The sequence below is a fragment of the Hippoglossus hippoglossus genome, chromosome 4 (assembly GCF_009819705.1).
Source record: "Hippoglossus hippoglossus isolate fHipHip1 chromosome 4, fHipHip1.pri, whole genome shotgun sequence".
Taxonomy (NCBI): domain Eukaryota; kingdom Metazoa; phylum Chordata; class Actinopteri; order Pleuronectiformes; family Pleuronectidae; genus Hippoglossus; species Hippoglossus hippoglossus.
In genome coordinates, this window is record NC_047154.1 from 11,828,645 (window position 1) to 11,889,653 (window position 61,009).

General features: G+C 42.5%; 3 protein-coding genes across 4 annotated transcripts in view; 2 read left to right on the forward strand and 1 right to left on the reverse strand.

Annotated features, from left to right (window-relative positions):
• LOC117760708 (transmembrane protein 275-like) overlaps positions 1-14,440 on the forward strand; it is a 16,399-nt gene extending 1,959 nt beyond the window's left edge. Inside the window, exons 2-4 of the mRNA XM_034583946.1 lie at positions 1-297; positions 4,064-4,068; positions 14,430-14,440. The exon at positions 1-297 is cut by the window's left edge and continues 1,496 nt beyond it. The gene's annotated coding sequence lies outside the window, so the exon portion shown is untranslated. The remainder of the gene's footprint in view (positions 298-4,063; positions 4,069-14,429) is intronic.
• A 25,185-nt stretch (positions 14,441-39,625) lies between these two features.
• Positions 39,626-44,812, forward strand: LOC117760652 (diencephalon/mesencephalon homeobox protein 1-A-like). 2 transcript variants are annotated; one of them, XM_034583842.1, is made up of 7 exons: positions 39,626-39,821; positions 41,942-42,109; positions 42,236-42,414; positions 42,524-42,971; positions 43,105-43,602; positions 43,636-43,665; positions 43,725-44,812. In XM_034583842.1, the coding sequence occupies exons 2-5, from the start codon at positions 41,956-41,958 to the stop codon at positions 43,533-43,535; spliced, it is 1,212 nt and encodes a 403-aa protein (XP_034439733.1). In that variant the 5' UTR covers positions 39,626-39,821; positions 41,942-41,955; the 3' UTR covers positions 43,536-43,602; positions 43,636-43,665; positions 43,725-44,812. The 2 variants fall into 2 exon arrangements, with proteins under 2 accessions (XP_034439733.1, XP_034439732.1); XM_034583841.1 differs by having other exon boundaries at positions 41,942-42,108; positions 42,220-42,414.
• Positions 44,813-51,502: 6,690 nt separating this feature from the next.
• LOC117760002 (vitamin D3 hydroxylase-associated protein) lies at positions 51,503-60,609 on the reverse strand. The gene is made up of 15 exons (XM_034582650.1): positions 60,297-60,609; positions 59,346-59,459; positions 57,973-58,113; positions 57,720-57,853; positions 57,355-57,561; positions 57,222-57,262; positions 56,964-57,088; positions 56,017-56,142; positions 55,817-55,914; positions 55,190-55,289; positions 54,474-54,517; positions 54,306-54,345; positions 54,115-54,223; positions 53,076-53,221; positions 51,503-52,248 (listed from the first exon to the last, which is right to left on the reverse strand). Exons 1-15 carry the CDS (start codon positions 60,510-60,512, stop codon positions 52,126-52,128), a joined length of 1,764 nt encoding a protein of 587 aa, XP_034438541.1. The 5' UTR covers positions 60,513-60,609; the 3' UTR covers positions 51,503-52,125.
• Between the last annotated feature and the right edge of the window lie 400 nt (positions 60,610-61,009).

Genomic DNA, 61,009 nt, shown 5'->3' on the forward strand with positions numbered 1-61,009 from the left:
CAGTGAGATCCCATCAAACAGCTCCACCGCTGGAGGAGATAACAGCAGCTGCTGCCTGATGTTATTAAGGTCTGTGCATGAAGCTTTATGAATGGCAGCACGGAGACAGTGTGGCTGCCTGGACTCATCCAGGGAGTCAGAAATAGGAACGCTGGTGATTCTACAACGAGGATGACATGTCTTGGCAACCTGAGCTCACTTAGCTAAACTAACAAGGTCACGTTGCTCTGAAGGATGAATCAGTGGAATTAGTTCAGAGTTTCCTTTGAACGTGTGCAGGTCCCTGCAACTTTTTGAGTCTGCACTAGTTTAGTTTTTCTGATTACTTACTCCCACACTGATCAGAAATGTCACATTTTAATACCTGAATATGTCATAGAATTGAAAAATAAAACTGTTACTCATTAATAACATTAATAATAATTAATAACAGAGGGAAAACCATCCATCCATCCATCAATCCATCAATCAATCAATCAATCAATCAATCAATCAATTAATCAATCAAATTCTATTTGTATAGCCCATATTCACAAATCACAATTTGTCTCACATCCATCCATCATCCCTCCCTCCATCCACCCACCCACTCACCCATCCATCACCCATCCCTCCACCCACCCACCCACTCACCCATCCATCCATCCATCCATCCACCCACCAATCAATCAATCAATCAAATTCTATTTGTATAGCCCATATTCACAAATCACAATTTTTCTCACATCCATCCATCCATCCCTATATCCATCATTGACCCCTTCATCATCCATCCATCCATCCATCCATCCACCCTCTATATTGCCTCTCCTTTGTAGGTGGCGAAGGATCTAGATCTAATCCCAGCGGACATTAGACATGGTGTACCCTGGCAGGTCAACAGTCCATCACAGGGTGGAAGTGCGCTTGAGTGTCTGCAGGAACAGAGAGAACGTGCAAACTCCAAAAGCCTGATGTTCAAACCCAGAACCATATTTAGTTTCTTCAGGCCTTCTTAATTGTTCTACAGCTTTTCATCTGCATAGCCAAAAGAGGAGGAAGAAGAGTTGGTATAAAAGCATTTTGATGGACTTCTGAACTCTCATAATCCATCTGACTGGCTCTTGTCCTGAAGTTGCAGCTGCAGGAGGCCCTGACACATGAAGTGATGTCCTCCCTCACCCCTCTCTTGTTTTGGGGAGGGTAGCAGTGATCCCAGCTTGCTGTCTGCAGTTATGCAGCATGGTCTGCTAAGGAGGACTGGAACGTGGAGCAGCCTCCCTGCTGAGTGGAGACTTAAGTCCGTCGTCAGGATCAAACTTAGACCCATTGGGTCACTGGGCTCATCGTAGGGGAAGAATTTCCATTAAAGGTCTCCAGCAAAGGGACAAACTCCAGGGAACACAGGTCAGGAGGGGCTGCTCTCAGTTTGACACCCAAGTGGAAGATAAGTGATTCTCTCTTCCACCTTCAACAGCTTCAGCAGTAAAATGCTGTTTATGCATTAATGAATCAAGAACAACTTATTTATCTCATATGTAAAAACAAATAAGTCAAAGGAGGCATTTTTCTGCAGAACAGTACATTTACTTGTGATACTTAAAATATATTTTGATTATACTACTGTACTTTTACTTGAATATTAGTTTTACCTTGAAGCTACTTTGACTTGTAATAGAGTAGGCTACTTTAACATAGGAGAATTCACTGAAAGGATCTTAATATGTCTCCCACCATGCATCTGAAATATTAAATATTTTAAGATTTCCAGGCAAAGATAAAATTTAAATACTTAAAATTATATAAAGGCCCCTATGAGAAATGATTTGGTTGAAAAGCAGAACAAATCATTGCACAGCCCACTGAGATGCTGAGCCCTGTCCCTGCATGTCCCCGGTGCTGTGGACTCTCTGTGGGGATCCTTCCTCCACACCAGCACCAACAAACACACTGCTGTGATAATAACCCTGCAGAACCTTTCTGCTCACAACAACACAAGCAGAAGAAAAGACGACAGGAGACAGCTGGGGCATCATATTTCTCCATGAATGGGTGTACGTCAGTGTGTCTGTAAACACACTGAGTCAGGACTTGCTACGTCTCGGAAACATAAATTAATTTTATAGGAACAGTAATAAAATCATGTCATTTTGAGCGATGGCAGAGAGAAAAAAAGAGAGTCGATGTAAAACAAAGGGATTCATTAACTCTTTTCTTCATGTTGCTTGTGAAGATAAATAATATCTTCAATTGTTTTTATTTACCATGTTGGAGCCACGGCAGAATTTTGCACCCTGTTGCTCCTCAGATTAATCTTCTCATGATGCTTTCAGTATCATCATCAGTGATAATTGTCTTGAATAGTCACATACATTTGCTGTAATTTTATTTATTTAATTCCAGCCCCCTCATTACAGTGATGGCTGGTGAATGTAATAATACTGAATGTGAGGCTGAAGGCTCATGATGACACATGAAGTGTCAGTGAGGGCCGAATGATTCACAGGAGACAGAGTCTGCAGCTCCCATTAGAAAGACATGAACGTGTCCAGTGAGAGAACAATGAACTGGAATCACTTGCAACTGTTCAATAAGAATAATGAGTATTATTTATGGAGCTTCATCTTGTGAATTATCCCAAAAGAGTTCAGCTCCATTGACAGATGGACACCAACACTTTCAGTCTTACGACTCCCCCCTGTGGTGAGGAGACAGTCTCTCTGTGCTTAGGATGAGCAACAGGACTGAGGAAAAAACATCCTCTGAGGCAGTGAAGGTACAAAATAGAATGAATACAGGCAATACAATTTACTAAAACATAAAGAATATATATGAGATATGTACATAATATACACTTTCACTATACAGACAGAATATCATCATATGATTTGTTTAATATCCCTATTTAAATCATAACATTCTGTTTGGTTTGACTCTATATTCTTCCCCTGGTCATTCAGGTCACATGCAGCGACTCTGTGCCCCCATGTTCCTGACACATCTAGCTTTCTTCTCTTACTGAGTATTGATAATTGAAACAGTTATTGTTTATTTATGTGTTAAATCCTGTAATTGGGTAGTTATTTGTTTCATTTGAATAAAGTACACTTTCACAAGGTTAATTTAGCTGATTGTTTCCATATTTAAATAGAAGGATATGATGGTGTCTCCATTACTGTCTTGTGGCACCAGAGGGCAGTGTCGCCATTCACACTGTCTCTCTGGGGCAGCTGAGAAAATGTACCTGGTTTGTTTTGATCTAGTTTTTGGCTTTAACGGGACTTTGAGTGGGACACAGAAAACTGGTAACTGAGTGTGAATTTAAATCTTCTCTCTGTGATTATTCCTCCTTCACTTGGATGTTTGGTCTTCATTTTGCAGGATGATGTTTGAAACTAAAACAGTTTTCACTTGTATCTGCTGAGGGAAAGTGTCGCATCTGAATTTATGATTGAACGCCTCCAACTTCATGTCATTACTCCCAGTTTGATGTGAAGCCTGAAACAACCAGCGCCCACACTGTCACTCACATACACTGAAAATGATTGATTTTCAGTCCAGTATTAAAAAAAATTGATTTAAAAAAAAGAAGAAGCTTATTCACAGATTGTGAATTTTTTTCTTTGAAGACGAGGGAGGAAATGTAATTTTAAGATGTTTTAGATTTAAAGTGAAAATTATCTCTGGCGTCATGAATATTAAAAAAATAGCCTACAATTGAAAGTTGAACTCACAATTTCCTTGAAACAAATACAACAATTTTAGCAAATAAATATATTGTGTTCTATAGAATTAATTTCTCGTCATTTTCATTTGAAAAGTAAGAACTTTTACCTACTTGAAGTTTCTTAATGTTAATTAAAATTAGCAGAGAGAAAAAAACATGAATGTTCCCAAACCCTTTAAAGGAGAGCAAGTTTAATTTATTCATATTTATTTATTTATTTTCTGGATGGCTCCAAGGTGTTTGGGGCCCTGAATGCATCACGGCCTTTAACTGCTCTGCACCGTCCCTGGGCCTCCTCCTGCCTGAAGCTCGCTCTGTGTTTTCCGACAGATGCCGTAACTCTCCTGCGGCCTCGAGCCTCAGTGCAGGTCGTCTCTGAACCGCCGCCTGGAAAAATACATTTCCCACAGGTAATAATACATTTCACTCCCAGATAACAGCACGTTAGAACAATGGCAAGGTTACAGCGTCTTTGGCCTCGTCTGCGAATATAATCATCAGCAGGTGAGTGACCCAATGTGCTTCCTACACACAGGCCCTGCTCATATATAAAACTTGCTCCTGCATCTTGTATAAACCATTTGTCTTTGTGTCCCTCCTCAGCTGTCGGGTAGAACAGGCGTTTAATGTCACACCTCCTGAAGTGACGAGCCATTAATTTCATCCTCCTCTCCAGTTTGCAGTGTCCCTCCAAACTGCAGCCGCCTCCATCTAATTCCTAATGACTGTTGCGAGTGCTGACTCTGCTAGTGTAAAACAAATGATTTCTGTGTCCTGTTGGAATCATCCTAATGTATTTCAATGGACGGGGCTGTTTTAAAATGACAGAAAGGGGGTGGGTGGGTTCCATCTCATGATAAATGTGCAAATGTCCACCAGAGCTGAATCAGACAGCACATTTTAATGGCCTGATTGCTCGTTCATTTCTCGCCTCATTCTCTTGCAGCCCTGCTCCCTCCTTTTTCTTTTTTTTTTTACGCAGAGCTGGTCATATTTTGTCCCAGATTAGTAGAGACGCCGGCTGACAGTTGCCTCTGCTCAAGGTATTTAGGAGACATAATTCATTTATAGATCGAGAAGTGCTCCTATTTGTCATCCCCATTTTTTATGCTCGGCACCTCCTCAGTCGCTCGTTCCTCTGGGTGGTGTGTGTGTGTGTGTGTGAGAGTGTGTGTGTCAGGGGAGATGGGGCCCAGGCCAGTGTTCAGCTGATGTATTAGCTGGCATATGCAAGCAATGAATTATCCAGGAGGAAAAGGAGTCAATTATCCACTCCTAAAGAGGGGCAGGGCCTGTGTGGCCTAGGGGCCCCTTTCCATATTTACCAAATCATTTCACAAAAAGGTACGCTGGGAGACGTGGGGAGGAGACGGTGAGCAGACAGCACACACACACACACACACACACACACACACACACACACACACACACACACACACACACACACACACACACACACACTCACATTCAGCTTCGATCCTCTCCAGCTCAACCTTGTACCCTCTCGTCACTTCCCTTCCTGCACGTGCTCAGAGTCGCCCTCCTCGGTTAAGAAGGAGGAGCGGTGATGTTTCGTACTCGTACAGTTATAATTCATTTCATAGACACCGACTCCTCAAACTGACTTTGGTTGAGCGGGAATAGCCGCGACGTGACCGTCGGCCATTTTGCTATTTCCCCCCAATTCTGTCCCCCGACTCCCCTCGAATCAAAATGGGGCCCTGATTGAGTGTGCTGCTCTGACTAATAGAGTGGATATGGTAAATGAAATACCCGCGACTTTCATTCCAAAGTCTCTTACCCCCTGTGTCCCCAGTCACTTTGCCATGACATATTTCCAGAGATTGAGCGTTCTATCCTGTTTTTGATGAGGACATACCGAGACAAGACGAGTGGCGGCGGCGGTGGCAATGATACCTCAGAGCAACCGGGACCCTCGGACATGGGCGGCCGAGCTGACGGGGCCTCTGGTGACTGACAGGGCTGACACTTAGGGAAATGAGGTCGTTAGACAGCATTATGCTTGGGCTGATAGCTCGGTAATGGGTTTTAAGTTTGGAATTTAACACAGAAGCCCACCGGGGATGGGTTTGATGTGCGGGCGGACAGGTGGGCTGCAGAATAAAGGAGGCAGCTCTCACGGACACCAGGGGGAATGGTCTGAGACGGGGCGAAAAAGGGATGAGGAAAGGGAGAGAACAGTTTAAAAGAGGATGGGTTTCTAAAAATAAAACACACCAGTAAGTGATCCTCTTTAACACAAGGAAATCAAGAACAGCAGACGAGTGACTTTTTGTTTTTGGTCCTGCCCTTCACTTCAGGCTTATACTCAAAGAATTTTATTTTCTTTAGATTTGACTCTTTCACATAAAGAAAGTGGGGGGGAAATTACGATTGTTTTAATCTGTTATGGCTCAACTGCAGAAGGTAATGTTTCTTAAAACAATGAACATTTTCACATCCTTTGTTATGTTTCGGAAAGGTTTTACGATTTTGCACGCAGCTTCCGAGCCGCCTCGAGTCTTAAGAGAGGGCGTCTAAATTTAGCAAATAATGATAAACTCTTTTTAAGTTATAAGACATAGGCTAATGCGAAAGGATGTTAAAACCAGTGGGATAGTTTAGTGGAGATTAAGGGACGTATCAAAGACTTCTGTAAAGCTCCATCATGAGCCGTGCGCTTGTTTGGGCATCTGCACATGCTTTTTTTTTTAAAGAGTGGGGCAGGAGCAGCTCAGTGAGTGACTGATAATGTCTCAGCATCACTCCCATTACTCCTTCTGGCTGTGCTGTGAAAACAAATGGTCCACTTTACTGCTGCCGTGGACCTGGTGTGGAGTTCTGTTTCCGGAGGAAGATTTAGAGGTGCGATGCGGTCGTCCAGCAGAGGGCAAGACGACTCTCGCAGGAGAGGACAAAATGGATGAGGTGGGGCAGAGTGATGACGGCAGTTTCATTCATTCCCCTTGACTTGGTTTGGCGGGGAGATGAATTACGCCAGGCCGCTGTGAGAGGTTTATGGGAGGGAGAAAGAGGGTCAGGTTGCCATGGTCAGTGTTTTTCAGGGGGAGCAGATGAGGAGAGCTGGCAACACACATAAAGTCAAGTAGCCCCACGCCGTGTTTCGGCTCCGTGTCCTGCAGGCGTGTTTCTCACTGCTCTCTAGAGAGAACACATCGAATTCAACCTCATCAGAACAGTCCAACCGGTCGAGAAGTGATTTCTGGTTTACAAGAGATAGACCTGGTGTGTGTGTGTGTGTGTGTGTGTGTGTGTGTGTGTGTGTGTGTGTGTGTGTGTGTGTGTGTGTGTGTGTGTGTGTGTGTGTGTGTGTGTGTGTGTGTGTGTGTGTGTGTGTGTGTCGTGGCAATCCCATTTCTGTTTATGTCTAAAGTGTTAAGTAGCTTTACAAACCGCCACTGCTTCAATCAGCATCTGTCGGGGAATTCATTATGCCACTTTCATTGGCTCAAGTGAACATGAAGCCTTTCTTCACGAGTTGTGAAGGAAAAGAAAAAATGCTGGAAAAAGAACAGCCCCTTTCATCACCAGAGGTGTGGATGATCGCTGCAGTGGGCTTAAGTGACAGGTAAATTGCAGGTTAAGTGGAGAACACAGTCTTTTAACAAGAGACTCCAGGCTCCTCCAAATCCTCCTTAGTCTTTAATCTGAATACAAAAGGCAGGGGCGGGGGATTAAATCTGACCCCTCAATGTTCTGTTTGTTCCAGACTCCAGTCGAGGGCCTGCTGTAGCGGAAGAGCAGAAGAGTCCCAGGTTTGCATTTCCCTGTGTGCCATGTGGCGGCTTTTACAAACAACATCGTCCACATTATGCTCCCTCCTCACTGGCTAACTTCCCCCGGGACAAAGGAAGGCCTCCGAAGTCACCAGCTTCCCCTTTCGTACCCGCTCTCATCGAGCGTGAGATGTAGTTGGAATTCTCTTAAAAGGGACTGTTTATTTAATTGTGGATGAAACGCCATAATGCAGATTAATTACAGTTCTGTGCTGCGGAGAAAAAAACAAATCCTTCTTTATTTAGCTTCGGCGACTGTTAGAAAGAGGAGAAGGGGCCGGGGTGAGGCAGGCGGTTAGGGCTTGCCGAGAGAAAGGCGCTTTGGGTTGTCAACGTTTTAGAGGCTTAGAGTCAAACCTATCCGGGCTCAGGAGAGAGGAGTCTGGGTGTTAGGAAGGCAGAATGACTCCTGATAGAAGGAGTTTGCGGCTCAAGTCGAGAGGAATCGTCTTGGCTCCCGGATGAGGCAAGGACTAATTGATTCTCTGAAGTTTCCTGTCGCAGAGCCCGATTACAGGTATGACCGGATTAAAAAAGGAGAAGGGAAAAAAAACAAGGGATCTGGAGGAGGGAAATGGTAAAAATCAAAGAGAAAAGAAGATGAGGGCTGCCATAGACGGATCAGCATCGCTTATACGCATTGATGTGCTCGCTTTTGTTCATGTGTGTGTGTGTTTGTGCCGGTATTTTCATGTGTACACACGCCGGTGCTGCTGTGTTTGATCTCTATACTCAGTGGCAATCATCAGGTCACATTGCAAGGCCCCGTTCTCCGGTGTGTCACACAGGAGCACATTGTGTTGTAGCAGCATGCTTCCCCTAATCACTCACTTCTGGTTAACACGTCTCAAAGCCAGAGGCATATGTCTCGCCTGCCCATAACAGTCCATGACAAGATTGAGTTCTGAGGCATGTGGGAGCCATAGCGAGGCTGGCTCTAAGAGAGAAGCCTCCAGGAGAAGGAGAGTTAGGACGCATATCTAGACCTAAGCTGTCATGCATGCAGCTGTAATGGCTTGTTTAGTGGCAAAGTCCAATCTAGGGCCCCAGAGAGCCATTATTCCTGGACTATCGATCGGGCCCTACGGCCACCGCAGCTCGGGCCCCTGTCCCTGATCCTGTTCAGTAATAAGCGTACTCATGTCAAGGTGGTAATTATCATTGATCTGTAGCCGCTGTGACAGGGCAGCGGCCCGTTGCCGTGATTCATACCTGGCGTGGGGCTACTGGACTTGAGGCGCCAAATCACCAATCTCAAACTCACAAACAGCTTCTAGTGGCACTGCCATGGCCGCCCCTGGAAACAAAGCAGTGCTCCAGTGATGGATGTCAGTTTTTTCGGTTGTTGATACTTTTTGGGTGGCAGTTTTGAACTAAGGCTAATTACCAACATGAGAGTTTTGCTTGGCATGAAGTTCAAGAACCCTGAAATCCTTCTGACCAACTCTTCTCTCTTCCTACTCAGGTAATCGAGTAACCTGAGTAGACGTAACTTTCTTCCATCTCCTCACACGTTGTCGCTTATGTTTTCTGCCTCCTTTTACTGTCCTCCCCTCTCCCCAGGTTATAGACTGGGAGATTTATCACTGTTGATCTGCCTCTGGGTGGTAACGTGTGGCGGAGTGAGAAGAGCAGAGACACAATGTTATTGTGCTGACAAAGTACATGTCAACATACCAGAATATATGTGGATTGGGTTGTCGATGTATGTATAGACAGTTATTAGCCATGTTAGCTGCCTGGTTCTGAGGATGGGCGTTTTTGTTTAGACTGAAAAATATCAACAATGGATTGCCATGAAAATCCATACAGACATTCATAGTCCCCAGAGGATGAATCTTACTGACTGTGGTGATCCCTCGTCTTTTGTTTTACAGCCACAGCTGATGTAAAATGTAACTATGAAAAGATTTTCATGAAATTTGGTACAGATATATGTAGCCCCCAGAAAGTTTCCTAACAACAGAGGAAGTTTTCTCTAATACCTCTGAGGTTCCCCTTTTTTGTTTTTAAGGGCAATATTGCAACAGTTAGAATATACTGACATGACATTTTGGCACAGACGTGCTAGATGTGATCCCCTGAAATTGGATTCACCATCATCATATCATCTTATTTTCATAAGACAAAATTCCTGAAAAATCAAAGACATACCAATCCGACTCAGCTGTACAAAAGTGTTAGCAGACAAATATTAGCATGCTAATGCACTAAATCATAGACTGTATATGTAGGCGGAAGACATCACTGTTTATAAAAAGTGAAGCCAAAGCGTCTTAATCACCCCCTGGTGGCTGGCTGCAGTATAGGTCATAAGTTTAGTCCAAACTGAAATAACAGGTGTGAAAGGCGCCTCGGTCGATAGACCAAACCAACGGACCAAAATTTAGTCCGACCAAAAGAGGTGGTTTTGGTCCGAATCAAACTGAGCCATGGTTCGGTTCATTTGCAGCGTGAAAAGTTTTTTTTTTAATAACCTTTTGAACATTTGCAGGAAGTTGAGACAGCATCAAAAAACATAGGAAGAAAACGAAACTGCTTGCAGGATTACTTGCATTCTTCGCCTCCGAAGATATAATGTTTGAACGACAAGGAAGTTAATTTGTTTGGTCGTAAAACCATAGTGAATATTACAGTGGCAACAAAATTGGTTCATTAAAGACTTTTTTCTTTGCACCTTATTCAAAAAAAGATAGTTGATACAAAAGCCGAACTGACAACATGCCGACCAATCAATGTCATATGTAGAAACAGCCCCCCTAGGTGATGATGACAGGACGTACATCTGTCATACAAAAGTCTTTAGTCCGCTCCCTAAATTAAACCAAAACTAACTGGGTTATATGTAAACAATGTGACAAAACATGAGCCTTGGTTCTGACTTTCAGCTGTAAAAACATCCTTAGTCTCCGTCTACAGAAGTTTACAGTCCACTGTACATTGTAGTTCTATATAACTTTACTGGTGCAGCGTTCACAGACTATCTCTGATTGAATCTAATTGTACTCCACGCTCATAGTAACTCCTCCACTTGTACCGGGGTGACCGAGGTGGGAGAGGACGTGGAAGCAGGGGGAGTCGGACGGGGAGCGGAGAGTCAGACACTCGCACAGAGAAATAAAGAGATGTTGGGGGGTTTCAAGGCAGGCAATCAGTTTTCTTTTTGTGGGCGCTGGAGCGGGACTCGTGTCACCTGCAGACCAAACCCCATCTCCTCTGATTAAGTCCTGTGAAATATTCCATTTGTCAGTGTCACGGCCCTGGCGTTGTTGCCGCGGCGAGCAGCCAGCCGTGTCTTTTTGACTGTGTCATTCTCCAATTTACAACAGACACCGACAACATCATCAAGTCCCTAATGTCCCCTTGGCTTGCTCTTGTTCAACCCTTCGCTCACGCTCTGCAATGCTTTTTCCCCTCTCCGATGCACCATCAGCGTATCTGCGCGCTCTGTATCACAGGAACCATCCGAGTGTTGTCTGGATCCACGTGTGATTTTCTGTGCAGAGTGAAGCCCAGACTGGGACTGAATCTGGGGACTATCTGTCTACGCCCAAACCTTAAGAGAGTTTCCCTGTTAAAAGTGTTGTGTGTTTCTTTTCAATCTGTGTCCGGACTATCAACAGCTAACATCACTCAGGCCTCAAACTCTCAGGCGTGTGATCTAACCCCATTAGCAGCCAATGTCTTTTCAGGAGCAGAGCTGGCATGCTTCAGAGGGGATGGAAATTTCAATCTCCCTTCTATCATTTTCCCTATCATTACTCCATTCGCCGCCATCTCTCCCCATCCCGAGTCCCGTGAGGGAGCGGAGCGGCTGAAAAGGAGGGCATCGTGGACCCTGTGCCCAACTTTAATATGAGAGGAGCAAAAGAAAAGAGAGAGAGCGGGGGTGTTTATACATTATTAGGGGTCTATTATAAAGCAGCTATCACATTCTCCCTCTTCCGTTCATTCCCTCACCCTCCTGACAGGTAGCGGGCGGGCTGCCTTGATGACTGGACTCAATCACCTGTGACAGTTTTGATTTGATGTCACTCTCTGGGTCGCTCTATTTGTTTGAGCAGTTAAGAGGTAATTGTGTGACATTGGCGGGGGAAGACGTGCTTTGGCGGCGCACCCGCTGAACCGAGGGGACAAGACGAGGGAGTGTGGCAATAATAAATGAGGGCTATTTTCCTCAGCATTCCCAGGCTGTGTGCATGTGTGTATTGTAGGTGTGTGTGTGTGTGTATAGATGATGGGGGGAACAAGAAGGGGTGATGAGCCCCTCTACCCTGAGGGAATTCAGCTGTGAGATGCACATTGAGGTCGCCTGCACCCACTATTATCATCACTTTCTCTCGTCTGAACGCAATTGTTTCTGTGCCTGATCGCTCTCTTTTTTTTTTCCTTTTTTCCAAAAAATAGTTTAGGTGTCACTCAGAGAAACTTCAAAAGGGGTCACATGTTCCCCGTGTGATGGAGTTGAAAGTTGGAAGTTGATTCTTTAAGATGATTGAATCAAGATGACAGTCAAACACTTGGTTTAGTGGCAGCACCACCAACTTTATCTGACTTAGCATGACGGTGCACATGGATCACAAACATAAAAGTTATCTGGGTGAGGCAGAAACTGTGGTGACAGGAACATTAGAATTCAACGAGAGTCTTTCTCAGGCTGTTATGTATGATGGAGTGGAATATCTGTCATTTCAGCAAAACAACACCAGATACAGGAAATGTCTATATTTCTTGCAGAGAGGAAAGCTGGAGTCAGTGTTCGCTTAAGCTGTTTTCTGATAGAAAACATGAACTTCTGAAAATTTCCAGAAAATTGTGTGTGGACATTTTCCGGAGTTTGTCTGTCAGAGCAGCAGGAGACGGTCTGGGTCAGATGCTTTTACCACGACAGGTAAATGTCCGGAACATTAAAGCGAGGGGTAGAACATGCAGGAGGTCAGACCTGATGTTTGAATTCTGCTGTGGAAATCAAGTGTCAGCTTCAGCATCTGCCCTCTTTGCAAAAACCTCTCAAATCTTCTCGTCTTATCAAGCCAACATCTTTGTCTGTGGAAACTTCATCAACACGGCCACCAGGCTAGGTGTTTCCCCTTGTTTCCAGTCTTTATGCTAAGCTAATTCAACTATCTGATGACTTTAAATTAATGTTGAACAGACAGACCGAATAATGGTATCGATCTTCTCAGCTAACCCTCTACAAAAAAGCAAATAAGCATATTTCCACCAAAAATGTTGAACTGTGAAAGAATGGCTGACGACTGAGAAGTTAAAACCTGATTGACTTGTCCTTAAAGTGAGATATATATTCCGACAGAGACGAAATGCCACCACAAAAAGATTTATGAGGAGTTGAAAAAGAGACTTATAAGAGTCAACCATAAGTTTAGAGATGTTTAAAAAAAAGTGCAATGAACTGGAAATGAAGACCCTCAACCACAAGTGAAGCAGACTTTAGACTCATAGCAGAGAGACACACTCTTTGGACCTGATATGTGCAGGATTTTATTATTATAATTGTGACTGAAATGAGGCATTGCGTTTTACTGCCCTTAAGGTCCGTGTGGTCAACCCATATATGCAAACCATGCTGTCCTAAACCCAAAAGTAAATCTGATAATGATAGTTTCCATTGTACGGCTGCACGTTGGCAGTAAAGTCCTCTCTGCATTCAGCGAGACTTCAACTCTCCCTGGCTTTGAATGCCAGAGATAATCTAGAATCCCTCTTTTCTTATGTAGAAGAAGCGGAGAGAGAGAAATCGTGGCAGAAGATTGCAAATCTGTGAGCTCCGGCTTTACCTCCCTCCCCCCTCTCTCTCCACCCATCCACAGCAGACTGGGGGTGCAAGGGGAGGTTTCAGGGAGAGCCGGAGCTCGGTCCAGTCCAGAAATCAAAGAATCTGACCATCTTGTGTTTTCAGCTCGGGGAGATTCTCTGTTTTTTTAAGGTGCCAGAAAAAAAAGGCTTTTCTTACTCTGCTCGTTGAGCTCATCCATTTGTTTGTTATCTCAATCCAGGATTTGGAGAGATACAAAGCTGATTAAACAACAAAAGCATATGGGAAGATAAAGAACACTTAGGTAATGGGTTTAGCCTGCCTGTTTAGCACGCCAAATTCATCCCCTTTTCTCTCGGCTCAAAATGTGTTTGTTATTCTTCTCTCAGTCTTGATCCAGCTGGAAGAAAGGGAACAAGAGAAAGCAGGAAAGACGATAGGAAAAAAAGCGAGGAGAGAGGAAGAAGTGGAGGCTTCTGGTGACAATGTTGTGAGAGAGTGGGAAACCGGCAGTGTAAGTGCAGCAGGAGGCAGATGTTGTGGCTGCATACATTTATATTTTAATACTTTTAAATGTAAAATCAAATGTCTACGAATTGATTAAATCCACATAAAAATGTCTGTTTGATGAAGTTGCTGTTTATCATGGACTGTTTATAAATCGACCCTCCATGTTAGTTGAGGGGACATGGACCAAATTAAAAAGTTGTACACATCAAATATATTTTTCTCAAAGATGGTTTCTGTAATTTTAGATAGTTCTTATAACACCGATGTTTGTCGCAGTGTTCATATTTCTGGTAAGTTCGGTTTGAATTAGTTAAATTATGCAATAATATACGTCATGATTGACAGCTGATACTGACCCGCGATTGGTTGAGCTCATGTATCGACGGGACCTCGTTACCATGGCTCCATCCCCAGATCACTACTGCAGAGACATTAGCAGAGATATTTTAGCTTCATTTCTGCATAGTGAGAGGAATTGGAGACAGTAAAACTATTTAAATTTATCACTATTTATTCACTCTAATATCACTGAAGTTGATATTTGTTAAGATTGCATTCCAGTATTTACACTAAAAAGAGACATTCTTATAAAATGAATGTGCACAAATTTGACCAAAATATGACCGAACAGGATTTCCAGTAACAAAAAGTGGAATAATAATAATAATTAGCTATAATCAGTTCTGCAGTCAGTTTGCTGTCAAATCATTTTTATTTTAAATTTTTTAGGGTATGTTAATTAATTCAAATCAGGTGTACTTTGTTGTTCATTACAGTTGGAACATATATCTAACACCATAAGTGTCCTCTCTGTATGTGATCATAGGATGGCATGTAAACCAATACAGGGCCATTAAAGCCAGCCTCGCTCTTCCCTGGTTGAACCTGGTGAAAAGCAATCTGAGGGCTTTGCTGCTGCTCTGATAATAACACCTCACAGAGGTCAGCGAGCGCTGGGGAGGGATGAGGCAAAACATATTTACGCTCCTCCTGCTGCTTCCCCCTCATGGAAAGAAGCCATGAGAAAGGTGCTTACTTAGACGAGATAAAGAGCAAGATGAGAGGCAGCGGACTCGGATTAGGGAAGGGAGACGATCACGGCCAGAAAAGGCAGGGAGGAGGGGTGGGGGTGCCGGCAGTGGCGGAGGACAGCGAGGCCGGGAGCCGGTGTCTGGGCTGGTTGGATATGGGGGGAATATTAATCTGGGTTTAGTGTGAGCAGGACCCCACAAACGGCTCAAGCAAACAGAGCTTAGATGAGGCCAAGCCTCGGAGAAAGTCCTAAATCTTCACATTAGCTCCCCGCGTTTCTTCTGCTGAACCCGTAAGCTCTTTTTCTAAAGGACAGCACAAACAAACCACAACCCCCACCACCACCACTACCTCCACCACCAACAGTACCTCTTGCCAGTCCCTTACACTTCCTCTCTCACGCACACTCTCGCACACACTCTCAAAATCAAGACGAGGCTTTGAGAATCGAGATTGCAGGGAAATTTTTATAAATCCAGGGGCCTGAGTGGATAGGGAGAGATTAGATTGGTCCCCCTCTTAAAGCGACAGGATGCTCCAATTGTGTTTCTCATTCTACGCTGTGCCCTACTTCTGTGTCAGCGAAGAATGAGGGAGCAGGGAGAAACAATTTGAGGGTTCGGGGAGCTGGTGTCATGATAACCTTGGCAATGCCTGCAAAAAAAAAACAACCTTAACTGAATTTGGTGTTTAAAGAAAGCTTTTTATTGGGGGGATTTTTCGGTGGCAGAGAGTCTTGTGTGTTAAACCCACTGAGAGGATATGTCCACGAAAAAGAAAAAAGTTTTTAATGCAGTGGCAGTTTGTCAAAGGATGTCATTAAATCTCTCGTCCAGAAAGGGTCCAAAATTTATTGGACAGAATTTCCAATCTTTAAAAAAAAGCATCTCCTAAACTAGATTTACACTTTTTCTCTCTATTAGCAAACAAAACAAACTGATGATGTCATCAGTGGATTATAAATGAACTGAATAAACAGGAAGTGACGGAAAAGAAGAGGCAGAGAAACAGCGGTGGGATGTAACTAAGTACATTAACTCAGTTACTTTTCACTTTTACTCCGCTGTATGCAAACGTGTGTCCTTCCTACAGCACTACAATTTTACAAAGCAGTGCGTTACATGTGACATTTTGTTTTTAATTTTATAAAAGTAATCGAGAGGGGAATTGCTCCATTGATCCAGAGAGAGCAGGCAGGTAACATTTGCAGCAACAGCATCAGTGGTGAAGAAACAGGGACTAGGCTACGATATGATACATACTTTTATATTGAAAAGCAAGTACTTTTACTTAAGTAGAAACATTAATGAGGCACTTTTACTTTGATATTAATGTATTTTTTGTCTATTTTTTTTTCTCACTTTTTGTAGTTATGTAATAACATCTCAGCCTCGGAGTCTAAAGAGGGTGTCAGGCTGTCCCATTGGTGGAGGGGGGGGGGGGAGGGGGGGAGGGGGGTTGTCACTAAGGGGGGAGAGGGATCGAGCCGCTGAACCTCATCCCATCACCCGCAGCTTCTTGGTGGGGAGGGAACCAGGGAAAAAAGTGCCTCCTGACTGAGTTTCATTAACCTGACCACATGTGCCAAAAGCCCCGGTATTAGAGTTAATCAAACTGACACAGACACACTTACTGCAGTCGACTGGAGCACCTGGGAAGCTCATCCAGAGGCCCGCTGCTTCTCATGTCCAACACAAGTAAAAGTATGCATGTGTTTGCTCGTGTGCAGTCACACACACACAAACACACACACACACACACATATCTATATACATACACCAGCTGACACACTCATCACCACGCTCTTCAGTATAGCCTCAACCTCATGAAATATCATTTATGGAGTTTCGATTAAGTGTGGAGGAGCGTTTGATGTGAGGTCCAGTCGTGTATAAGCCTCGCGGCTAACTGTAACCATCACATGAATGTCATTTAAACATCAAATGGGACCTTGAAGGGCCTATAGGTCTTATTTAGAGTCACACTTCAGATCATTAGAGTCGAGCGGAAATTTGAATCTCGCACATATGACAAAAATTTAATTCTGTAAATGATTTTTTCACTCCACACCACTGAACTTTATTAAATCTGTTTTATTTATTTGGCTCCGGTTACCTTCAAATTATTTTCAGTGCAGAAAAAAATCCACCTCAATTAGAGCAACAGAGGGAACTCATACTTAAACTGTTATAATGTAAAGAAACTTTATATTACAACAATAAAACAAAATTTTAAATAAATCTCAAAACTATCTTTTTTTGGACATTATTTTTGTATATTAACTGCACTGAAGACATTTCTTATTGCTTTTTATTATTAGTTTTCTGTTGCTACTAAATTGTTTAATATTATCTTTGAATTAAGTCTATTATGTAATAAATGTGATTCATATTAATATGTGTATTTATGGTGTCATATTTACATTCCCCATGTTTTTGGTTCCCACCTGCCCAGTGTTTATGGAGGGAGAATTATAAGGTGATGCTGGGGTTGGGATTTGGTTGAGAGAATAAAAAGTTGAGTGTTAAACTCTTCTACCGTGTCGATGATAATAAATGAAAGTGTTTTTTTGCAATATATAATATATTAGAAATAAATTCAAGGTTGTCACTGTGCCCAAAGGAAAAATGGAAAATATTTGACCTGACTTGCACCTTAAAAGCTATTAATAGAAAGCTGTCACTCTTATCAAACATGGCTGCCGAGACATATATATTATATATGTTTGAGACAAGCAGCGAGAGACTTGAATTACTGCATGATTAGCCTAATACTCTACATACAGGAAAAAGCAGCAGTTTAAATGTGACAGTAAGTAAAAATCCATTTCTGTGGACAAGAATTACTAATGGAAAGGAGTAAAATGGGGTTTTAGATATGTACAGTAGGAGGACTGGTTGTATTTAAGCTCCCCGCAAAGTCTCCCACTGGCAGCATTATCCGGCCTGTGCACCTGTCAGACAACACAACATGACGAAAAATGTACCTTCATCAGAAGGCGGCGAGCAAATATTAGGCAATCTCAAAAAAAAATTGAGACGGGACGGCTCCACCTGCTGGCATTTATTCACAGGAATCAAGGAAAATTACCCTCATTTTGACTCCATTGCAGCTTTTTGAATAATTTTTAAGACTTTTAGGACGTGCGCTGACACACATGCACACGCAGAGTCTGACAGGTGGCTCCGCAGGCCTCAGATGAGGCCCCTGGGGCGTTGCGGAGGGTAACCAGGTGTCCACTGAGGCGCCCACTCGGTAGAACAACCTTCATCAAGGCAACGCCCTCAGCAGATCAATCTTCCTGTGACACTTCATTTAGACTGCATTAATGTGGAATTAGGGCCCATTACGGCTATTGGCAGGACCTGACAGTCCCGCCGCACAGTGATCCTCGCTTCCCAGAGGACACCGCTGCTGAATCCAGCAGATAAGGCTTTTTTTTTTCAGCTCTGCTACAAAGCTGAAGCCGTCATTAGATTTTTTCCCCCTTTTCATTCAACCCCGTCATCAGTATTGCTAATCAACTAAAGGAATGTGTAAGGGTTTTTTCCTCTCTGCTTTTGTACTCCAGCCCTTCCTGATTCAAAGGGAAGAGTCAGAGGCTTTTGAAGGGTAGATTTCAACTGCATTACCGTATAGGTCAGAATTTGCAATACTTATAAATCTGCCTTTCAAATGGCTACTTAATCATCTCTATCTGTAAGAGATGCACGTGTGGTTCTGACCTAATCCAAACCACCGTAAGATGTAATAGAGGACAGTTTCCATTTCTATGGCTCTTAACATTTAGCTTGGTTTGTGTTTGAGTGTTTGCATGAAACTTCTTCTGTAAGCTGCTTTCAAACATGCACTGAACTCCAGACATTTTCCTGAAATATTCCAGAGGGGCTATGAGTGAGAATGTCCGAGTCATTAGCAACAAACATTTTCTGGAGCATTTCCCGCCAGCCCCCAAATGTTTGGAAAATGTCAGAGTGAGGCCATACAACAGGAAAATGAATTCAAGGATGAAAAACTGGGAAACAAGAGATTCAAGGACTTTTGGTGATAAGGGCTGACTTCGGTGTCAATGAACAAAAAACACGTGATTCCTACATGCTCTACTCAGATGCCACCCCTCACCTGAATGCTCTGGAAATGTTCCTGTTGTTGTTAATGCGTCTAACCTCTACAATCTCCTGTTGTGGAAGGAAAACTCCGGAAAATGTCCAGACTAAATTTTTCTGAGTTAATGTCGACACAATCTATCTTCCTCACACACTCAAAAGCACATATGCATGGCCTTTCACACAGATTTCTCTCAGACATCCTCTCAAATGACATTGTGTGATTCTATAATTCAAACAAACAAAAGTAAAACCCTCTTGTTGAGGTTGATTCCATCCAGTTCCTCCATTTATCTGGGGATTCTTGCTGCTTGCACCTAAAGCTGGGAATCTGATTTAAGGTTTGGCATTTGAGCTGGTAACTATGGTCAGGGTGGAGCCAGTCATGAGGTGGGAGTCAGGTCAGCCTCCCCGGGTTCCTCAGCCCACCTCTTCTGTGTCACCCCACCCCCACCCCCACCCTCCTCTGTCTCAGTGGAGTTCACGGCGAGGCCCCCCTCACGTATCCCTCACTGACCAGGCGGCTGAGAGGCACACAGATACCCCCTTAAGGAGCTTTGCTCTCTGGAGGAAACTTAATCTCCTTTTTTAACGCCATCCCAAGGCTGTTCGCAGGCCCTGAATAGAGCGGGGGAGGAGCCGGCTGCAGAGTATCTCCGAGCCCACATGGCAGCCCAGCCCAAATCTGAATATCTGAGCCGCGGCGGAGCTGAGGAGCTCCAGCGCCTGCACAGGAATTAGCCCTCCGACGGGCCACGCTAAATCCACCCCCCTCCCTCCTCCTGCTCCCCTCCGCCCCACATGCTCCTTCCCCATGCAGTGCCTCCCCCAATTCACCCACCGCCGCACGTGTATGATGATGCTGTGATAGACAGACACACAAAAACATGACCCACTCTCATTATGCAGAATTGTTTATTAAAGAGCCAGACAAGCTTATTTTAGCATAAAGAGTGAAACCAGGGCAAAATAACCAGATCTGTCCAAAGGTAACGAAACCAGTGCATCTTAAACTGAACAAACACGTTATGTCTTGGTTTGAGTTGATTGCTATACAAGTGTATCATCCTGTGAATTTGCAGAGGACTGTTTGGAAGTATTTCTTGTCTGAGAGCAGTGACTTACTGCAGCCAAGAACTAGTCTGGCACAATTAATCCGACATAAAAATACAAATAATGAGTTTTATTCTTTGTTAATTGTTTTTTTATTATAAATAACAAGCTAATTAGTTAGCTTTAGCAGTGCTGGTATGTAGATTTTGTGGCCTTTGAACAGAGCCTAGCTAAATGTGACCGCGCGCCTTGAGTCGTAATGTTAAGCTAAGCTAACTCTCACCTTGCCTACACAAGTGTTGTGGCTCCGTATCCATTTGAATCGTCCTCCATACTTATCACATGAACGCTCACGTACACTTTGCATGCGTGTACCACTTTCCACAGGAAGAATTTGGTTGTTAGTTGCAGAAATAGCTCGGCTACAAATGAGAAGCAGCAATGGAGAAAAGTTGCACGACAGCTGTTAGCAAAGACAACAGTTACAATGCATGTAATTGATTCTCCGTGTTGCGTTCTACCCTGGTAGCCCAGGCTAATGCCGGTTGTTTTCTTCCAGAATGGTGTCATGTTATGGAGCCTGATGAATTAGCAAAGGCTACATTGTGACCGTAAAGAAGAAATCAGCAAGCAGTTGTATTTACCTCCTCGTTTCAAACATCTCAGTTTCTGCCGTCCAGACTAAAACACAGACCCAGTTTTGGGGTAAGCAGGGTTTTTAAACTTCTCCACTTCAGCAGCCCTAAGTAGTTTTGGCGTATCCATGGCAGACTTTTATAAACAAAAAATATCAAAGTATGGATGTAGCCTCCGTGTAGCTACTTTAACTGCATCGGGCTCAGGTCGGGTTTCGGAAACAAAACACAGAATTCCTGCCAGGTTCTGCTTGGGCTCGGCTAGTTTTCTATCAGGCTTGGACGGGTTCAGACAGAAAAATGCAACCCGAGTGTACAAACATGAGACTGGCCTCATTTTCATCATTGAGACGATGAAAATGAGAAACTGAGAAACTGAGAACAAGTAAGTGTATTTTCCAAAATGTCAAACTCTTCCATTAATGTCATTTAACTTTTGGATTTCTTTAAAATTCTGTCCGTCAACACAACCAGTTCTTGTTAGCTAATGACCTGTCTGACCTTTCTAAATGGCTGTAAGCCTCAACTGAGGAAAAACCCTTGCAGATAAAGCTGGTTGTCTGTCAGTATTTTATCGCCTTGTCAGGTGAAGCTGTAAGGACACACATGACGACTCCCTGCTCTATAAACCCCAAACTCTCTCTCGCTGTCTCCCTCCCTCTGTCAGCCTCGCTCTCCCTCTTGACCAGAGGGCAGGGGTAAATATTAACCCTGACAGACTTGTGTGAAAATCTCTGAGCCATTTTATTTAGAAGGAGGTGTGACAGATTACCGAAGAAGGGCGGATTCCTCAGTGGCAAGAGGTAGCGGCTCTCTTTGCCCAAACACTTTGGGACCCGTGCTCTGACATGCTCCTTTAGCACCCTGTCAGCAGACTATTCCCAAAGCAAACACCGCCAGGGCTTTCTCTCCACAAGGCGGGCCCTCATAAACTCCCTGAAAAGGACTTAGAGTGCTGAGGAGCAACAAGAAAACAAGATGTGGGGAAACCAAACAGACCTTACAAAGCCCCCGGACATGGTGTCTTTAGTCAACTTAACAGGGGTAAAGGGAAGGCACGTTTCAGCTCCATTTTATCTCCGCAGGTCCAAACACAGACCGCTGCTCTATTTCATGCTGCACAGTGTCACAGTGATACCAGCAGAGGAGAGAGGGGAACCGTGATGAGGACAGACTGTTAAACCAGTTTTCTGTCTGATCTGCAATATTTATTTAAATGTGTTTATTCTCCCGGACTCCTTCTCTGTTCTAAGTGGGGGAAAAAATATGCATTTAGTAATAATACGTTTAGTCGTGTCTGTACTTTTTCAAAACGATCCCTTATTTTATATAAGAGGAATCTAGAAATTAAGAAGGATTTGAGGTTTCTCCGGTCATTTTGCACATTTAATCTTGAATATAAATATAGATTCTGTTGCCGCTATCATTTATCCATCATTGGTGACATGATGGTAATATTCAGCCTGGCTGAGCACCAACTTGCGAAAAGCGCAGTGATCCAGATTCGGACCTGGCAGAGTCATTTCTGGTCATGGTGTGAGATTTTGTCACAGCCACGATAATGCAGTCCACACACTGGCTTAAGAGAGACAGGAAGTATATGAGGAATTTAAAACCTGACCAGTTGTTGGACAGTCAAGACGATACATTCAGGCTTCTTTTAACATGAGAAGTGATTCTGAAGGCATTTTCAAATCTAGATATTTTTACCTACGCCACAGAGTCTATGTCTTTATTACCATTTATCTGTTTGTCTGTCTGTTAGCAGGATTATGTGATAACTACTCAACTAACTTTAGTGAAACTCATTTTAACATTTTTTTCACTTTCATTAACATTGTTTTTGGGTAGTTTGCTTCTTTGAATGTGCAATAATTTTGGGCAGCTGAGTCCAACATTGATTATTCTTTATATGTTGAGGTCTACTGAGGGAAATAACAGGCACATTAGCTGTAAAATGATGATTCTATTTGCTAACTTTGTCTATCCTCCGATTGTTGTTTAACACGTAACATATAGTGTGGTTTTCGGGGCTTTTATCCTGAAAACAGCTCGCCGCTGCAAAGAAAACTGAGGCTTCAAGATAACAAAAGTGAACCAAATAAATAAAGTTACAAGTATAAAACCAAAATAAAGTGCTCTTAGAATTTGAGGAACTGAAAGAAGCTTGTGTGTGTGTGTGTGTGTGTGTGTGTGTGTGTGTGTGTGTGTGTGTGTGTGTGTGTGTGTGTGTGTGTGTGTGTGTGTGTGTGTGTGTGTGTGTGTGTGTGTGTGTGTGTGTCTCCCTGTCATTTTCCCTCTGTTAGTCCTGTGTAAGCCTTGGCACAGGGGGAGACAAACCAATATTACCTCTGGAGCAAGAACTGGGTCAAATGGTTGAACCAGGATTTAATTTACAGGTGGTGGTTCTGAGAATTACGAAGGTTCACCAGGTTGTACAGGGACGGTGGTGACGAGGGGCATGAGGGCAGATGGGGGGGGGAATAGAGTTCTTAATTCAAATGGACCCTAATGAGCGGATTCTTTCTGGGGTAAGAGGGATCAGTAATTCTCGTTTTCTTCAAATTGAAAAAAAAAAAGCCAAATGGATCATCCATTTATTCATCGTGTGAGGAATCGTCTTAATTGGAATTCAATTTACCCGTGTGTGTGTGTGTGTGTGTGTGTGTGTGTGTATGTACGAGCACATAGGGCATGTTGGACCCCTCTTTTTTAAATTTGCTGTGCTTGATGGGCTCTGAAATACATTTCTCCTGAGCCCCGCGCAGACTTAGATACACTTGTCACATAATCAAATGTGAAATACAAAGTACTGTATGGGGAAAGGGCCAGGACTTTATTTCAGGGGAAATAATTTACTTTTTTCCCCCTCCCTTCGCTCCAGCCAGTTGCTTTCATGTCATTTAGATGAGTGGTTAATAAGGCAGAGCGTTAAGAGGATTATGATCTGCTTGGGCCATAGCATAGTGATGGTGGTGGTGGTGGATAATGGGGGTGGGGGGGTCAGCACATCTAAGGCAGTGAGATGTGGTGGGGGGGCACATGCTCGGCTGGTACAATACTGGGCAGGAGGAGAGCATCCTCCTCACTGTCAAGATTCATTTAGTCAGAACTAAGCACCCCAATAGGCCTGAGCTCTCCAAATAGGCCATATCTTTTTCCTGTTCTTTTGGGGGGGGGGGGGGGGGGGGGGTATTTAGACTCACATGCATCTCAGTCGCTGCGTTAATGAAGACCCCTCAGAGTGGTCCAATGGGAGGAGCTGCAGGTATTGGTAAGCCAATGAGGAGGTTGAGAGCCTGATCCTCTGAGACGCGTTTTTTTTGGGGGGCTCAGTTTAGAAGATTGGAGCAGATGAGGAATCAGGGGAAGCATTTCAGCTCTGTTCCTGTGAATATTTTAGGATCCATGTGTGGAGGGAATCCAGAGATAGAGACTGAGAAAAAAAAGATTTTTGGTGGAGAGGAGAGGAAGGTGTTGAGGTAAAGTCTCTTACAGGTAGAGCGGACATCACCTTGGAATCCTGGACAGGATTTGACTCATTGTCTCCGAGGAGGTAAATGTAACAAGAGCCTGCACCTCTTTACCAAAGACTCTATCCGACACACACACACACACACAGAATCCCACCACTGCTGGTCCGCCGCCATTGGCTGGTGTCCTCCGATGCCTTCTCCAAGAGAGGCACTTTGCGAGAGCCCATTTTAAGAAATCTCCGTGGATCAGCCCCAGCTATAGCTCCTCTCCCGCTCCACTGGGAAGACACAGGCCCCCCTCCCCTCCCTCCACCGACACCACCAGCGTTCCCAAACCCCCTCCGCCGCCCTCTCCCCCAACACAACCTCCCACCCCACCCTTCGACTCACAGCGCCCGGCACCAGGCTTCTTAAATGCATCTTTAATTCAGCAACTTTGAAGTGGCACTCCGGCAAATGCACTCAATCAATTATAAATGAAATAATCTCCTTATAATATTAGAGATTTTTAAAGTCTAAGAAATACTGGGAGATTAGGGAGCCCAAATCAGTTTTAGCGGTATCTAAAGTGACAGCAGGAGAATCATTGGAGGGAGCGGGTAGAAACTTAAAATGATTATGTAGATCTGTGTCACTGCCGAATGTTTCTGCAAATCCCTGCTGGATCTACCGCAACGGAGGAAACAGATTATTCCTGGCCTTATTTAAAGGGTTGGAGTTCTTAAGTGGCTTTTTAAAAGGGAACATTTATATATATTTACACATATATTTACAGCTGCTCTCTCTCTCTCTCTCTCTCTCTCTCTCTCTCCCTCTTCACAGCTTCAGCTCCAGCTCCTTCACTGCCACGGTTTACCTCTGGGTCAGCCTGCGTTGTCACATGTACACAGGCTTTCCTATTGCACAAAGGTAAAGCTGAAGTTTTAATTTATGGAAATGCTAATAACCAAATCATAAAAGCTAAGGATGAATGTAGATGTATTCAGATTTTACGTGCATTTTTGCTTAATGATCTTGTATATAGAAAAAACCTTTCATAGGATACCTCAAGTAAATTGAGCCGCTATTCTAATAGACTCACGTTTAAACTTGTTGTGGTACACTGTAAAAAATATGGCAGCTAAAGTTGCCAAATACTTTAATATGTCAAATTACATAATAAAAAAATAAGTTATTGCACAGAGATTTTTTTTTAAATACAGACATTTAAGACCTAAGCAATTGAATGACCCTCTATATCCTATAATTTCCAATTCTATTAATTTACAGATTACAACTTTTATTTGATGGTTAATGTTTTCAGTAGAAGTAATTTACTGCATTTTTATGGAATTTACACTTAATTTAGAAAACAACAAAAAACTGTAAAATAATACAGCGAATTTCTGTGAAATAACTTTATTCACAGTGTAATGAAAAAAGAGTGGAAAAGATGAAGTAGAGTTTGCGTATCAATTTTTTTATTTTATTTTGATAAACATTTAAGTTATTATTCACCTTTTATGCTTTCATTTTGAATCATATAGCACAAATCTTAAAAAAAAGTTTGTATTTGGAGCATGTTGGCAGATAAACTGTGCCACACATGCACACAAGCTGGGTTCTAAAAACCTTGTGTTTATGTAGTACAGCAACTGTTGTTTTTATCCGCTGCTTCCATTACTGACATTGGTAGGAATTATGATCCAGTGCACATTTCTATCACGCTGGGGTTCATTCATCTTTGATTACACCTTTCAGATGATATAAATTAGGCCTTTCCCACAATGTTAGCTTGATGGATTACAGGGGCCGATATGAAACACACTGATCAATATCATGGATTCGTTCCTGTGTTTCAAGGCAATGCGTCTCCTTGAGAGCAGAGTTCTCAAGTCTGCCCCTGCAAGCCTGCTGAGCGCTAAAAGGGAAATATATATAAACATAAAAACATTATAGCTGCACTCATCTATTTAACACAAACCCAAATTTAAGTTAAGTTTGTTGTTATTCTGCCATGCAACTTTGCTGTGCAAGAATTGATCCTTTCCCATATCCTCCTCAATCTTCCCAGTGGATCACTTACACTATCAAACCAGGGAGATTCTGTTTATGATCGCTGACAACTTAGCTGAGGGCAGGAGAAAACAGAAATCAATGTCGGACTAACTGCTCAGAGGTCAGAGAGGTCCTGGACTCTGCTCCTGCAGAGACTTAAAACTGTGTCAGAATCAGAACAGGAAAAATCCCAGTTGTCCCAGTTTGTGTTTCTACACACAAAGTAAATTTGACCTCTACGCTGAAAAAAAATTGTTGGACCAACGTAAAAAGATTACTTGGTAACACCGACATTAATTGTGTTTGTTCAAATCAAAGTTAACAAGTTATATGAACACAATTGATAACAAGTTCATTTGTATGTTAGAATTGAAGTAATCATTTTAAGTTGGTCCAACAATGTTCTTTTTCCTGTGTATGTAAAACCCAGTTATGAGTAGGGAACACATAAACACACACCAGCAGCAGTGGGCAGCCATGTTGCAATGCACAGGGAGCAGTTGGGGGGTTAGGTGCCTTGCTCAAGGGCACTTCACTTCTGAATAGTGAGGGCGGGGAAGGTGCCGTCCATTCACTCCCCCCAGTCCAGTCATGGGTCTAAGGGTTTCAGTGTCAAGAGAAAAAAATAGCTCATTATAGTTTATGTTTTCACAACCTTTTGAAAATCAAGCCCCTTTCATACATGGAGCATGAAAAGAAAGACACTCATTTATTAGCATGTGCATTATTCTGCCTATTGAACATAATGTCTCAGTTCATTCTTATTCTCACATGAAAGCTTTGAGGCTTTCACTGAAAACATCTTGTGCAGTGTGCAAGATGTGGAAAGATGAGTAAATACATGCAAGTGTAGAAAGCACAGGCAGTGTGTGGCCTCTTTATCCAGACCTGCTGACAATTTGACAGGAGGTGTGTTTGTCTGTCCCCCCATTCGCAGGAAAAACCACTAACTGAGAGAACTGAGATCTATTTGACAAAGAGGTAAAAAAGACGTTTCAGGAAAGCATTATTTTGAGAGCATCGAGAAACTCACTAAAGCATTTGTCAAGCTTAAAGTAAAATTGCACCATATGAACAAGGTGCAGGTCAATTGACTGAGCTTTTAAAAATCAATCTAGCCAATTACTGTCTGTCTCGCCTCTGAGTGAGTCACGCTCGGCTCGGCACACAATCAAAAGGGGGCAGATGCGGAGGGAAGCTGAAGAGGGAGAGGACTGACAACTTCATGTTTAGGTAATTATCACCACTTCTGGCATGAGCCGAGGGGCCTCTTAACTGCCTCATTGTTGTTGTTAAACAGTTTGCTCTGTTGATTGATGATGAAAAGCGAACATGCACCCACACCCCTCCTGGGACTCAGTGACATAATGTGTGTGTGTGCATCCCCCGTGACCCTGCCAGCTGGGCAGGCTAAACACAACACACACATCTGAGATTGTATGGGCTAGACCACAGGGGGACTGGCTATCAATACATTATTCATATCCATCTGATGGGACACGCACACACGTATATATTCAAATGCGGCCACTTCATCATATCACTGGCAGGGCTGAGAACTCACACATCCCAGTAGATGCTCTGGTCCTTTCCTGCACTGTCATCAGATTCCCCGACTCTCCCCTGTGTGTTACCTCCTCATTCATATTCATGTGGAGTCAGATCTCTGCCAAAGGGCTCCTCTGCAGAGTGTGTGTGTGTGTGTGTGTGTGTGTGTGTATGTGTGTGTATGTGTGTGTGTGTGTGTGTGTGTGTGTGGGAGACAGGACACTGAGGCAAGGAAAACCCTCAAAACACACACATACACATAGAAAGCACCAAAGTCAAGGCATGACACATACGGTACTTTATTTCTTGTAAGGTAATGTGACAAAAGTGTGTGATTAAGAGGACATACTGTATATTAAAGAAGTAAAATGGCACTCGGTAGAGCGCACACCTCAACAGTCCCCTTACACATTTATTACACCGAAATGTGTTCTGTTTATTTTCCCTTTGTGCGTCATTTTTAACATCATGAACGCACTGAAAACTGAGACGCTCTCTCACCTCACTGTCTTGCCAAGGAGCCGATAAAAACCTGTAAGAGTCATTTGACACCAGAGTGATTGTGTCCATTCCCATTGTAGATGGAAGCCAGTTTCACTCACACACCTATATATATCAGTTTCCTAAATATGCCTGATTATTTTCATTATTAAGATCCATGAATTATTTTATATCTCGCTATATCAAAGAAAGTGATTATTGATTCAGATCTGCTCCAAATTTGATTGAAGTCTACCCTGACCTTTATCATCCTTCCACCTAGTTTCGTGGAAATCTGTCCAGTAGTTTTTTCATAATTCTGCTCGCTACCAAACAAACAAACAAATGCAGACAAAAACATAACCTCCTTGGTGGAATTAAAAATAAATTTTCAGGAATTTCATGTTCTACAGAATCATGGTTCCATTAAAGTTTTCGCCTGTCATTTAGTTTCTCCACGTTCCAGCTCAGTGGGCCACTAATCAGCGCTCATTAGGAGCTGATAAATACACACAGATATCCATCAGCTCTCTTTAACAGGCGCTCGCTGCCTCCCCCCTGCCCCTGCTGTGTGATGGAGGGATTATCTATCGAGGGGACAGCAGCCCTCACTCCTCCAGCCCGCTGCCATCTGACGGGCAGGGCGGCCCCGGCTCTTTCCGAGGCCAGTTGGGCCCAGCAAGACTCCTTTTTGTCCTCAAGGCCTCTCCACCAACGCTCCCTCCCTCATCCCCAGTCTCTGATGGTTGAGGAGTTGCTCATTTGTGGGTATTAAGAGTGACATCATACTGTTTGTTTAGTCCAACTGCTCATTCTATCGTATCAACATTGCAGCAAGAGCTCTTCATTCGTCGCTGATCGCTGGGATCTGTGTGAGCAGGTACAGTATCTGGGTGAAGTGCCCGACTGCAGCGTCCCCAGCAGAGAGCTGGCTGCCCTCAGGCCGTCTCACACAGTCATTTCTTAAGCACTTATTTCCACACTGGCATGTGTTCTCTGCAGAGGCCTCCACCACACTGTAATTAGAGCCAAATGGCTGCGAGCGGACCTGCTGAACTGCAGCTATAACCCAATAAAATATGATCTCAACTGCACAGCCTATTGTTACCACACAATAATTAAGGGTTGTGTAATTTGTCTCAACATGTTACCTCTCTCAGTTACATACAATGCTTCACAGATTCTACAAATATGTGTTTGTCTTCGAACAAAGATACTGGATGTTAAAACATCGGCAATAAAACTATTTAAATAATTGTTGCAACCAGTAGCAATATTACTTATGCATTATATTAACACAGTGAGGTGTTAAAACATGCAAAGCCACTTTAAACTTTAAAGAAATAATAATGTGACATTTAACGTGATAATTATTGATATCAACTGGTACAATTTGATCTTCATATAATGTTCAGCCCTACTGGATATTCAGCATAGGAATGAGATACAAAGAACTTACCATCAAAATACTTAATATAGAGTTTCAATAAAATATAGGAGCTTCCTTCAAGATAACAATAATTACAAGGAATCTTTGATTTATTGACATTTATTTAATTGATTAATTTAATTTATTCGGCATTTTGGGAAATAATTCACTGATGAAGAACGGAAACAGGAAACTGTGTCATACAGGTTCACAACAACAGGATCATTTGCGTAACATTCAGGCGAGGGGGGGGCACCTGGGAAGACCATGCAGGACACGACATGTAAATTCTGCTGCGGAAATCAAAGTGTTTTTGTTTACAGCGTCGGCTCTCATCAGCAAAAGTTCTCGAATCTCAATGTCTCTCCGAGGTGACATCCTCTTCTGTGTGTTTTACGTCTATGGCCTCTTTTTCACCCCTGACATATTTGAATTCTTCCACTTTCACATCCGTCATCAACACGTCCACTCACTCGCTGTACATTTTCTGGATGTAAACAAGGGCTCAATCGGACATTTTCCGACATAATAGTTGCGGGGCTGGCAGGAAACGTTACCGGAAAACGTCTGCAGCAACTGACTGAGACATTCACTTTCTCACATACAGCCCTTCCTGAGAATTTCTGGAAAATGTCCGGACTTCACTGCATGTCTAGAGAGCAGCTTATGTAAACTCGACCCATGCAACTGTTAGCTTAGCTTATAGGATGAAGACTGACACCAGGGCAGAGTGGTTTGTGAAGGTAACACAAAGTCTTAAAATTAGTTTTAACGTGTTTTTACACAAAACTATTGTCAGTAAAACTATCTCTCACACACAAGCCACACAGTTTTAGACCCATAGCTCTTCTTGTGAAATAGTTTGTGGCTCGTGTGTAAGTGGTCGTGTCGGGCTGGTGTCCCTACTGTCCGCCTGTGGGTTAATGCTGGATGTGGCTCTGCCCCCGACAGCCAGCCAAAGCCTTTTTAAGAAGGCTTTCTGCAGAACAAGGCATAAACCCAGATTATGAAACAACAATAAATCAATCCCTTATGCTCATTTCATAAAACACATGAATAATAAGCTTATGGGGGAATAGCTTGGTATAACAGGCCCAGTGTGCTGTGCTCGCATTGAGAGACAAGACGGCAGATAATTGGAAGTTAAACTGTCAGTAATCAAGATTCAGTGGTGTTTTCTGCACATGTGCATGTGTATGTGTGCACACACTTGCACACCCAGTTGTGTTTGACCTCCCTGTGTCTCAGTTAGCAGATATCAGGCTGAGAAAGCAGCACTCCCAGAGGTGTTTGAAACAGAGCCTCTGCTCAGCGGCCATTATTCTGATTAAAAAAGAAAAAGAGTGCAAATCGACAGTGACTTAAGCTCAACAGATGAGCCCCAATTCTCTAAATGTTTGAATCCAGATGACCCGCAGATGCTTTAAAGCAGATTTCACAACAATAGACAGATGTTGAGGATGTTGAGAAGTAGCTATAGCGCAGGGGGGGCAGTTATCACACCGGCTGAGGTTCTTTCCTGTCCCTTTAATCGAGAGAAAAGACTTGGAGCTGTTTCTAAGTGCTCCTAAATCAGATAAAACAGGCAGGGAAAATCAACTTCTCCATGTAAGTGTGTGCTGCTTTGTGAAGCTGATATGGACCAGAGGGGATTACTCCTGGATGGGAGGCTGGCTTTGGAAGGACTATGAAGATGGGAATATATAGACTTTGCTACTTTAGAGGATCATGACAGTCAAATGGTGGATGGAAGTCACTCGTGTGCTGCATGCAAAGATTATCAAAGGGGCGTAGAGCAGAATTTCAGTTTAATACTATATTTCTTAGCCTTAGTTTTAGTAAAACCTCTCATGGTGGTTTATGCTCCATAGGCAGAAAAGTGAATGTAGCATCTAATTCAACAGAGTACTATATGACTTATTTCTTCAAATGAACATATGTTTTCTGCTTTGAATTCAAGTTTCCATTCACTGGCACTGAAAAGTTATGTAATCTTTAGAGATATCGTTAAATCATTCCTAGGCCATAAGGTCAACAAGATAGAGAACTGAAAATGAGTGGAATATCGCTGTAAAGGAAACATCACAAAACAAAAGATAAATAGTCAGTACACTTTGTTTCCCGACCTTATGGAAAATCGCTTTGTGGATTTCTTTTGTTCTGGCTGTTCTCAGTGAACAGATCAGAACAGTATGAAGACTTTGTGATTTGACAGATGGGTTTGTCCTAAATGTTCCTTCATTGTATTGATTTGCTGAGTCAAAACCACCTTCATGGTTGCAAATTACTGGCATAAAAATGTCATTTCACTGAGATGCTTTCCTGAAAACATCTTAATATCCCTGTGCTACGGTCGATAGGACATAAGATTTAAACTGTGTAAAATGTCAGTGGTTCAGCTGCTGGTCTCCTTCTGTAAGATCCAGTCTCAGAGCCCATTGGCTATTGTCTGATGATGAATTAGCCTGTGGGGGCAGCGGCCAATATTTTGGGACTTCAGTTGTTAGCAGCAGATGTCCCGGCCAACTTCCACTCGCTGTCCGCTGTTCACAGGCCAACAAGTACACTCGAGTCACAAATAACATACATTATATAATGCAAAACTTTTTGTGGGTGTTTTAGTTCCAGACAACATTTTGACTAATCTCTATTAACAGATATCAACATATGAATGTAGATGAATTAAAAAGCTGATAGCCGATGCATTTCGTTCTGAGTTCCGCTTCTTTGACTCTCCACCTGCGGGCCACCGAAGCCTGCTCACACATGATTGGTCAAACTAAAATTCGAAACCAGAAGGCTTCCAGCTCCCAAATCCCTTCCCTCACCTACAGATTCTTCATATTCACACACACAATCTATCTATAGATATTATTCAAGCATTAAATGCACCTTTCTTGGACTTTAATATTGTGCTTATAGGACATTTTCTGCGGGGACCCAGATTTCTCTGCTGATTGAAGCATCAATAGAGCAGAAAGCAAAGTGACTTGCACAGTTGTAGACCTGTGATCTGACCATAGCTCCTTCAATAAAATAATCTTTAATATTTTTCTCGTTGCTTTCTCACTGCACATCCCCATGCACAGACTGTACTGCAGACTGTCGGCACTGTCAGTGTGAGAGAATCCATTTGTTTCTCATTGCATATATCACTTAGAGGTAGAAGCATTTGAGTTAAAATGAATTTTACATCCACTAAGTCTCGTATTTTGTGTATTGTATTCTGAACAATAAACATTCAACATTAAAAGGACTTGAATTAACTGAGCAAAGATAAGCAGAGAGTGACTCCACTTTATGTTTCTGATACAGTCCCTGTCCCGGCTCTTTATCTGGGTGATAGTTAATTACCCCAGATAAATCCATTGGCAATTTGGTGGGCCTGTTCCAGTGTGCCACCCCCTCCCAAAACCTCCCCCAACCACCCAAACGCAGCCACTTCCCTCCTCTCTTCCTCCTCATTCTAAGCTCATGTAATGAATCGCTAATCACCCTGTCCCTGACGAGCATCCCCAGCCTATTATCTTTTAATTACCCCAATCAGGGAGGCATAGGCACATGCCAGCAGGGGGCGTACTGTCAAACAAATACAAAGAATATAATGCAACGTAAGACTTTTGAGTTTGGGCTCCATGATGTATTTTAAATTAACAAAATGCCTGAACTTTATTGTGTGCAGATGAGGACAGTGTGTATACTGCCAGTAGGTGAATTATGTTTGTCACCACGTTTCTGTTCGTACACCTGAGAGGGCGAGCAGGACGCAGAGCGCCCCCCGGCTGTGGTGGTTTATGTACGCAGAGGCAGAGCGAACTACAGCTTGTTCTCAATCTCCACTCGGCTCTTTGACTGCCGGGCTGCAAATGGTTCTCTTGTGGAGCGTTTGGGCCGCCGCAGAAAATGGAGCCTCTAACTCACACAGTCATTTGCAGATGCGACACTTGGGATTCGAAGCGAGTCGCCACAGATCAAAGATATAAATTGGAATTGGCAGCAGACATGAAATGGGGTCAGGGGACTTGTACCCGACACAGTTACACACATGCAGACAGGGAACATGTGAGTTTTAGGGTCCTCTAGTTTTACAGGGGAGGGTTCTGTTCAGACAAAGGTGCCGCAGATGAACTGTAGTTCACAGAGTCTCAGAAACAGACTTGGAATAAAAAGCCTAATTTTCAGCTGTCATTCGCTCTCATTTGAAGAAATCCCACACACGAAATTAAGTAAATCCTTGCTGACTTGCATCTTATTGAAAGTGAATGTAGTTTGGAGACAGGTCGGGGTCTCGCAGTATGCGTGATGGAGCAGATTTTTCCAAGCGGTGTGTGACGCGGGAAAGACAAATTCCCATACTCCTGTTTTGCACTCTGAGAAAGGAGCAGAGAATAGGTTCAAGATCACACGGTTGTCGCTTGTTTACATCAACCAAGTAAACCAAGGACAATTTTTTATAGCGTCAGGTGCCCCCTGCCAAGTCCTCTTAATAGTTCAGGTTTTTGAATTTAATCTCGCTAATTTCTACATATCCCTCTGAGGATCTTAAAGCTTAACTTCAGAAAAGAAAAAAGACCCTGTACGGCCCTTTTTGGAATCTCAGTGTCCGTTTTTTGTCAACCCTTTAGTGAAAGCCTGTCAAAAGTGGTTAGCTTCTCCAGTGAAACTACTTCTTTGCATCTTAGCTCCCGGTCTTGCCCTGTGTCTGCACAATTTCTCTCTATCCTCTTGTTTCTCTCCTTTTGTTTAGATAAAGCGAGGGATTAGGAAAGATTTGCCCCCATAAAGTAGTGGTTTGATGGGCTTTTATCCCACCATGTTGCTAAAGCTGTGTAGCCCCTGGATTAGGCCTTGACAATAGGAACCCTTGTGCTGGGCCGCAGCCTGAGGGCCACAACCAAAGACGGGCTCTGAGAAAGAGGGAGGAAACAAACCTGCCAACCTCGATACGTCAAGTCTGCCAGAGAAACCGTTCAGAGGAGCGGCCCTGGCTGCAGCGTGGTATGCTGCGTCTGGGGATCATACAAGGAAAAACAATAGTGAGAGTGAACAAGGTGTTGTCAGCCTCTAAAACACAGAATTATTGTGTCTGTGTTCCAACGATTATATTCTTTTGACACCAATATCTACCAAAACTGTAAATGTGCATTTAGAACTCTGCCAACTTTTCATATCACATTCAGTTTACAGGTGTTTTGGCTGTACGACTTTATACAACATATAGTGTGAAGTCTAAAAAAGTTGCCTGAAGAGAATGAAACCAATCTGGTGGAGTTGAGATGTGAGCTCACCTGACATCTGTAGCCCACCCCTCGTCTGTGCTTAAAGATTCAGCGTGTAAGAATTAGGTGAAAGGGATCTATTGGCAGAAATTGAATATAAAATAAACCTAGTGATGTTTTATCTAAATTGTATGAATTGTTGTTTTCTTAAACCCTAGAATGGGCCATTTAGATACTTAATATTTACACCTGGAGTGGGTCCTCTCGGAGGCCGCCATGTTTTTACAGTAGCCCAGACTGGACAAACTAAACACCTTTTGAGTTTTTATGACAACTGAAGGATACATGTTCTCTTTCATGTTTAGAAGGGGAGGGTGGGTGAGGGGTATTCAGCTGCAACATGCGACTTCACCACTAGATGTCACTAAATTCAACACACTGAACCTTTAAAGGTAGCAACATGAGGCTAGGCTACTAGCATAGCACAAGCAAATTGTAGACTGAAATGTTGGTGCATTGTGGGTAATTTAGGCAGCGGATTTTGACAAAGACAATGAATGCGTGGAATAAAATCAGAAATGTTACAGTGGTTTTGATCCTTTTAAAAGGTCCATTGTGAGTCGGACATGGTGAGTCATGGAAGTCCAATGCTGCCATATAGAACAGCACTAGCAAATATTTTGGAGCTACCAGTGGAATCATTGACACTTGTGGCAAACTCACAGCGAGTTATCACTGACTTGTACAGTTCCCACAGCTACACAGGGTTTTTCTTGACAATCTCAGCACTCATCAGCTTTGTCTCTTACTGCAGGCAGCAGTCTTCAGTGAGAAACCTCGGATAAACCAACAGGACGCAACCTGCAGACAGACAAAGTTAGCAGCTATATATGGCGGATGAACACAGCAGAACCTTTTAATGAAGCTTAAGAGCAGATATTTCCTCCAGGAGTTGGTGACCAAACCAGAGCTAAAAGGAAAATGATTATTGAACTTTCAGTCATCAGGTCTCCAGAAACCTAATTTCGAATGAATGATGATGTTGCTCTGTGTCTGTTGGATGTGTCATGAAGCAACAGCTTGCAAACAAGTTCAGCTTAATGACTTAATGAATGAAATAAAGTCAATTTTATATTTTGAGTTTTTTCTGCTTCCAAGTTGACAAAAAACAATCAATAACTCTTAAACTAATGTTTGCTGCTTATCTTGGAGATATTTTATTTACTCTGTTGTCAACATGATTTTACAGTTTAACAATTAGAATCTGCACATAACTTTAAATCTGCACTGGTGTTTTGAATAAGAATTCTATTAACAGAAGCCCATTTTATGTCAACTAAATATTTGTATAATCACTGCGGTAACTAGACTGTGGTCATATAGAGTGATGGATTACTACTCTTTATTCATAAAAACATGTCAATCATATGGATGTGAGGGGAGCAAGAACACAGTCAACATAAAAGGAGACTGTGTGAGCGTATCCTTCCACTCAGTGATATCTAAATACAAAATTACACTGCTGAGTCAGAGATTTGTCTGTGTTAATCAGATATCCAGTGTTAGAGGTGGATGTCCAGCTGATACACAGCCAGAGGATTGCTAATGGCATGTGGCTTTGTTACTCCAGTCACACAAGTCCCACGGAAGCAGTCATTTCTCAACCATACATCAAAATGATTAATTTCACCCAAATGAGCACAAGCTAACCTTGACTAAGAGCGTGTGCAGGCCACAGCAGCTGGATTGAAACCTAATATATTCATGAAGTTAAAGAAAAGCTAATGATAAAACTTAATGGGCTCTGAAGGCTGAAGGCATCAACTTTCTCCTCGAGTTGATGTAAAATGCCACTTGGAAAATATAGGGAGCCATTTGAGGGGTAAAATTACAAACTCTCATGCGTTATAAACCTGATTAAAAACTGAACATGATTTATAAATCGCTGCGGCTTCCTCGGCTGAGCTTCGATTCAGGCTGCCAAAGTCCTGATGCAGGGATAAAGTTTTGATATTCAGAGAGCAAGCGGGAGGATGATTGAAAGCAAAAGGCGATAACTCAGATCTGAGGAGAGGCTTTAACATGATAGAGCTTGAATGCAGCCGGAGTGCAGAGAACAATGAGTGCACCGACGAAATCCACGGAAATCTTGAGATGAATTTGGGGTTTAGAAAGTTAGCCTGGAGCGAGCGGTGCTGAGATCCTGGAGATGATCAGGATGAGACGCAGAGTGTGAGGATTGTATATAAACAGATGGGTAAACTTTACAGAGCCACGCATTCAGGATCATCAACATGAGGAGGCCTCAAAACCACCAATACAGTTCTGGGAAGGAAAACATTCAGAGTTAGTGTTTGTGCCTTTTAAAGTCAAAAGAACGACAGGAATTAATCAAGTAACTTATTACCAGAATTATATTTTGATAAACTATTAATGGTTTCAGTCATTTTCCAAACACAATTGTCAAAACATCTGCTGGTTGCTCTTTCTTCAAATCTTTTCTGTTTCATATCATTACAATTAAATATCTGAGTGTGGGTTGCACATAAGAAGGAAATTTGATGACCTGTCATCCGCCTCCAGAAAGTTGTGATAAACTTATTTTTCACCACTTTCTGACCAAACAACTAATCAGAGAGGAGAATAATGATCGGTTACAGCTCCAGTCTATGATTTGAGATTAAATTCCTGCAACATGTGCAATCTACTTAAATTTCTATAAATTATTATCACTCTAAAAATAAAGCATTACACTCCCCCCTAAATTATTTGGCTTCGTGGAGCTGAATATGAAAAAAATAAATCACCTGAAAACTGCCCTGAAATTGCTTTAAAATATATTACAAAAATACAATACCTTATAAATCTATAACAAATGCTAGGATTTAGAAAATAAGTGTGGAGTTTTGAATTTCTTTTTGAATTTCATTTGAAAATGTCTTGCAGGAGTTTATACACGATATATTCCACAGATTTAGACGCTGCGTGTGTAGATTGAGTTTACTAGTGTCCACTCTATCCCTGCATGCTCCGCTGCTGCTGCTGCTCATCTGGCCTAATATCTCTCTAATAGTCGGCCCTCTTGACACTTGCTTTAAAGCCCTCAGCCAGGCTGGACATTAGCTCGCGTTAAGTTCCGTAAAAAAGCTGATTTGAGGAAGAGCAGCTGAGAGGGATTCCTTCTCGCTTTAATTGCTTTAGAAACGGTTCGCACAAAGAGACACTGGCCAGATTTATCTGCAGTTTAAGTTCTTATTTCCATCGGTTCACAAGTTAATCCGATTTTTTTTTTTCATTCCTCTATAGGCCCAACTGTTCTTTAGCCACTGGCCAAATTTATTATTATTTGTATTATCGTTATTATTATCATTACAAACCATCCATTTACGCATTTGAGAACCACTTGTTGCTTGAAAACAAAACTCATTCAATCATGTTTTTTTTAGGTTTTTCCAAGTGCATAAATATCCATTGTGTCAATTTAAAACTGAAAAATATCAACACTTGACCTTTAGAGAAATTGATACTTAAAGTTAAACATGTTGATGTTAAGCATCCCCTTCTTTTTTTCACACTGGCTGCTGTTTTCAGGAATCACGGAGTTTTGGCGCACGAATGTGGCCAAAGATCAAATTGAGTTTAGGATTTAACCCCCCCCCCCCCAGCCCACCTTCCTCTTTCTCTCGGAGAAAACTCAACAAAATATGCAAGCCTTACATTAAAAGGCTACTTTACCCGTGTGCCCTTAATTCCAGCCTAAACGGGTTTTCTCCGGGAGAAGAAATCTTTTCTAAAAAACCTCGGAGAAGAAGAGAGGGGGCATTATTGTTTTAATCCTCTTACCAGCAGTCATTTTAAGACATTTTTTGGAGGGTTGAAATGGCGTCTTGTCTCCCCAATCCTAACCTAAATCCCTGGGGGCCGGGGAGCTGCTGCTGGAGGCTGCAGCTGGAGGCTGTGCGCCACCATGCAGCATCTCTGCAGAGACTGAAGGAGCAAATCAAATTAAAGCTCCGAATTAACCTGGAGAGTCACCGTGCTGCAGAAAGTATACAGGACCGTTACTGAGCACACGCATATCATTTCATGAACACCTCTGTTATAATAAACCTTTTGGGGCTGAATTCAAACGTTTAGAGACATTTTCAAATACTTTTTGCACTGCATAGTACATATTTACTTTCAATATATTCTAAAGTCTGAATCCTTCACATTTGTAAAAGTTGTTTAGTCTTAAAGAAATACAAGATAGCCTGTCTATATTTTATAAAATGTCGTTTTATCAATAGTATTAAAAAGGATAAAGCAATTTAAAAGTAAAGGATGTTTGCAGTAAATAGGATTCTGACCTCAGCATTACTTCCTATTGAGAAAATATAAAAGTAAATGCGTGATATTTAAAAATACAAGGTGTCATGTTTAAAAATTTTAACAGCTTTAACATATCAATAGAATTTAATCTTTATATTGAATTTCTCTTCTAATAAAACTTAAATATTACTATCGTATTAATATTAATAATGTCAACTCCAAAAATAGTACTAAATGTTAATGGGCTATTAGGATAATATATATAAAAAAAAATACAATGCATAAAATTAAGAATACAAACAGATCGTCGGTCTGCGGCTCGGATGCAGAAATCATCTGTGAGGTGTAATGTGAGGGAGGGGGGTGAGGAGGTGTGAGGAAGGGTGGGGGGGAGACCGTGAAGCGACGTGATTGGCAGAGAGCAGCAGCGTGCGCAGCGCCCCACTGACCCCGCCCGGGGGTCGCTTTAAAGGCCGATACATGGCAGCTCAGCATCCTCCCACATCCACGGAGAGGAGAGAGCGCAGAGAGCCGCAGCAGCAGCGGGACGCACCGGGACTCAGGCAGGATATTGAGAGAAGAGCGGAAAACACGGATCCAGCGAGGACATGAACAACCCGCGGATTTTAGAGGAGAAGATCTGAGAGGGAAAATACTCGGAGGCTCGGATCGTGGACATATTTCTCACCAGAGAGAGAGAGGAGAGGTAAGAAGTTTCCCGAGTGGAAGTTTCTCCGGCGCACGAGCTTTAGTTCATAGAGTGTGATTAGTTTTCTTTAAAAAGAATTAAACCGACAAAAAAAAAAGAGGGTTTCATTAATATGTTCAACTTTTTACCTGCGTTTGTTTCAACTTGTTTCACTTTTATAACCACATGTCTGAACTTGACGTCATTTATAGCCTAAAGTGCCTTAAAGTGCCCAAAAAGAAGGAAAATATATACATGAGGAATATTTATCAAATATGAAAAGGATATATTATATATATACTTACATGCATTGTGCAATATTAACGTCAATTCTTCAATACATTGTTAAATATCTCCCATACCCTCTATGTATAAGCTATGTGTATATACTATTTATATAGGCTACTTATTATATTCTTCAATATCTTATATTTACTAGATATATGTCTTTGTGTGGTTATTTACATTCATTATGGATTCGTGGTGTCAAGTCTTCAATATCTTCAATATATGTATAGGCTATATATATATATATAATATAGGGCTAAGAATTAACGTTAATGATGCAAATTTATATTTTGAATTGAGTCCTAATCAGCTGATAATGGTTTTCTTTGTGGCAGACGCACTTGTTTGTGTTTCCTTTAACATTACACGGAGTTGAATTGACTCCACTTTACAGAGTCATTATTTTCCCATCAATGTCCTCGGGTTAGTTGTGTTGCTGCTGACGCCAGAGCTGCGGGCCCGAGGGCAGAATTCACTAAACCTGTGTAACTCATAAATCCACAGCAATTAGCATAATTAGGCTTAAATCAGAGCCCGAGGCTGCAGAGTGACATTGTCCTGGAAGAGGAGCATTATGGGGAAGATTTAAAAACGCGAACAGATTACACCAATCCAGCCAGAGATTGATTTAGTAAAAATAATGCAATGAAATAGACGCACGAAGAAAGAAAATTGTTATTGCATTAGTCACACGTTTTGATCAGACAAGCACACGCACGCACGCACGCACGCACGCACACGGGCCACCTTTCACGTGTCAGGCCTGGTGATAAATTAATAGTCTGGTATAGTAGGAACCTATTTGCACCCCACATTAGACTGGAGCCCGACGGGGGATCTGTGTGCACATTTCACCGAGGAGCTGTCACACATCTCCGTCAGCCTGCAGGCGCCTGAACTGACCTGGGACCCGACACAGATTGAAATAAACTGCTGCCCCACTGCAGGCAAACTCTCTGGGAGCAAAGTAAATATCCTCCTCTGTCAGCGCAGCCTGCGGAGGTTTCACACAGCGCCCGAAATTAAAAGCACTTCAGACTGAACTTTTAATTTGAAAATAATGAAACGAGAAAGAAAAACCCACAATAAATTGTATTGTCAATGGTTTGTCAACCTGATCACAGTGATTTAAATTATTATTTATTCAATGAATAGCTTTACATCATCACTGCTGACCACTGTGAATAAATTATTATATGACTATTATAATTAAATCGCGCTAAATGTTTCCTGATACAATGACACGACATGTTAAATTAAATAATAAAATAGTGCAGTAAAATTACACTTTTTTTTAATTTAAACTTGAGACCTCTGCAACATTTACTTGAATTAATAAATCGTAAATATGACGCTGTATTTTTCTGGAACTGGAAAATTGCACGAATCATTTTTCTCAGCTCACTTTAAGATATTATGTTAAAAAGCCTGTACACAATTGTTCTGTTGCCGCAGTGGATTCTTAAACCACAAAATAGATTTTTTAAAATAAATTATAGTTGAAAATAAAGATTAACAATTAAAAGTAACAATTTGAAATAAGTTTTTTCTGACTGTCTAGATGTAAAACCCCAGATTTCCATAAAAATTCTGTTTAGTTTCTTTCAACAAACTTTCTTTTCAATCTTTCAAGTTCTGAATCTCCTCTAGAGTCGTCTGCTCTAATAAATTTAAGGAACTATTCCACAGAAGCGCGGCGTTTAAAGGTCATTTCCCCCTGTTACTATTTTAAATATTAAAATAATATTTTACAGCTTTCTTCATTTTTAAAGTAACCAAACTTCCGCCAGAGAACCGTTCTGTTTGTTGGTGGCCTGACCCTCACAGCAGTTTGTTTCTTTCCTCCGCAGAAAACACTTCAGTCATGCAGCACTACGGGGTGAACGGCTACTCTCTCCACGCCATGAACTCACTGAGCGCCATGTACAACCTCCACCAGCAGGCGGCGCAACAGGCCCAGCACACCCCTGACTACAGGCCCTCAGTGCATGCACTCACTCTTGCAGAGAGACTTGCTGGTAAGAAGCAGTTGCTCATTTTGCTTTTCAGCTCCTCATGCTTTTGTTTTGATCACCTGACCTTTGCCCTGTCCCTTTAATTAAACTGGTCGTGTTTCTTGTTTCTCAACGGTTGCACATTTCAAGACATTATCCTTGAGGCCCGGTATGGCTCCCAGCACCGTAAGCAGCGGCGGAGTCGCACGGCCTTCACCGCCCAGCAGCTGGAGGCCCTGGAGAAAACCTTCCAGAAGACCCACTATCCTGATGTGGTGATGCGTGAGCGTTTGGCGATGTGCACCAACCTGCCCGAGGCACGAGTGCAGGTAAAAAGACGAGGCAATCTTGTATCATTAAAGGGGAAAATGGACTGGCCATGACCACTGTCTTTACTGTGTTTAGCCCAAGCTCAACATGTGTTCATCTGTTTTCCAGGTCTGGTTCAAGAACCGTCGGGCCAAGTTTCGTAAGAAGCAGCGCAGCCTGCAGAAGGAGCAGCTCCAGAAACAGAAGGAGGCGTCAGGAGCAGCAGACGGCTCTCCAGAGGACTCCAAGACTGACCTCACTACCGCCAACACCACTACCACCACCACCCTGGCTCCTGAGGCCCGCACCCCTCCCCTCCCCTCCTCCCTCTCGTCCTGTCACTCAGAGGAGAGGCCGGAGGCGGCACGGCCCCAGCCTGACGAGATGAGCGTGGAAGTCAACGTCACCTCCCCTGAGCCATCGGACAGCGAGTCAGCAGCGGAAGATAATGCTGACAGAGAAGAGGACGAAATGAGGGGGGAGACGAGGGTGAAGATCAGGGGGGAGACGCAGGGGGAGGCGGGAGCGCAGCCAGGGAGCAGCTCCCCATCCTGCAAACGACTCAGCCCTGCACCAGGTAAGACTATGGATAGTTTCTATATGCTAAACAAAAGCACACAATTAGTACAGGATTAACATGAAAATTATATATATATAGACGTCCGTGTAGAAACATGCTAACGTCCTGCTTCTCCCTTTCTTTCCTTCAGACTCTCCCCTGAGCTCCCCTGCCTTGCCGTCCTCCAGCAGTGCGAGTGGCGGTATGGTTCAGAGCAACTCCTACGCCTCGTCCCCCCTCAGCCTCTTTCGTCTGCAGGAACAGTTTCGGCAGCACATGGCCGCCACCAGCAACATGGTGCACTACCCGTCCTTCGACATGAGCACGCAGTCCTCTCTGCCCTACCTGGGCATGAACGTCAACATGCCGCCCCCGCTGGGCTCACTGCCCTGCCAGTCCTATTACCAGTCGCTGTCACAGGCCCAGCAGGTGTGGAACAGCCCGCTGATGCAGCCGGCGCCAGGCAGCCTCCCGGGAAGCATCCCGGGAAGCCTCAACAGCAAGACAACGAGCATTGAGAACCTCCGCATGAGGGCTAAGCAGCACGCAGCCTCGCTGGGATTGGACACGCTCCCCAACTGAAGCTCAGGCTGCTCAGTTTCTACGTTGGGCTGTTGCTCTGTTTCGTAGCTATGAATTATGGGCCCTGTCCACAGGAAGTCACTCTGGCTCCCCGACACTTTCCTCTTGGCCTCTCATCACCGTCAGCAACCATGTGTATCAATCCAAAAACACATTGAGAAATAAATCCGATCTTTTGTCTGCTACCCAATTGGCTGCCAAAATGATCATTCTAAAATTCCTCAGTTCAAAATCTGTTTCCTACTTTAACAACTACTGAGGACATTTTGCAGTTTTTCAGACTCCCAACTAAATTCAATTTCAAAACCCGAGCAGCACAACAAAGAGTAGCAACAACTTATTTTATGAAGACAACAAGTGTGTTTCAGAGCAGACACTGAAGGGGCCCTTTCTCAGCTTGGGGCCCGCGGTTGTTGAGCACATCAAGTTGGCATGTAGCTCACTGCTGAGAGCTCATGACAAACATGAAGAACATCTCTGCTGGACAGAACAGAAAACAAGATTATAAGAAGAACTCAATGGTCTTGAATGAATAGATGAAAAAAAAGAAAAAAAGAAAGAATAATCCCACCTGGACTGGAGTTACGACTGAACACTTCCTCCTGCCCGTGTGGATCTTGCTTGTGTTTGACTCCTTCTGGTCAACAGCTCAAGCCTAATGCCAGCTGTTCACCATGAATCGAGTCTCCTTGGTGAAGATGGGGCAGCAAGTCTTGAACCACAGAGCTGACGTTCTCTTTCCAGGACCAACAACCGACATTAAAGCATTCCATAATCCAACACCATGAACGTGAACTATGCATGTGTGCACCCTCTAAAGCATGGCTTACAGCCGCACAACGCAGAATGAAGTCACATCAGATCGAACATCACAAATAAACCTCCGATCATTCATTATAATCCTCAAGCCAAATGTGTTTCTTTGTAGATGACACGCCATTCTACTTGTTTAAAGTCACAGCTCTGCCTGCAAGAATCCATTGAGCGTTGTAAATATCCCTCAGTGTAACTTCATGTCTCCTTTTTGTGTGAAGCAATTGTGGCTCTTAAGCAAAGGACCTAAAGAAAAGGAGGAGGCACAGTAACAAATAAATATGAACCCAGCCCACGTATATTTTTGCTAACTCGGGTGCCAGATCGAGGTCGCCAGAGAGACGCACTAGCCAAATCTCTATGTACTATATCACTGTAGATTCAAGACATGTATTTCTCAATGGTTTTGAATGTGAGTAATTTATCTGTTTAATTCAAGGGAATAAATCACAAATAAGAATGATTCCTGTTGTCAGTGTCGTTGGTTGGAATACAGCATGGAAATGTTTACTCGCACTTGTTCACGATGCTTCATTTTGCCATTTTCCAAAGCAAACAGGAACCTAAAAGACCATCTGGAACAATATTCCTGCATGAATTAAGGAAATAGAAATACTTTCTAATTTCCCAAGTGGCAGTTTTGTATTTTCCCGAAACTTTGGACCCAAGTTAGCTGAAAGGTGAGTCAGGAGGGGACTGGACAAGAACAACATTCATTAAAACATGCACTCACACATTATCGTCTTCTAAAACACTTCTGTCTAAGTTTCTCATGTGAGAGTTAGTCGGCAACAGGAGAGGGATTAGTGGAGGGTGTGCCGAATCCAGTTCCTCTGACGGCTCAGAGTGGGACTGACAGAAAACTGAACCTTAAAAAAGAATTAGTCTTGATTTCCACACACATCAAGTCCAACTCCAACTTCTACAGTGAAAATGTAAGTTAAACTGTTCCGCTGAAGACACCTTGATTAACCGTGAATTATTTAGACACAGGAGGTCCACCGGCGTCAATGGTGAGGTTTACATGCCACATGGGGGAGAGCCTGCCACTTGTTCACCCGGTGTAGAATAACTAATCCTAAATGGAATGACTGAAGCACAGTGTCAGGCTCTAAAGAGTCTCCAATCCAGTAAACCCACCCACCACCCTCCCCTCACACTCTCTCTCTACCCCCACCCTGTCAATCGAGGTTTGGCTGCACCGAAACAGAATGCTTTGCCATAAGAAGATTACCTTCGGTCGGGATATCGATGGATTAAGTAAGAATAGAATGAGATAAAATGGGGCTGAAAGAGATCCCGGAGTCAGCAAAGTTCAGACACCTGTTCTTTTCCTGCTCCTCTGCGGCTCCTCGCTCCATGACCGTAAAGATTATATCACTTTCTAAGTGCAGAGGAGGAGGCGAGAGGGGCGAGGGAATTAGGATGGGGCCTGTTACAGTGAGTAAAAATAATTTTGGGGCTGAAAAGTCAATTTTTGTACAAATTCCCTCAGGTTATTCTCAGACACTGTTTAAATATGTGGTCAATTTGTCATGAACCTCCGTGTTTTGTGTTGGGAAAGGGTGTAAATCACTGGGAACGGTGTGTTTGTGTGTATGTGTGCGTGTGTGTGAGTGAGTGTGAGTGAGTGGGTGTGTGTGAGTGTGTCTATGGCAGCTAAGCCGCTGAAGGTTTCCAGGAGCTCTTTGATGTGTATCTGGGCAATGCGCTATTAGAGGGATTTTCCTAGTTGACAGCTTAGAGAATGTGTGGAGGAATTGCGATGCCAGCGGGCTAAAAGAATGCTGGAAACAGGATTAGGATCATATTCTGGCAGCTCCTGTCACTTCATCAATGGGCTAAGGTTTCCTCAGTGACAGCCCTCCTTCTCTGCCCGGCTAAAACCTTTAGTGGGACCATAAAAGGGGTGAGAGAGGGGAAAAAACAATGATTGAATGGTGTGCTATGATTTCTGTGCCGGGCCTGCACTGAGGGCTTTGTGTTGGGAGGTCTGAGGGGGACGGTGTTGATTTGGAGGGAGGGGTAGGTCATGGGGATGAGAAAAGGGGTGGGGGCGCTTTTTGGAGAGAGGGGGGGGAACTGTGGAAGTTTTACACCCAAATCCCCATGGCAGAGCATGTGGAGGGGTTTTTACACTGATGCTGGTGGACAGGGACAGCAGCGTGCACGGTGTCCCCCAGGGGACGGCAGCAGCAGGAGCAGCAGCAGGTGGGAAGAGAGGGGAACATTTCCTGAATCTTCAGAACACAACAAGATTCACTTTGCCTGAATAAAACCTGCCTGTTTTCACCAAGTGAGAGCTCTTTCACCTGGAGATGGGACAAAGACTCAGACTAATACAAGTTTTTTTTGTTTCATAAAAGGACATTTCTTGTGATATTTGAGATTTTTTGATTGCAGTGATATTTCAATAAAAAATATCAAAACCAACAATGAACAGATCTTATTAAAAGGTATCTTCAGTATAGCCTATAATCAAAATCTGGCATACCTTATTCCTCTGTATAATTCATACAATTGTACTGGCTTGTTCCTTAATTATGATAAACAGGGACATTAAAGTTTATTTCAAGTTGACACATCCACCATTCAAATGTGTATAAATCCGTAGCTGAAAATAGTCCCCAATAAATAAAACTATGTTCTCCTGTTAGAGATACGTTTGGTAAAAACTACAGTGCCCAGCTGATTTATATCACTTTGCCTAAAAAATGTATAGATTGCCATTTTACTCATTTGAAAAAATAAAATGCATCCACATGGATTTGTGGATGAAGTGCCACTGACATGATGGGGAAGTCGGTCTCGGTCTCTCAAGGGATTTATTTACAGTAACAAAAAAAATAAAAATAAAAAAATCTCCTGGAGCCATGTAAAGAAAATGATTTCTCTAGAAAATACAAAATTTACCAACAAGCTCATTTCAAGCAGCAGGGCCTGTGCAAAGTGCTGAATTCCATCAAATGTGAAAACAGCACAAATGTGAAAACAGCACAAATGTGAAAACAGCACAAATGTGAAAACGTATGTTACTTGGGACATTTTTCCATGTGATAAATTCACATTATGGATCAACATGGGAATTGTAGATGTTGCACATTAAGTGTAGAGCATAACAAATTGAAACATGTGGTTTACAGACATTTCAAATGTGAAAATATACATTTTAAACATGGTTCTTTCATACAACGCAATTAGTAATGCCAGCGATTAGCAATGCCATCACTTTCTTCCCAAAGATTAAGCATTTTGGATCAGCTCCATGTTCAGGTGAGTCATTTATTTTGAGAGGAATTTAAAATACACATTCTCCAGTCGGGCCTGATGTCGTGTTGCTGAATGTTGGTTTTCTTGTCTGGGCTGATAGGGTGGTCTCTGTCATACATCTTGGACCAGCTGTCTTAATGCTGCCACCGAAAACCCCTTCCCCCAGGAGTGTAACTCCACACTTTGCTCACCCATGTGAAACAATACTTTCACAATACCACAGGAGTTTGATTGTTGGCGACAAGTTATATAATGCCAGGAATTACAGACTAGCATGCAAATGCTAAATCCTCTCTTTCTCCTGAGAAGTGGATGAGACGGACTATATCTGCAGGCTTCACTCTGGCTCCCCAGCTTTGTGCTACAGAGACGCTCTCCTTTCTCCCCCTGACTTGGGTGATAATCCTGACACGCACTGTCTGCATTTTTTACTGTACGTGTTTAAGCGCATTTGCAGAGCATTTATCTCTCCAATGTAAACCAATTTGGCTATAAGGGCCTTGGGCCAAGCAAGGCACCGGCGGAAAGAAAGGAAAACTCAGACCTAGCAGATGTGCAGAGAAGGGAGGATGGGAGAGCTGGCGAAGACGCTTGGGTTGATGAATAACTGCATGCAGCGAAAAAGGCGAAAAGCGGAACTGGATGGGAGAAAAAGAATGTCCCTTGTCCGAGGGGTAAGCTTTTCAAACTTGGGATAGGGGCCTTTAAAGCCGATAGAACGTGGATCACTGAATTGTTGAGTCACAGAATCTGAGAAAATCATATGGAGCTCCCAGTTAATCCTGTCATAGTGAGATCGGTGGACATACTTCGGGGATCCCAGCCCCTTCTGAAGAAATTTGGAGGCTGCTGTATTGACAGAGCTGCTGTTTGATACCGCCTGTACACCTGTATCAGCTGTCTGTTAATCTGCCTTCCCCTCCTCCTACTCGTCCTCCGCAGCATGTCGCCTCTGCTGGGGAAATGGCTGATGAAATGCACCAAAGACCTAAAAGCTGCCAATCTTGCGGCTTCTTGATGTCTCCTGTAAGTGGCTCTGGTTGCAGGATGAACTTGTCACTTTGATCATCTGAAAGGCCAGAGCCCCGCTGCGTCAGACATTACTTCGTGCAATTCTGAGGAGCCATAAAGACTATGGGCTCCTTGGTCCCTGAAATGGGACATTAAGACAGAATCATCCTAGGTTAGTTGTGGCGATATCAAGGTGTTTTATTTGCTGGCACGCAGGCAGGGTCTGAATGTGTTTGGATAGCTTTTAAAGTACCTGATCTTACAGCCTAAGGTTCCTGTAAATGAGGTGTTTGCTGCTCTTATCAATGAGACGTTACATGAGAAGAGCACCTCGGCCTGCCGGGGCTGTTTAACCGTTCTGCTGTATGATTACAACAGGCTGAGCTTTTGGCCAGATGCCTTCTACGTCTAACTCAAACTATTTCAACTCTTCTCACTTTGTTTCACAAGTTCTGATGTTGAATATTTGAGGACACTTCTAGCATCATGACATTCACAACAGTCTCTTACGCTGACACTGAGGGTTTATCGTACATTTTAGCAATGGTGAAAATAAGTATTTAAAGCTTAAAATTGTGCAGCAGTACTCTGTTCATCAGCCATTACTCTGTCTCCCCTTTGTGCACAACGGCTTATTTATATTTGTGAGCTGCAAAGTGATGTACAGGTTCTCGATGAGAGCCACTGGTGTCAATCTGTAGGTCAAAGATGAAAATGGCTAAAAGCTGCCCAACTGGATGTTAGTCATCAGTACTAGAGACATTTTCATTCCAGATGATTTGATATTGAAATGTTTGCTTTAAATCGAACATGAATCTAGTTCTGTCTTGCTGTGACTACATAGCGAATACAGAGGGGCAACTTGTATCACGACAGCCGTCACAGAGAGAGATGATTGGTTGGATTTAAATTGTTAACACCTCATGCTTAGTTTTCAGAAAATATGAAATATCCTTTTTCTCACAATCCATGACAGGTGCACAATTTATGCACACAAGCACTTCCTGTCATACACTCGCACAAATATGGACAAATATATTTATTAAAATGAATAACCCCTATTAATATATATAAATGTGGCTAATTGTCCCCTTGTCTTGACTATTGTCTTCCTGATGTTTAACAGGCTTTTTTTTTTGTTGACAATATGGATTAATAACTCATATCAACTAACGAATGAGTCTGTGTAACTCGTGTTGCGGTGAGTCATGACGGTGCGATAGTGAACCAGCTCAACACCAGAACCCTGGAAGTGAAGCAGCTAAACGGAATTCAGTCATGTGACATGTCAAAATATCGTCTCTGTAAAAGGCCCATAAAAACAAAGAGTTCATGAAATGAGATTGTGGGTTCATGTTCTCATCACGTTTTAACCCAGAAACTGAACAGTGGTGAGGACAGTTGTCATGTTAGATTGGATTTGACTTATTACAAGAATAATAGTTATTTCAAGGTATATTAGAGGTTGTTTTTTTTACATTTACTAATGTACAACCAAGGCCTGAAAGTTGGCCTCCTACTTCTCTTTGTTTAGATTTTTTACAATTTACAAATATGACATGTACATATGTGTTTTACGCAAGTAATGTTTGAATGAAAGGATTGCATGGAAAAATCTGTGGAAATTAGTTTGAATATATTTACCCATTTCTTTTAAATAGGAGTATTTTGTTTAAACTGCCTTACTTGGTAAAATTATCTTTTGCACTATATCACTTGTGCTCTGATTATCTTTAAAGTTTTAAATAGCTACAGTTTATATAGAATATTCAAATAGATTTATAATTATGTATAATAGAGTATTATGCACACACCTGCCAACCTGTAAATGGTGAATGTATTTAATAGGCCAATTTGAAGGATGGATTTGTGTGTGCGCGCGTGTGTGTGTGTGTGTGTGTGTGTGTCGCTGCCTCTGTCTCAGATCCTGAGGGATTTATGAACAATGTCAGTTCCCTCTGAAGACCTGAGTCTCTTCACTGCCTCTTAAAGCTTAATGCTCCCTGACTGAGTGGCACAGTGAGAGCCACACTCTCTCTCTCTATATGTGCCACAGATAATGCTAAGAACAACCTCTCAATTCCAGCTCTCCTCTCCTCGCCTAATGTGCCCTCCTTCCTCTGCCACACGCACACGCGGCCATTTCCATTCAATCACGACACGAGTGCTAACACAGGCGTCTGTAATGGAAAACGCTAACGTTGTCCCTAATGGTTTCCCATCCCTGGAGAGTTTTTAAAACATATGTAAATTTATGTAAACCCAACAGAAACACATATTTACAATAGCACGGGAGTAATCACAATACGACGACATTGTTCGCTGGCCTCGTGGATGGAGGCGCCATGTGTCATTAGTCTTCTTTATCTCTTTTCTGTTTCCTGTGATGGCATCAGGGCCACAATCGCTCACAATAGGAATGAACATGATCTGCACTCATCTGTGGCACGGTGATGAAGAGGCGGAGGGGACGGTAAAAGAAAGTGAAAGAAGAGGGTGTGAGGCCTCACAGCTGCTGAGTGAATGATGGTGAAGGTGCATCAGGAAGTTAGTTCATTTCAGATTAAACAACACACTGGGATTTGAAGTACTGTTTTTTAAAAAGCTGCAAATATCAACTCAAACAAATGAACGGCGGAGGGAGCAGTGGATCATATCAGCATCTTGGCTCTGACATTAAAAAACAAATTCTGTGTTTTTACCGAGTATCATACTTGGAGTGGACAATAATTGTTTTTGAATTGTTTGTGTAAGTTTTGTTTGGCTTTATTAAGTCTGTATATATTTTGGAGTGGGCATTAATAGATAAATAATGTTTTATATACTGTTGAGAAATGAAAAATAAAGTTGTATAAAAATGCATATTTTGTATCGTGGTGTTTCCTCTGTGAGAAATCAGATATTTTATTCTCAGACATCAGATCACAGTACGTTTCAAGTTCAGACATGAACAATAAAAAACAATTCAGTGTTCATTATAAATTCAAATAGAAAAAAATGTGCATGTGGTCACGGTGCCTCTTTGCCCAGAAGTGATGTGAATTAAATGACTTCATACAATGTTGTATGAAATATGAAACAGTGCCTCAGATCAAATGTTTAGCTCATTTCACCAAATCAGATACTTGATTTCACAAAAGGTAGGAAAAAAATCTATCTAATGTCAGTAAGATTGTTGTACCAATAAAAGACAAATAGAAGCCCAATACAATTAAATTAAAACATTAAAGATTTGTCAAAGAATGAATAAAAACTTCACAGGTGAACTTAACTATTATCCTCAGTTAACCTATATTTTCAAAAACCCAAACAAGCTTGCCCAGAAATAATGTTAAGTACATCAACTTCTTTTTAAAATCTCATATTGTTCCATTGGCTATTCACTTCTTCAAAGACCATCTTCATCAAAAAATGATTTTCGTCGCTGGCTTCTTGTTTGTGTTTTCACAAACCTGAAGCCTCTGGGGTTTGCAGTTCCACCTGTGGCCTCCAGGCTTTACTTCCTGCTCTGTTTGACCAGATGCTCCACCTCCCTCATGAGACGCAGGCAGAGCTCGTCCTGCCACGGCAGGGCGACGCACTGCACCGCCACAGGCAGACCCTCGCCTCCAGACACAGCCTGAGCACAGACACACACCCAGTCAGTCAACAGTCAGTAACCACCACAGTCTGCTGCCTCCACCTGCTGACCAACTGTGGAAGTACAGTTTTAAGAGGGGGACTAACTGAAACTTTAAAAAGGGATAGTTCACCCAGAAATAAAAATGCACTCATTATCTACTCACCCCTATGTCGAGTCCAATATGAATGTCGGGGTTCCCGGACACTCGCATGACACCACACGAGCAGTATGGAGGCATGTTGTGATTTTTTTCTGTTGTTCATTTACGTCTGAAGATAGGTCAATTATTTATGCAACTGTATTGGATTTGGCTGCAACACTGTTTACCCCTGAAACTCCAAAAGTGTTTTGTGGACTCAAACACTTCACCCACCCGTCCATCGGCATAATGGGGAGTAGATAATGAGTGAATTTTAATTTCTGGGTGAACTATCCCTTTAAGTTTGGGAATGAGCACAGAAACACAAACTAAATGAAGGTGAGCCAGTACAAACAGAGCCTGTGAAGTGACTCTCAATATTTCTTGCGGGAAAGTCAATCCAACAAGTACAAAGAGACACAGATCAACAACGACAGTGATGAAAAACCACCACAAAAAGTGTCAAACAAAACGAAAGTAGAAATGCAAAGTGGCTACATCATCATCTCATCATTACTACTGCAAGTCATTTATTGGCGGTTCTCGCAGTAGAATACTTGAAGGTGTATCTTTGGCATTTATTTATTTCACTGAATAAACTTTTAATATAATTTGAGTCCTAACAGAATAGGACCAGTGTCTTACGTCATTTGGCAGTCGTCTCACTCTGGCAGGTGTTTCTTACCTCTTTGAAGAGCTTGTCCCAGCGGTCCTGATAAAAGCCCTTATAATGCTTGAGCTCCACCTCATCCTCTGCAGTCACCGTGGTAACGGGAACTACGCCGGCCGGAAAGGTCAGGAGATTGTAAAGCATCGTGTACGTGAGAACAGCTGGAAGGAAAGACAACAGAAAGAAGTTAGTCACTGGGATCCACTGGGTTTTATAACAGTGTTATTATCACTGTTCTGTATGGACATTGTCAGTAAGGTGATGATTTTGATGCTGTTGTCAAGTGTTTTATCACTTTTTTTTTTTTCTTTTGGCAAATAATTACGTTACATCCATGTTTGCATCTTGATGTAATTATCAGTAGGTAATTGCAACATCCTAACCTCCGCCAGTGAGGGAGGTCATGTTTCTGTTTTGTTTGTCTGTTAGTTAGTTTGCAGGATTCTACAAAAACTACTGGAAGGATCAACATGACACCTGGTGGAAGGACGCGGTATGTGTCAGTAAAGAAACTGTTGCATCTTGGTGCGTATCCGAAGCAGGGGACACATTCAGGACTTTTTCACTGTGACAGAGCGTGTTTTTTGAAATTTTTGTGAATTTCTCAAGACATAATGCAGGGATCTTAGAAATTGGGTCCAGACAATAAATATTCTTATTAGGCATGTGATGTGTATTTTACATGCATCTAATAAGAGATATTTGCAGAACATTTCTCTGTACATATTCTAAGTATCTGATCTCAATTTGGTGAGAAAGTTGATCAGCAGGTATGAGCTCTCCGATTGTTGTCATCTTATCAATTTTCCCGGGAGCAAACTCACGGGAAGACAGGCAGCAGCTTTGAATCATTTATACGGTGTCATGGTATTTTTGATGACACTTTTTTGAAATAAGTGGTAAATAGAAAGATTATGACAGTATTACCAAAACATTTAAGTGATGTGTTCCTTGTATTGTACAGCTATCCACGATTTATAGAATTGATCAGCAGAGACAGAGTCTCTCACACTACACTCATGCAGATATTTGACATTAGTTAAGTCTACCGTACTGGTAACTTGGCCGCAGTATAAGAAGTTGAAAGCAGGTCCAAACATCGGGCACAGCAGCACATCTATGTTGCATCTTCTCCAATCTTCTATTGTTTCATGAATGTAGTCCTAAGGAAAACAGGTGAGAATTACATTTCCCCTTGTATGCATTCAGAACATAGACTAACAAATGCCTGAGGACTAACAGTACCTCGACAGCAGCGTGTTGCTTCCACAGCTCTGGAACAGAACTGGAAACGAGACGGAGAGAAAGGGTCAGTACGTTCCGACATTCTTCCCATTACATCAGTGTGTGGTTACACAATCAGTGATTACACAGCAAACCCGAAAGCACAAAACGTCAAGGCAACTCTCTCACCTGACTCCACTGATACCACCGAAGATGCCAGAAGCACGAGGAGCCTACAAAACATGACATGAAACAATAAACAAGAAAGATTTTGTGAAACAGTCAATAATCACAGTCATTTTCAAACTAAGTGTTCCAAAGGACGATTTATAATGAGAATGATTTTAACTGTAATTTACTGTAAGGTCCTCATATCTGGTCAACCAAATGATAACCACATGATATCCTGAATCAACTACAGTTGATAAAGAATTGGCTGCCTGTCAGTTTGCGTATTAGTTTTTTTACTTGTCTTAAAGCACTTCATGTTCTGTCATCACACAGTGTATGAACCAGTACAGCTCCTTAGGTCCTCTGGTACGATGCTGCTCCAAGCTGCTGGAACACTCACCCCGAGGACCTGAGAGATGGCCAGTGTGGAAATCTTCAAAACACAAGCCCATCTCTTTAGTCGGGCATTTAATTAAGTAAGTTTAAGATTCTAGTAAATTATACTGGCCTGTTAACATTACTAGAATGTGTATTTATCCCCATTTTATTGAGTGTTTTCTTCTTCTTTTATTGCATCTGTTTTAAAGTTTTACTGTTATCTTAGCTAAAAGCTATTCTTTGGAATTTCACTGTCAGCTTTTTTATTTAGTTTATCTCATCTTGGGGAATCAGTCAATTTTGAAACACTTTGAGCAGCACTAACCTGCATCGATCAATCGATTGATTGAACTCACCACAGGCTTCAGGAGGAATGAGAGGGTTTTCTTCACCCACGTAGGTAGAGAGTAGGGTACAACCTGTGCTTTGAGACAGGGGTCCAGAGGACTTCCCTCCCTAAAGCAGAATCAATAAGACATCATTGGAAAATGATACAACGATCTAGTCAATGAGATTACTCTTATGTTTATCATAATAGTTATGAAGCAGCTATGTGAGGTTTAACACAGTTTCAGTGGTTTTTTTAAATATCTTGTATCTGTAATCCGCTCAGCCTCAGTTCTTTGAGACAAACTGACACTTTGTCCGGGTTCAGCCGCTCCACAGTGGCAACAAGGCTCCTTCACAAATTCTCCATCTGAACAAGGTTTCAGCTTCTTAGCCTTTAGCCGTCTCACCACAAAACTTCCCTGTGTAACGTCCCTGGTTGCAACTTTAAGTGTCTGTGTAAATATTAATCATGTTTAATTTTGAGCTGTTGGTTGATGAAAACATGAAATTTGAAGACATCACCTCGAGGTCTGGGATCTTATGAAAAGGATTTTTACACATTTGAAGACTGAACACTGCAGCTGTGCACATTCATTAAAATAATCATCTTATTAATACTGACTACACTGTTCTTGAAGGACATTTCAACCCACAGTTTTTGTAGCATGGTGGTAGCTCCATCTGCGAGGACACCCTTAATCAACATCTGTTCTGCAACATGTTGGATCTTCAGGGGACTGTAAGGCACCAGCTACAAACACAAAGTACAGGAGCAGTGGCTGCATTAAAAACTTTAACTTCATGTGCCACATTTAGGCCAAACGGTGTGTGTCAGGGTGTGGTTTGGTCTCACAGTGTGGCCAGCTTGCTCCAACAGTGCCTTGACTTCTCTGATGGCTCGGGCCGTGCTTGGGGACGGCTGCATGTAGCCGTCGCTGTCAAAGTAACCGATCCTCAGAGGTTTGGTGCTCTGGTACATCTGGGAAATAATACATTTTCATTTTGTGAAACCTTACAAGTGTAAACACAGAATGGTTTAACTGTATTGACAACGAGCTGAGATTATGTGTTTGAATTAGCATTGCCTGCTAAAATTCATTTAAAATCATGATGACAGAAAAGACCGACATGGATAATTATCTGCCTTCATGTTTCCATTACACTGGTGGATGAACCGAACTCATTATCATCACAGCAGAGCACATCACTCCGGATACTCCCTTGTGCAAAGAACAGGATGAAAACCACTCATGGGAGATTTCATCACCATAAGTTACAGTTAGCAGCATGTTTCTCTTCTTGACTCTGTATGAGAGGAGTACAAATTTAAGTTGTAGAATTGTTGTAATTCTGATATGTGACGTGAAATCTTACCAACTTTCAAACCTCTTTGAAACACTCTTTATCAAAAAGTGTTTCAGAAACAAATTACCAACCCAAATATTTTTTAATGAGGTTTACTTGGAGTATTAACTATTATGCATGTAGGATTTAGTGGCATCGAGCTGTGGAGTTGCATTTTTCAACCAACTGACACTGCTCTTCCAAGCATGTAGAAGAACCTACGCAGGTATTTACGTAACATAAAGGGCCCTCTCTGGAGCAGTCTGTCTATTCGCGGGGCCCTTTTCAAGGCCATTGGTTATGGACCCTGAAGCATCACTAAAACTCTCTTTTTTTCTTACCCGATTCAAGGGTATAAGGACCGAGGGCACATGTTCTCCACAGATTGTTAACCCCTTTGAGGCAAATGTGCGATTCATGATGCATTAAAATACAATTAGACTTCATTGGACATACCTCCACATTAAAGGGTATGGGTGGAACAGTAGGGTCCAGGGAAAACATGTGGTCACTCAGCAGAGCCTGCATACACAGAGCCAGACTGTCCACATCCCTCGCCATAGGTCCAGGAGAGGACGGCACTAAGTTTATAAGAATATTACAGTTGTCAAATGTAGCAGACGACACGAGTACGGTAGTACCACCAGGTAATAATGATGCAACTCTTTAACGTCTGCATGAGCTTTATATGATGTGTCGTGTATTTCCTCTTACCTGACTTTTGCCCTCTGTAAATGGGCTTCACACCTTGTGAACTGACAATAAAGATGACAAATAAAGATGAAAGTCTGGTGGAAAGAGTCGTGACTGCGGAGTGAGTCTCCGTAAAACTGTCTCACGTACTCACCTTAGCCGACGTGCTGTTGGCTTGAGGCCACAGATCCCACAGAAAGCGGCAGGAATGCGGATGCTGCCCCCTATGTCACTGCCCAAACCGAGCACAGAGCCGCCTCCCCCGATGAGAGCGCCCTCCCCACCAGACGAACCTCCAGAGGTCTTCTGGAGGTTATGAGGGTTTACAGTCTGCCCATAAATAGGGTTACTGCAGTCATAGCTGGAAGTTAGGCAATAAAAACACAGATAAACAAATGAGTATCACAGCCTTTATGTCGTCAAAACTCATAGTACGCTTTTGTTTTGAAAGTACACAACCGCACAAGTGTGTGTGTGTGTGTGTGGAACACATAACAACTGGGTTGAGGAATGATTTACTTAAGTAGGGCTTGGGGCAAGTTGGTTTTCACAAAGGGAATAGCTCCTTGTCTCTTCAGAACTTCAACAAGCACGCCGTCCTCTTGGAGGGGCTGGTCCAGATTAATGACCACACCACAAGAACAGTCATGATTCTTGTGTTCACACGTGAAGACAAGACAAAGAGAGCAGTGTTAGATAACAGCAGATCCACCTGAGCTTTGTAAAGCACATTGCTGTTGATTCACTGTGACAATACATTATCACAAATAACCTTATAAGCAAAGTTTTCCTTGATGCTAACTGGAACTCCATACAAGAGACCCTTCTTGTTGGAGTCCAGAGTCTTCAGCTGATCGAAACTCTCCAGCAAAATCCCTGTGCAGCAGTTGAGCTTTTTGTTTACATCCAGAGTCTGTAGGAAAACAGAGGAAAAAAACAAATTGAAGTAGCAGACTTAAAAAGGAGTTGGTGTGTAAACTGGAGAAGGTTATGTGCTCAACCAACCGCACTTCAGAGTCAGCTGTCAATCATGGCCACCCCGTTTTTATATAATCAAACAAATAAACAAACTTACTAGAAAAATGGACACATTAAACAGCTCAACAAGTGTGTTAACGACCTTGTGTCGACTTTTCATGTCCTGAAAACCTCTCACCAAATGCCTGAGGGAGTTTTGCATATTCAGATGTCATAGGAGACTTTTATTCTTGCAGAGTAGGTGCCATCCAAGTGTCCGCAAGCCCCGACATTCAAATTCCACTCAAAAGGGCGTCATTTACACCAAGTTTTTGGCCTAAATGCCGCTGTTAGTTGGGCGAGAGCTTGTGCTGCGTGTGCGAACGTTACTCCACGATCCAATTGTATTGGATTTGGCTGTAGCGCTGTTTACCCCTGAAACTTCAAGAGTTTTGTGGACTAAAACACTTCACCCACCCCTCCATCAGCATGGTAGTGAATAGAAGTATTTTTAGGTGAACTATCCCGTTAAGATTGGGCTTTTTCATCACTGCAAGCTTATTCCCTGCAAACTAGACACACTGGCATGTATTTTTTACTTCCTGATGCTTATTAGCAATGACTCGCAACACACAATCATTTCTTTCACTCTGACAGTAACCTGACAGCAAACAGCCAGAAGGGAACACCCTGAAAGACTTGTTCTTGTAGTGAGAACTTTTTGTGAGAACATTCTGTCAGCTCTGGCGGAGCTCAGTATTTATCAGGAGGATGACAGCTTTACCCCAAACTATTTCACTGTATGATCCCAGACTGTATGTGTGGAACAGTTGACCTTTTGGATGCGTAGAAGAACACTTCTACTCACACAACGACATCAAAAAGCCATCATGTTGAGAAACTACATTATTATTTTGAGAATGTCACATGATTTTTGAGATACTATGTTATTAAATAAATGTTTCTCATTATAATGCTCTTTTTTTTTTCTTTCAACAGAAGTGCAGAAATGGGCTTCTGTACAAACCTGATTAAAAAAGCAGCAAATAATTCAGTCTAAAGACTGTGGGTGAATAAATTGAATGACTGGACAGATAATGATTGATTAAGTCAGTGGGAAACAAAATGTAATATGTCAATGGTTGTTTTTCTGTGCTGCATGTAGGGATGTTGTGTCGGGTACTGAACCTTTTCCATGTAAGTGTAGAACACATCCTCTGGACTCAGCAAGCCTTCCTGCAATTGCTTGGTCAACTCCGAGAGGGTCAGCGTCAAGATGAGAGCCGAGTCGGTTGTTGGATGCTACAGGACACACACATATAGAGTCATTGCAGTGGGGATAGTAATAGTTCATTTTCAGTACAACCTAAAAGTTGTTGACAAATGAAAAATGCATCAACCTACTTATCACTATCCACTGATCTACTTTATGTCTATGTTAAACTGTTTTAATAGGTAAAGTAGAATGGAGACTAGGGCTGGAGGATAAAACAATCAATAACTATATAATTGATATCAATGGCAATATAACTTAGGTCCATTACATATTGATGTATATTGCTTATGCATTGTGCAAACAGTGAGGAGGTTTAACACATGATTGATCTATACCTCAAATTTATAAAACGTTTTGTTGTTTATCAAGTGTCGTTCTCTGCTTTTAAAGAAAAGTTTAAAACCACAACATTCTCTCAGGAGCAAAACCCCGTCTTGACCTAACAATGCCACATTTATCTTAATAATTATCAATATGAACATTTTGATCTTTACAAAAGGTTTGGCCATATGGCCCAGTCTGGATAAAAATACAGAAATGGAAAATGTTGAGTGAAAGACTAAATTATAAATCCCCAAGGGGATGTTATTAAATTCCTTACTTTATCTGAGCAAAAGTCAAAAATCAAGATATGTTAATATATATATATCAAAATGTATACTATTATATTATAGACATATAAGACGGAGATGTAGATGATGACATCTGGCACAGCTGGGACCAGTAGATTTAACCAAAACTTTTATTTTTTTACTTACAAACTATTCAACTATTGTTTTTCTGTCAATGTATCAATAGGTGTGACGGTTACTTTTCTTTCATCAGACACCCCCTCCCCTCCCCGCCCCTCCCCAGCAGCTCACCGACTCCTTGTACCGCAGCACAGCCTCCTCTGCCCGCTGCAGGCTCTCGGTCCTCCGCTCTCTGGCTCTCTGGATCTTAACCTTGGCCTCTCGGAAGCGGATCACTGTCCGGATCAGCAGCACCGCAGCTCCCGCACCGCAGGCGGCCCCCGCCAGCAGAGCCGCTGTCCGCTTGTCCACCTGCGCCCTGTGGACGAGCAGCTTCAGGTTCTCCATGATTCTACCGCTGCCTCAACTCTGACGGATCAGCGTGTGCAGTCTCTGGAAGCGACCAGAGACTTTATCCACCCATTGTGACGTCATCTTCGGTCGCCATCTTAATATTTTTTTTAAGAAAGACATCACCATATTTGGACAAGAGGGAGGAGCCCGGGTCGCTGACCCTTTATGTAAATTATTTTTAAGTAGATGCTTGTGGACTAAGTTTAGAATACACCAACACTACTGAACATTTACTTATCTGTTGTTCAGTCACATTTCATGTGGTAAATATAGTTATATTAAAGGTTCAGTATGTAGAATTTAGTAACATCTAGTGGTGAACTTGTATGTTGCAGCTGAATACCCCTCACCGAACCCTCTCCTTCCAAACATGAAAGAGAACCTGTGGTAGTCTTCAGTTGTTATAAAAACTCAAAAGGTGTTTAGTTTGTCCATTTAGGACTACTGTAAAAAACATGGCTGCCTCCGTAGAGAGGACCCACTCCCGATAT

What these genes read in the sequence shown, in the direction of transcription:
- LOC117760652 (XM_034583841.1), top strand. Translation starts at nt 41,956, where the DNA reads ATGCAGCACTACGGGGTGAACGGCTACTCTCTCCACGCCATGAACTCA. An exon ending in TGCCCGAGGCACGAGTGCAG is followed by an intron (nt 42,415 to 42,523) that starts GTAAAAAGACGA and finishes TCTGTTTTCCAG; the next exon opens with GTCTGGTTCAAGAACCGTCG. An exon ending in ACGACTCAGCCCTGCACCAG is followed by an intron (nt 42,972 to 43,104) that starts GTAAGACTATGG and finishes TCTTTCCTTCAG; the next exon opens with ACTCTCCCCTGAGCTCCCCT.
- LOC117760002 (XM_034582650.1), bottom strand. Translation starts at nt 60,512, where the DNA reads ATGGAGAACCTGAAGCTGCTCGTCCACAGGGCGCAGGTGGACAAGCGG. An exon ending in ACCACCATGCTACAAAAACT is followed by an intron (nt 55,290 to 55,816) that starts GTGGGTTGAAAT and finishes ATTCTGCTTTAG; the next exon opens with GGAGGGAAGTCCTCTGGACC. An exon ending in CATTCCTCCTGAAGCCTGTG is followed by an intron (nt 54,518 to 55,189) that starts GTGAGTTCAATC and finishes CATGTTTTGTAG; the next exon opens with GCTCCTCGTGCTTCTGGCAT.